This window comes from Scyliorhinus canicula, chromosome 8 (genome assembly GCF_902713615.1).
Source record: "Scyliorhinus canicula chromosome 8, sScyCan1.1, whole genome shotgun sequence".
Classification (NCBI taxonomy): domain Eukaryota; kingdom Metazoa; phylum Chordata; class Chondrichthyes; order Carcharhiniformes; family Scyliorhinidae; genus Scyliorhinus; species Scyliorhinus canicula.
The window spans coordinates 135,563,711-135,635,799 of record NC_052153.1 but is presented as its reverse complement, the minus strand read 5'-3'; the positions used below and the strand labels follow the sequence as shown (position 1 = coordinate 135,635,799).

Below are 72,089 nucleotides of genomic sequence, written 5' to 3'. Positions count from 1 at the left end.
AAGTCCATCACGGGACGTCCCGGAATTCTCGGCCTCCCCCCGTCCCATCCCTGGTGCATCGGGTGGGCAGCAGGCAGAGCAAGGTGGCACAACGTCACCCGAGACACCCGCAAAGCAGCCTGTCCCATCAAGGCCGGGTCGCCCCAGGAAACACTTGCCGAAGGAGAAACAAGTCGAAGGGGACGATTCGCAGCAGTCCTCCTCCACTCCTGCTGTATCATCTGGGGGGGTTAGGTACGTTTTGGCGCAGCCATTTGGGCGCGGCCGTTTTGGCGCCAGCCGTTTTGGCGCCGGCTGTTTTGGCGCCGGATGATTTGGCGCCAAAATAACATTTCTTTATTTGTGAATTAGGTGAGTTGGCTGCTGGTGCGGGTGCGTTGAGTTGGGTGCTGGTGCATTCTATCACCATCTTTTTATATATTTTTTAACTAAACCAATTTGCATACCCATATGATGGCTGAGGCAGTATCAACGAAACGTGGTATAGAAAAATTTGTTCATAACGGATTCCTTTACGTCTTTGACAAAACAAGCAAAGGTGACAGCGAAGTGAAATTTTGGCGTTGTGAGCAAAAAAAACCGGTGCAAAGCACGTCTCCATACTAAAGATGCAAACGTGGTGAGGCAGCTGAACAGCCATTCGCATGATGCTTCTGCTGCACAAGTAGAGGTTGCACTCGTGAAAACTAAAATAAAAAAGAGAGCACAGGAAACCCTTGAGGCACCGACTGTAGTTGTTAATGAATGTTTGACAGACATATCCCAAGCTAGTCTACCAGCCATTCCTAATATATCTGCTTTGAGGAGAATGATAAGCAGAAAGCGTAATTATGTATTGAACGCCCCCACCAATCCAAGTGATTTACAACAATTGATTGTGCCAGAATGCTACAGGATATATGTCCCTCAACCAGGAGTGGAAGAAAATTTTTTACTTTGTGATAGCGGACCAGGTCACGACCGGATATTAATCTTCGGAAGACAGAGCTGGCTACAGCACTTATTGACATCTGATATGTGGTTTGCAGATGGCACATTCAGTATTGCTCCCAGCCTCTTTTCTCAGATATAAGTAATTATGGTAAAAAAAACACGGAGGAGTTACTCCTACGGTTTATGCTCTTTATGCTCAAAATATGCAAAAACATCTAGCTAGTATGGGGTTCCGTAGTTTGTATAACACTGATCCAGATTTCGCGCTAAAAGCTAAAATGATTATTGCCATTGCCTTTATACCTTTGAACAAAATCGATGAATATCTGGATGCTTTAGCGACCCAACTGCCGCAAGAACTTCAAGATTTACTCAACTGGTTTGAAGATACATATGTTGGTTGCCTGAACAGACGAGGAAATGGTAGACGAACACCTTTATTTCGCCCTGAGATTTGGAACTTTTATCAGAGAACATTAAACGGGGAAGACCGCACAAACAATAATGCGGAGGCAGCCCACCGTCGATTGAAATATGAACTTGGCATGCATCATCCCACAATATGGAAACTAATTGATGGCCTGCGTAAAGTACAGAAAGGTAGAGATGCATATTATGAAAGGTTACTAGCCGGCCATGAACCGCCACAAAAACTAAAAAAGTATAGAGATGCAGATAAAAGAATACATGAAACTGTTCTTAAATTTGAAAACATGGATGCTATCGAGTACTTGAGGAGCCTTGCTCATAATTACCAAATGAACTAAACTAAAGGTTTTTTAACTTTAGTTTTTAACTAAATGAACTAATTTAAGGTTTTTAACTAAATGAACTAATTTAAGGTTTTTAATTTACAATAAAGATAAAAGAATACATGAAAGTGTTCTTAAATTTGAAAATTTGAGTACTTGAGGAGCCTTGCTCATAATCACCAAATGAACTAAACTAAATGAACTAATTTAAGGTTTTTAAATTTACTTGCAACAATTTGCAACAAGTTACTAGCCACAAAAACTAAAAGAATTTCTGTCGTCTGCGCCCAAACGGCCGCGCCAAATTGGCTGCGCCCAATTGTCCCATGGCGCCCAAACGGCTGCGTCCAAACGGCCGCACCAAAACGGCCGCGCCCAATTGTCCCATCCCCCATCTGGGGACTCACGTAGACGTAGTGTTAGGGCCCGTAAGGCAACAAAGTGAGACACAGAATAAGTTGGCACGGGTGAAGGGCACAGTTTAGTTGTAGGGGCTAGGGCACCTGTAAATGTTTGTTCACATTAAACGCACTGTTCCACCTTACTTGTAATACCGTGTGATTGTTCCACAGCCACAGGAATCGTGATGGTGACCGAGTGTCGCTGGGGTTGACGAACGGTGAAACTTCGGTGCCGGGTGTGCAGTCCCTGCCCCTCCCCCCACCCCCTTCCACAGCTACCCCACGCGGGCACGTGATGGAGTGTCCGTGACAAACTCAGCGGCCACCAAGGTGGATGGTTCAGCTATTGCCGTGGGTCAGACTCTCTCTAACGATTCTGAGCTCACAGCTTTTCGCAGAGCGGGCTGTCATCATTCCACATGGCACTGATCACACCCGCTGACACAGCCATCAATGTTGTGCCATACCGTCTGGACCCAGTGGTAAGGGTGATGTCGAAGTGGAGCACTGTACACTGAGAGGGAGTGGGGGGGGGGGGGGGCTGTGATGGTGGCAGTTATGTGTTGACCCTCTGCACGACTAGCGATGCAGGTGGTGGTTTGGTGTTCAGCGGGGACATCACATGCGACGCGTGAACCGTGCTGCCACCAAGGCGTCGCGTGCCCGCTGTCCTCGCCGGGTCTGTTGTGCCGTCTCCTGGGCATCACCAGCATCTGGGTCATGTCTGCGTGCTGCGCCCGCCACTCCGCCAGCCTCCTCCTCCTCCCTCTCCTCCTCCTCCTCCTCCTCCTCCTCCTCCTCCTCCTCTGTGCTGGCACCACTCCCACTGGTTTCTCCCTCTGCCTCCTGCAGCAGGTCATTTCCCCTCTGCATCGCGATGTTGTGCAGCGCACAGCAGACCACAACAATGCGAGCGACCCTGTCGGGCTGGTACTGCAGAGCCCCTCCGGAGCGGTCCAGGCACCTGAATCTCATCTTCAGGAGGCCAAGGCAGCGCTCCACCACACCCCTGGTTGCTGCATCGGCATCGTTGTATCGTGTTTCCGCATTGGTCTGAGGCCTCCGTATAGGCGTCATAAGCCAAGACCTCAGCGGATAACCCCTGTCGCCTAGCAACCAGCCCCTCAGCCGGGGGGGGACGTCCCTCAAACATCACAGGGATGAACGACTGCGCCAGTATGTAGGAGTCATGCACATTCCCTGGGAACCTTGCACAGACATTCATGATCCTCATGTGGGGGTCGCATACCACATGGATATTCATGGAGTATGTCCCCCTTCTGTTTGTGAACATGTCCCTGTCCCCTGCAGGCGGCGCATGGGGACGTGAACACAATCGATTGCCCCCTGCACCCTCGGTATCCCGGCCACTCTGGCAAATCCACGAGCTCGTGAGTCTTGACTTGCTTGGTCCTCGGGAAAGGTGATGTAGATGTTAGCGATGGCATAGAGGGCGTCGGTCACATCCCGGATGCACCTGTGCACCGATGACTGGGAGATCCCGGAGACGTCCCCGCTCGGAGACTGGAAGGAGCCGGTAGCATAGAAGTTAAGAGCGACCGTCACCTTGATGGCAACCGGGATCGCGTGTCCTCCCCCCATTCCACGTGGGGCGAGGTGCGCCACGAGGTGACAGATATGTATCACCGTCTGCCTACTCAGCCGGAGTCTCCTCCTGCAGGTGATATCCGTCATTGTTAGGAAAGAGACCCGGACACGGTACACCCGCGGCCTTGGTCGTCGCCTCTGGCGCCGTGGCTGCACCCTCACTCTCCCCTCCTCCTCCTCCTCCTCCCCATGCTGCTCGACGACTGGCAACTCCTCAGCCCGTCCCTCTGCTGCTGCAGCTGGCCCTGCATCCACTGCGGGTTGTGGGTGTGGATGCTGCTACATCTCCAAATGCAGTGCAGCGGCCCCAACCACTGCGCAGAACATAGCCGTTCTGTTCCCATACATCGTGCTAACCTACAGAAGGGTGGTGGGAGGCAGAGAAACGGGACATGTTAGACGGAGGTTAGTCGACAACTCAGCAGCCGCCAGCCACGGGATACCTGTGTGTCCCGGTGGCCTGGGCGCGCTGCTGACACGCGGGCAGCCTAACCCCTGGTTGCTTTCTGCATCCAACGGGCAGTAAACTATGTCCTCCTCACCGGTGCGTCAGTGGCCTGTGGCCGTAAGCCACAGGGCAAATAGTGGCCTTGTCCTTGTGACCGGCACGCCATGGCATGGTGGCAGACATTGTGTTACGGGGTTGGACGGCTCACTCGCTCACTCTCTACCTAACAACCCCCCCCACTCCCACTCCCCCCTCCGTCTTCCCCACTGCCCCCCTCCATCTCCCCCACTCCCCCCTCCGTCTCCCCCACTCCCCCCTCAGTCTCCCCCACTCCCCCACTCCCCCCTCAGTCTCCCCCACTCCCCCCTCCGCCTCCCCCACTCCCCCTCCATCTCCCCCACTCCCCCCTCCGTCTCCCCCACTCCCCCCTCCGTCTCCCCCACTCCCCCCCTCCGTCTCCCCCACTCCCCCTCCATCTCCCCCACTCCCCCCTCTGTCTCCCCCACTGCCCCCTCCATCTCCCCCACTCCCCCCCTCCGTCTCCCCCACTCCCCCTCCGTCTCCCCCACTGCCCCCCTCCATCTCCCCCACTCCCCCCCTCCATCTCCCCCACTTCCCCCTCCGTCTCTCCCACTGCCCCCCTCCATCTCCCCCACTCCCCCCTCCATCTCCCCCACTCCCCCCTCCGTCTCTCCCACTGCCCCTCTCCATCTCCCCCACTCCCCCCCTCCGTCTCCCCCACTCCCCCCCTCCGCCTCCCCCACTGCCCCCTCCATCTTCCCCCACTCCCCCCTCCGTCTCCCCCACTCCCCCCCACTCTGGACCCCCTCCCGTTCTCAGGGATGCCTTCCCCGGTGTGGCCAGACTCGAGCTGTGCGCTGAGCAGTGCGCTGAGCAGTGCGCTGAGCTGTGCCCTGAGCGGTGCGCTAACCTCCTGGAAGCAGTTGTCAGCCAGCACGACTGGTTGACGAACTTAAAAAGCAGGTGTGTTTCACGCCGTGTAAACAGTGCGTGATTAAGTCGGGACTTCGGCCCATCCGGGCCGGAGAATAGGGGGGGGGGGGGCAAAAACTAGCGATTCTGGTCGTGTCGGGGGCGCGTTAGAGACGTTTGGCGGGAATGGCGACTTGGAGTCTGTGCGGGGTTCGGAGAATAGCGGGAGGGCGTTGGACCAGCGTCGCCCTAAAAATGTGCGACGCCCGCTATTCTCCGATTTTTCGTAAATCGGGAGAATCGCGCCCACAGTCTTTGGAAAGTAGAACAAAGAAAATTCCAGCACAGGAACAGACCCTTCGGCCCTCCCAGCCTGCACCGATCCAGATCCTTCATCTAAACCTGTCGCCTATTTTCCAAGGATCTACTTCCCTCTGTTCCCCGCCCGTTCATATATCTATCCAGATGCATTTTAAATGATACCATCGTGCCCGCCTCTACCACCTCCGCTGGCAAAGCGTTCCAGGCACCCACCACCCTCTGCGTAAAAAGCTTTCCATGCACATCTCCCTTAAACTTTCCCCGCTCACCTTGAAATCGTGACCTCTTGTAATTGACACCCCCACTCTTGGAAAAAGCTTGTTGCTATCCACCCTGTCCATACCTCTCATAATTTTGTAGACCTCAATTAAGTCCAACCTCAACCTCCGTCTTTCCAACAAAAACAATCCTAATCTACTCAACCTTTCTTCATAGCTAGCACCCTCCATACCAGGCAACATCCTGGTGAACCTCATCTGCACCCTCTCTAAAGCATCCACATCCTTCTGGTAATGTGGCGACCAGAACTGTACGTAGTATTCCAAATGTGGCTTAACCAAAGTCCTATACAACTGTAACATGACCTGCCGACTCTTGTACTCAATACCCCTTCCGATGAAGGCAAGCATGCTGTATGTCTTCTTGACCAATCTATCGACCTGCGTTGCCACCTTCAGGGTACAATGGACCTGAACTCCCAGATCTCTCTGCACATCAATTTTCCCCAGGACTCTTCCATTGACCATATCGTCCGTTCTTGAATTAGATCTTCCAAAATGCATAACCTCGCATTTGCCTGGATTGAACTCCATCTGCCATTTCTCTGCCCAACTCTCCAATCTATCTATATTTTGCTCTATTCTCTGACAGTCCTCCTCGCTATCTGCAACTCCAACAATCTTAGTATCATCTGCAAACTTGCTAATCAGACCACCTATACCTTTTCCAGATCATTTATGTATATTACAAACAACAGTGGTCCGAGCACGGATCTCTGTGGAACACCACTAGTCACCTTTCTCCATTTTGAGACACTCCCTCCCACCACTACTCTCTGTCTCCTGTTGCCCAGCCAGTTCTTTATCCATCTAGCTAGTACACCCTGAACCCCATACGACTTCACGTTTTCCATCAACCTGCCATGGGAAACTTTATCAAACGCCTTACTGAAGTCCATGTATATGACATCGACAGCCTTTTCCTCATCAATTAACTTTGTCACTTCCTCAAAGAATTCTATTAGGTACGTAAGACATGACCTTCCCCGCACAAAACCATGCTGGCTATCACCGATAAGTCTATTTTCTTCCAAATGTGAATAGATCCTATCCCTCAGTATCTTCTCCAACAGTTTGCCTACCACTGACATCAAGCTCACAGGTCTATAAATCCCTGGATTATCCCTGCTACCCTTCTTAAACAAAGGGACAACATTAGCAATTCTCCAGTCCTCCGGGACCTCACCCGTGCTTAAGGATGCTGCAAAGATATCTGTTAAGGCCCCAGCTATTTCGTCCCTCGCTTCCCTCAGTAACCTGGGATAGGTCCCATCCGGTCATGGGGACTTAGCCACCTTAATGCCTTTTAGAATACCCAAAACCTCCCCTTTCCTGATGCTGACTTGACCGAGAGTATTTAAACATCCATCCCTATCCTCAACATCCGCCATGTCCCTCTCCTTGGTGAATACCGATGCAAAGTACTCATTAAGAATCTCACCCATTTCCTCTGACTCCATGCATAAATTCCCTCTTTTGTCTTTGAGTGGGCCAATCCTTTCTCTAGTTACCCTCTTGCTCCTTATGTACGAATAATAGGCTTTGGGATTTTCTTTAACTCTGTTAGCCAAAGATATTTCATGACCCCTTTTAGCCCTCTTTATTGCGCGTTTGAGATTTGTCCTACTTTCCCGATATTCCTCCAAAGCTTCATCAGGTTCAAGTCGCCTCGATCTTATGTATGCTTCCTTTTTCATCTTAGCTAGTCTCACAATTCCAATCGTCATCCATGGTTCCCTAATCTTACCATTTCTATCTCTCATTTTCACAGGAACATACCTGTCCTGCACTCTAATCAACCTTTCCTTAAAAGACTCCCACATTTCAAATGTGGATTTACCCTTAAACAGCTGCTCCCAATCCACATTCCCTAGCTCCTGCCGAACATTTTATACTTGGTCTTTCCCCAATTTAGCACTCTTCCATTAGGACAACTCTCGTCTTTGTCCATGAGTATTCTAAAACTTACGTAATTGTGATCGCTATTCCCAAAGTAATCACCGACTGAAACTTCAACCACCTGGCCGGGATCATTCCCCAATACCAGGCCCAGTATGGCCCCTTCCCGAGTTGGACTATTTACATACTGCTCTAAAAAACTCTCCTGGATGCTCCTTACAAACTCTGCTCCATCTACGCCTCCAACACTACATGAGTCCCATTCAATGTTGGGGAAGTTAAAATCTCCCATCACGACCACCCTATTGCTCCTACATTTTTCTATAATCTGTCTACATATTTGTACCTCTACTTCACGTCCGCTTTTGGGAGGCCTGTAGTAAAGTCCCAACAACGTTACTGCACCCTTCCTATTTCTTAGCTCTACCCATATTGCCTCAGTGCTCGAATCCTCCATCGTGCCCTCCTTAATCACAGCTGTGATATAATCTCTGACTAGTAATGCAACTCCTCCACCCCTTTTACCTCCCTCTCTATCCCTCTTGAAGCATCTATACCCTGGGATATTTAGTTACTACTCTTGCCCTTCCCTCAACCAAGTCTCAGTAATACCAGTAACATCATATTCCCAGGTACTAATCCAAGCCTGAAGTTCATCTGCCTTACCTGCTACACTTCTCGCATTGAAACAAATGCACCTCAGACCACCTGTCCCTTTGTGTTCATCATCTCTTCCCTGCCTACTCTTCGACTTAGTCACATTGAGTTTATTATCTAGTACCTTACTGGCTTTAGTTGCTGCCTCTTTACTGACCTCTAACTTCCTAATCTGGTTGCCATCCCCCTGCCACATTAGTTTAAAACTTCCCTAACAGTGTTAGCAAAAGCATCCCCTAGGACATTGGTTCCAGTCCTGCCCAGGTGTAGACCATCTGATTTGTAATGGTCCCACCGCCCCCAGAACCGGTTCCAATGTCCCAAAAATCTGAACCCCTCTCCTGCACCATCTCTCAAGCCACGTATTCATTCTGACTATTCTTGAATTTCTACTCTGACTGTCTCGTGGCACTGGTAGCAATCCTGAGATTACTACCTTTGAGGTCTTATTTTTTAACTTATCTCCTAACTCCGTAAATTCTGATTGAAGGACCTCATCCTGTTTTTTACCTATATCGTTGGTGCCTATATGCACCACGACAACTGGCTGTTCACCCTCCCCCTTCAGTATGTCCTGCAGCCGATCTGAGACATCCCTGACCCGTGCACCCGGCAGGCAACATACCATTCGGGAGTCTTGTTTTCGACCACAGAAACGCCTGTCTACTCCCCTTACGATTGAATCCTCTATGACTATAGCCCTGCCAGTCTTTTTCCCGCCCTTCTGTGCAGCAGAGCCAGCCACGGTGCCATGAGAACGACTACTGCCTTCCCCTGGTGAGTCATCTCCCCCAACAGTATCCAAAACGGTACACCTGTTTTGGAGGGAGATGACTGCAGGGGACACCTGCACTGCCTTCCTGCTCTTTCTCTGCCTTTTGGTCACCCATTCCCTGTCTCCCTCACCAATTCTAATCCGCGGTGTGACCAACTCACTGAACGTGCTACCCACGACCTCCTCAGCATCGCGGATGCTCCAAAGTGAGTCCATCCGCAGCTCCAGAGCCGTCATGTGGTTTAACAGGAGCTGCAGCTGGACACACTTCCCACACATGAAGGAGTCAGAGGCATCGGCCGCGTCCCTGAACTCCAACATTGAGCACGAGGAGCATAACACGGGTCTGGGATCTCCTGCCATTTTTACACTTTACCTTAACTGAATACAAAATAATATCAAATAATGAATAAGTGAAAGGAATAAGGGGCGATATTCTCCCATCGGGAGACTAAGTGCCAGCGCCAGAGTGAAAACTGGAGTGTTTCACTCCAGCGTCGGAGGCCGCTCCTCGCCCCCTATTCTCCCACCCCCTGGGAGCTAGGAGCGGCGCCGCGTGAAAGCGGCACCGTGTAAATTACGCGGCCGGGACCGTGTAAATGATGTCACCCGCGCATGCGCAGGTTGGCCGGCGCCAACCCGCGCATGCGCGGTTGCCGTCCTCCCCGCGGGCGCCCCACAAGACATGGAGGATTGATCTTGCGGGGTGGCGGAGGAAAAGAGTGCGTCCTTTAGAGATGCCGGCCCGCCGATCGGTGGGCACCGATCGCGGGCCAGACCCCGACTGAGTGCGCCGTGGTGCTTGAACCTCCCTCCCCCCCCACAGACCACCCACGCAGCGTTCGCACGCTGTTCACGCCGGCAGTGACCAGGTGTGTTGGCACCGGCGTAAACCCGTCGGATTGGGCAGGCCGCTCGGCCCATGCGGGCCGGAGAATCGCCGCTCGCCTGCTACAAACGGCGAGCGACGATTCTCCGAGCGGCCTGTCGTGAAACGTGACATGCCGTTTTGGGGGGCGTGGGAGAATCGCGTGTAGGTGCCAGGGCTGCGTGGCTGGAATCGCCCAGCACTCCCGCGATTCTCCCACCCAGCATGGGGGTTGGAGAATTGCGCCCAAGGATTTTACTTACCAATCACAATACTTACCAACACATGAAGAGTTAAATTTCTCCCAGCTGCTGCTAATTGGAGCACTTTCCTTACCAGCCAATCAGGTCATTGCTTTGCTATGATGTCACTCTTCAAGGTAAGTTTTTCAAGTTTTTAAAGATTTTAAAGAGGTAAACTTACCTTCTCGACAGACCCCTGGCCTCTGCTCCCGCCGAAAATCTGAAGGCCGCTGCTCTTTATCACCGCAGTCTTTATTTTTGGTTAGAGGAGGGCGGGTGGGAGACTCTACACGTGTAGGTGTCTCGGGTTCAGCCACTGCCCAAATATATCAGTTCACTCACCTTCCCAGAGCGCAATTCGACTGCCCCCACACAGCTCCTCCCTCTCACCACTCCTGTAAGGTAAGTTTTTTAAATGGAAAACTTACCTTCCCAACAGCCCCCTGGTTACTGCTCTCGCTGCTACTGCTGAAAAACTCTCTGTGCTCTTTAATGAAGTCTCGCCCCTGTCTCTCCGCGCTCTTTAATGAGGTCTCGCCCCTGTCTCTCCACGCTCTTTAATGAAGTCTCGCCCCTGTCTCTCCGCTCTTTAATGAGGTCTCGCCCCGTCTCTCCGCGCTCTTTAATGAAGTCTCGGCCCTGTCTCTCCGCGCTCTTTAATGAATTCTCGGCCCTGTCTCTCCGCGCTCTTTAATGAGGTCTCGCCCCTGTCTCTCCACGCTCTTCAATGCAGTCTCGCCCCTGTCTCTCCGCGCTCTTTAATGAAGTCTCACCCCTGTCTCTCCACGCTCTTTAGTTAGAGGAGGAGGGCAGGTGGGAGACACTACACGTGTAGTGTCTCGGGTTCAGCCACTGCCCAAATATATCAGTTCACTCACCTTCCCAGAGTGCAATTCGACGGCTCCCACTCAGCTCCTCCCTCTCACCACTCCTGTAAGGTAAGTTTTTAAAATGGGAAATTTACCTTCCCAACAGCCCCCTGGTTACTGCTCTCACTGCTACCGCTGAAAAAAGTAGGAGGTGAATTGGTCCTTGTATGTTACAGAAATTATAACCTGGATTTATTTCAAAACTATCTCACCACATAATTAAGCTACTTCTTAAAGATGTTTGAAGTTAGTTCTCATGGTTGATGTCATGATTTGAAATTCTTTGTGAGGCTACAGCTTCATAATCACTCCTAACCATTCGTTATTCCTGGAATAATAGTCTCATATGCACTGTGATCATGTAACACAACGAAGCAATTTTGATCTTTATTAAACTTTTAATCTTCCCAAGGCTCGTAATGGGAGGTCCATGGTCAACATTCAGGATAATGCTGCTCGCCTTCCTCAGTCTTTGCCAAACAAACATATTCAACCTCTTGGAATTTGTCACCAGCACCCACAGAATGCTGGAAGACTTTTGAAATTTACCACAAACATTCACACAGCTGCCAAAGCTAACTCCTGGCTTCTCAGTGATGCCAGGAGTCTTTTGGAATCCATTGGCATTATTCGCAAACCTGCGGCTGCCATTGTCCAAAAGGATGTTTTGTCAGTCCCTCCAACATCCACAGGTAAAACCAGTGAGATTAAATAAAATACAACCAAAAGTTCAATTCATGGCACAAAATAAACTTTCGATAGATAATTCTGAGATTGCTCACCAACATTATTGCAGCTTGTCATTACAAAGAAGGGCAAGACACTGTAGCTGGAACTATGTGAGATTAGGCAAGAAAATTATTATTTAAAGAAAACAAACATTTTATTGAGTTTTTTTTGGCATTGTAACAGCGGCAATATAAATAATGTACATAAAAATATTAACATGGTGCAAATACCGCCTCCATCTCCCACAGGTCCCACCACTACTTAACACCCGTGTCATACCCCCCCCCCCCCCCCCCCCCCCCCCCCCGGCCCTCCTTTCTGCTGATGGTGAATTCTCTGCGAAGAAGTTGATGAATGGTTGAAGATTTGGATGGCTTGGTCCCCCACAGTTGATAGGAGCATCGCAATTTTTCTGGCATCGGATGGTTGCCACCTCCGGGCGAACCCTAACAATGACCCTCTCATGGCTAACTTAATTTTATCCAGGCAGAGAAAACCAGTTATAGCCAGGTCTCCGGCTTCGAGGGCTTCGAGTCCCTCCATGCTAGTAGTATCCGCCTCCGGGCTACCAGGGAAGCAAAGGCCAGAACAGCTGCCTCTTTCTCTTCCTGGATTCCCGGATCCTGCGACATCCCAAAAATCGCCACCTCCGGACTCAGTGCCACCCTAGTATTTAATACCTTGGACATGACGTCGGCAAACCCCTGCCAAAATCCCCTCAGCTTTGGACATGCCCAGAACATGTGGACATGGTTCGCTGGCCCTCCTGTACATTTTGCACACCTGTCCTCCACCCCAAAGAATCTGCTCATCTGGGCCACCATCATGTGAGCCTGGTGAACGACCTTGAATTGAATCAGGCTGAGCCTGACACATGTTGCGGTCGCGTTTGTCATAATATGCACCCATGCACATCATGAGGTCAAGACAGGCAGTGACAGACACCCAGGTTAGCCAATCAACACACTGGACAGAACACAACCAACACCAGACAGAACACTAGAGGGGGGGTTTCCTACTAGAAAACATACGAGGCATCAGCACTCCGCCTCTTTCCACTGGTGACAACTGTGGTAACAGTCAGGGTGTATATATCTGTTAACACCTTCTACACGTGTGCATTGTTACAGAAGTTCAATAAATCGTATTGAACCAATGTTTAAGTTTGGTGTCTGCTTTACAGTCCAACTGCGTCCAGTTGCAGTCCGTGTTGCCCCAGGGTGAATAACACAACATGATACCAGGAGTCTATTTCATCTAAGTAATTTACCTTGATTAACTCAGTGACGACCAGCAAGTGCCTTCCAGCGGCATGAAGAAGATTCAGGCCCCTCCACAGCTACAGATCTCCGGCAATCTCGGCGCCAACTGGCGGGCCTTCAAGCAGAAGTTCAGTCTCTACATTGAGGTCTCGGGCCTCGAGGATGCATCCGATGCCAGAAAAATTGCGATGCTCCTATCAACTGTGGGGGACCAAGCCATCCAAATTTTCAACTCGCTCACTTTTGCCGATGACGAGGACAAGATCAAGTTCAAGACCGTTTTAGCCAAATTCGACAGTCACTGTGAAGTCTAAACGAACGAGAGCTTTGAGCGCTATGTCTTCTAGCAATGCCTTCAGGGTAAAGATGAGCCTTTCGAATCCTTTCTAACTTATCTCCGTATATTAGCGCAGTCCTGCCACGATGGTGGCACCACTGATTTATTCATCAGATCGTGTTTGGGGTCCACTCTGACGCCCTGGGGGAGCAGCTCCTAAAAATAAAAAACATGACCCTGCCAGTCGCCATCGAGACGTGTAAACTGCAAAAAGTCGCTACTCCCGCCTTAAATCGGCAGAACAGGACCAACTTGCCTCCAACAAGGCAGAGAGTGTACAGGCCATCGCCCGGATGCGGCGCCTTAGCATTGATGAAGGCGGCCATTTTGCGTGCTTTTCTCGGGGTCCCACGCATGCGCACCACGGATGGGAGAACGAAGTGGCCGAAGACCACACTGTGCAGATGCGAACGGCGGCTGACCACACTGCACATGTGCGACGATGCATGGAGCGTTACTACGTCAACGTCATGACGTGCCCGAACTGCGGCACCGCCCACTTAAAGCAGCAATGCCCTGCAAGAGGCAGGCGATGTTTAAATTGTGGGCTGCACCACCGGTCGTGGGCCAACGATCTCAGTCCCAATGCAAACACATTCGATGTGTCCAGCAAGGGCTGCTGGATTCTGATCCTGGTAGCACTACGGATCCAGAGGATGACTGCCTGGAGTCCCCATATCGTGTGGGCATCATTACTACGTGTGACAAGGCCTCCTCAAATTCAGCAAGACCCCTATCTAACCTCAACGTGTCTTCTGCGGATGAATGGCGTGCTGTCGTACACGTTAACCAATGCAGCATCCGATTCAAGCTGGACACTGGTGCTTCAGCCAATCTCATATCTCAAGCAGATCTTGATCGCATCAAAAGGCAATTCTTCCGCCGGCCTGCCAGCTTCTTGATTTTACTGCGTTAGGGTCTTGTCACCTGCATGTCTCCAAGACCATCAATGCCACACTGTGATTCGAAATCTTCAAGCCTGACAAGGTTTCCCTGCTTGGTGCCCGTGCATGCAAGCTACTCAATCTCGTCCAGTGCGTACATGCCATGTCCTCTGCCAATGTGAATCTTCAGGCTGACATTGATGAAATCCTGTCACAATATCCGGATGGGTTCAGTGGGATGGGCACGCTGCCGTATCGCTACAAAATCTTACTCAGGCTAGATGCCACGCCTGTGATCCATGCACCACGCCGGGTGCCGGCTCCTCTGAAGGAATGTTTAAAGGCGCAGCTGCAGGAGCCCCAAGACCAGGGTATAATCTCTAAAGTGACGGAACCGAATGACTGGGTCAGCTCGATGGTCTGTGTAAAGAAACCCTCAGGAAAGTTGCACATATGTATAGATCCCAAAGATCTTAACCGGAACATAATGTGGGAACTACCTGATCCCGAAGCGGGAGGAGCTAACCAGTGAGATGGCACACACCAAATTCTTCATGAAGCTAGATGCATCGCGTGGTTTCTGGCAGATACAACTGGACGAGTCCAGCAGGAAGTTCTGCATGTTTAATACACCTTTCAGAAGGTACTGTTACAACCGCATGCCGTTCGGTATTGTTTCAGCCACTGAAATCTTTCACAGGATCATGGAACAGATGCTGGAGGGCATTGAGGGTGTGCGGGTCTACATTGATGATACAATCATATGGTCCACAACCCCAGACGACCACATACCTCGTCACAAACAAGTCTTTCGGCGCATCCATGCAAACAGCCTCAAGTTGAACAAGGCCAAGTGCTCTTTTGGCATGTCATCAATCAGGTTTGTGAGCAATCAAATATCCCAGCTGGGTGTGCAACCAGACTCGGACAAAGTCAAGGCCATCAACACCATGAAGACCTCGGGAGACAAAAAAGTGGTACTACGCGTCCTCGGTATGGTTAACTTTTTGTGAAAATTCATTCCCAACATTGCATCACACACCACGGCTCTCCGGCATCTGGTGAAGAAGTCCACTGCGTTCCAGTGGCTACCCACACATCTAGCAGAGTGGCTCGAGTTAAATGCAAAGCTCACCACTGCTCCGGTACCGCCGTTTTTTGACCCGGAGAGGGAGACAAAAATCTCCACAGACGCCAGCCAGGATGGCATCGGTGCGGTGCTCCTCCAGAAGGATGACTCCGCGTCCTGGGCTCCAGTGGCCTATGCGTCAAGGGCCATGACTCCCACTGAGCAGAGATATTCCCAGATAGAGAAAGAGTGCTTGGGCCTCCTAACCGGCATTGTAAAGTTCCATGACTACGTCCACGGTCCACCAACCTTCACAGTAGAGACTGACCACAGGCCCTTAGTCCATATCATTCATAAGGACTTGAATGACATGACGCCCAGGATTCAGCGCATTCTCCTTCGACTCCGCAGGTATGATTTTGAGTTGTTATACACACCGGGCAAGGAGCTAATCATTGCGGATGCCCTGTCGCGTGCCATCACCTCGCCCTGCGAACAGGTCAACTTTATCTGCCAAATTGGGCACAGGTGCAACTGTGTGCCAGCAACCTCCCGGCCTCAGATGAAAGAGTGGTCAACATTTGAGAAGAGACTGCCAAGGACCCTCTTCTGCAGCGGGGCACGCATCACTTTGCAAATGTTTGGCAGAAAGGGCAATGGCCCCAGTTCTTTAATGTTAAGGACGGCCTAACAGCCATTGAGGGGATCCTCCTCAAGCTATATCGTATCGTTATTCCTCGCAGCCTCCAGAGCTTAGTGCTCAAACAGATCCACGAGGGGCACCTCGGTGTTGAGAAATGCAGGCGCAGGGCCCGGCAGGCTGTCTATTGGCCTGGAATCAACAAGGACATATCCAACATGGTCCTCAATTGTGTGACCTACCAGCATTTCCAGCCTGCTCAGCCCAAAGAAACACTCCAGCAACACGAGATTGTGACCTCTCTGTGGTCTAAGGTGGGAATTGACGTTTTTCACGCCAATGGGCGTGACTACGTGCTCATCATCGATTACTTCTCGAGTTACCCAGAAGTGGTGAAACTGTCCGACCTCACATCAAGGATAGTCATTGATGTACCATCAATTGAACGCGAGACGAGTTGCTGAACAAAAGTATGGCTTTAATCTACTAGATGTTAGCCCTGCGGTCGTTTACAGTAGAAGGACGACCGCCGGGAGTACTGGGTATTTATACCCCGCCCTGGAGGTGAGGTTAACTCAGCCTCTCGACCAATTGGGGAGCCGTCACATGACTGGTCTCAACCAACCGATCGAGAGGCACATGACTGACCAGGGCCTATGGTAAGCCGGTGTTCTGCACCAATGGCAGGCAGCTATGCTAATCATACCACCACAGTCATCAAGGCCTGCAAGGAGACATTTGCGTTAGGATCCCAGGTTCAATTCCAGGTTTGGGTCACTGTCCTCATAGAATCTGTACGTTCTCCCCATGTCTGCATATGTTTCCTCTGGGTCCTCCGGTTTCCTCCCACAAGTCCCAAAAGATGTGCTTGTTAGTTGAATTGTACATTCTGAATTCTCCCTACATGTACGCGAACAGGTGCCGGAATGTGGCGACTAGAGGCTTTTCACAGTAACTTCATTGTAGTGTTAATGTAAGCCTACTTGTGACAATAAAGATTATTTTTATCACACTTTTATTAAAATTGTATTAGCTTCTCTTCTACAATTAATATCTTTAAAAATGTTTTGTTTTACTCCTTTAATGAACATTTTTGTCTGCTCCCACACCTCATACCAAAATGATGATCAAAAGTGAGAGGTTGCAGGTCAGAAATTCTAGTTTGCAAATAATGAGAAAAAAGAACTCCCCAGGTTTGTGAAATTAGAACCTTGAAATGTAATGTTAAAATAGGACACATGGATAGTGATTTGCTCTGTGCGTTGTGTATCAGTAAACCATAACTAATTTATAAAGAGTAGGTTTATGATAGCACACAGAATGATTCTGCTTCCTTAGCATCTTTATATCACAAGGAGTGACTTTGAGTATCACCAACCAGGTTTTATCACACAACTTCAATTTTTCCATTTGTGTAGCCAAGTGTTGTCATCCAAATTTGTCCTTCTTGCTTTTGCCAAGTTCTGCTCTTATAGTGTTATGCTTTTGTTCCTGAAACTGAGTTCTGAAAAAGGATTGCATCTTTTATTATCACAAATGAGAATTGTTGAAGAAAAACTCCCCTTTCTTTCTTCCCCTGAAGGCAGTAACTTATTTGGGGAAAATATTTTTATTAAAATTTTTTGATATTTTGTCATTTGAAACACGCATTACAAAACAAAACCAACACAAACTTCCAAACCCCCTCCGATACCCTCAATGAAACACCCCACTTTTCCCCCCCTCTCCCGCTCAGCAGTTGACAGTCATCAGCTCCTTGAAATGTAGTACAAACAAACCCCATCGCTTGTGGAATCCCTCACTTGATCCCCCCCCCCACTCCCCCAAAGCAAATTTCATCTTTTCCAAATACAAGACCTCCATTAGATCCCTCAATCACACTGAGACACAAGGTTGAGAAGCTGACCTTCATCCCAACAGAACCCGCCTGTGAACAATCAACAAGGTGATGGTTAAAACATATGCCCTGTCTGCAACTCAGGCATGTCCAATACCCCGAATATGGTCCCCAGGCGACTGGGCTCTAAATCCGGGTGCAAGACCGCTGACATGGGAAGGCAGTAACTTTCGATTGTCTACATATCAACACGCTACCCTGCTCAAATAGCTGTACTTTCCATTTTCTCTCCTAAAGGCACAGTCTTTAGCTCGCTATTGTTCCTGCAGTGGTGTTCCAGAACCGGACCTCTTACTGATCGTTATCATGTGTTTGTCTGTTCAGTGAGATTTTAACTAGTTATTTTACTTTAGGAAAAAATTCAGGAGCAACCAAACTTTCCCCGGGATATTTTGTAAGCATTTTCTTTTAAACCAGACGCAAAGATATATTCTCACAAAATCATGAGAGTGACGTTATTGCGAGGCAAAAATAGCATAGTGAAAAAGATATTTCTCGCAAGGAGACAATCTACAATCATTATCATTTTAATTCCTTGCTTGATATCGGCAACTACAGGAGGGATGTGACCAAATGCCTGCCTTACTGCCAGTTGGCAAAGCTCTACATCAGGAGTGTAAACTCAGAAAATGATCATGATCAACAGAATAAGTGATGAAGTGCAGTGGTATAAAATGTATTCACACATGATGCTGATTAAAGCTAACTTGCAACTTTGTCATTTGCCAAGCTATCAAGGTCAGCTGTTTCGACATAAGTCATAGGCTGTAGCTCTTTCCGGTATTTTCTTTATGCTCACTTTCTCTGTGCTAAAACTGTGAGCCAACAAATACATTAAACAAGGAAATGAAAGTGTAATGGAGAAGTTAAAAATATAAATTAACCGTGCCCTTTTGCACAATATATGCTGCAAGGTAAGGCACTGAGCAATAGAGATGAAGAAGGTTCCACATTCAGTCCCTGGCCTGTCCTGAATTATACAGTCACAACCAGAACAGCAGATGCACAGTGGGTACACAATAATTGGAATCTGTGTCCCCAGGCTAAGGAGGAGAAAAGAGCTCCCACCCTTGGTTGCTATTCAATGACCTCAATTACAAATTATACATTTGCAATTGTCAGGTAAGGACTGAGGCAAGGTACGATATGATCTCTCCATATTCCAGTAGTTTGCCAACCTCTGTCCAGGTTTACACTTCAATAATGACCATCAAACAAATTGAGAGATGACGACGCCTGTGGAACTTATTACAACATACCTCCAGGAGGGAAACGCATAATAGGGTAAGGATAAATAAAAATGCACTATTAATTATGTGTTTCCAATGGGTCAATGTGATGCACACCAGTAGGTGTGTGTGTTAGCATGATTTCAGCTTTTGTGTGCTTGTCTGCCTCTTACTGAATACCACTAGCTAGCAGCAATGTGAAAAGGAGAGCCAAATGTATAAATCTGTCTGTCAGTACACAGCCTCTTCATTGACAAGTGCTCTGCTATGCTTCCTCATGGTGACACATGGAGACTGTGCCCTCATGGCCATAATAGTCTCGCTTATTTTTCTCTAAAATAGATGTCCCCATACTTCCATTGGCCTACAGAAGGAGGACAATTTCTGAACCAGACAGGAACTTTTAAATGCAGCTGGATGAGTACTTGAAGAGGACTAATGTGAATGGTTATGGGGGAGAATGGTGGGGTGTGGGAATAAATTGGACAGCTCTGTCAAAAGCCAACATGACCGTGACATGCCAATTGCCCCCTTAAGTGCTATACACTTCTTTGATTCTATAAATTGATTCTAAGGTGACCAGTTTTTGATAATGTTTTATATCCCAAAAAATTATAACAGACCTAGAAACAAGATAAGGACAAAAGGATTTTTAGAACAGTGGGTGCGAGGTTGGAGGTGTGTGGGTGGAGGGGGAGGGGGTTGCAGCATAAATGACAGCAGGTCTGTCACAGCCATTTACTGATCATTGCACTGGCAACAGTCATGACTGCCGACCCCCCTGATGTCGATGTCAAGTCCAAACAAGACTTTAACTCCACCCTGGACACCATATCCCCACCATTCCTTTTTTAACATTTTTGCCAAAAAAACAAGTTCAAGACTTCCTGGAGACATCCACGATCAAAGCACTAGCACATGATCAACAGAGTCATCATCCAATCCCATGACCAAAAGGGTACCCTCATCACCAAAACAATGACCAGTGCAGATGACTGCTGGACAGACCACTGGCTCTTCCACTCTTTTAAGTCCATCGAATTCCACCAAAAACAGCAGCAGATGAAGAAACAGCTCAGAAAAAAGAGCAACGTTGAATGGCTTCAAGAGCCAAGCATGCATATGAACTTTCAACAATATCTTAACCAAAATCGCCAAAGCATTCGTTCTTCTGGAGTGGAGGAAAACTGGAAAGAGCTGAAAACAGCCTTCATCTGAAGCTGTGAAGCAACCCTCAGTTACAAGATCAGGAAAAACTAAGACTGGTTCAATGAGAAAGATCACATCATCCAAGACCTTATTGACTAGAAGAGGAAAGCTCCCTGTGCCTGGCAAAACCTCATCACCAGCAAGGCAAAGAGGAGAACTCATCAAAGATCAAAGGCAAAGGTGCAAAGAAGAACTAGGGAAATTCAGAACCAATGGTGGTCTGAGAAAGCTAAGGAGTTGCAACTTCCTGCCGACAAGCATGATGCCTGGGGACTCCTCAGTCCCACCAAGGCAATATATGGACACAATACCCTCAGCCTCAAATCGGAGCGGAGTAAGGATGGAATGCTTTTAAGAGGCAGAGAAAAGATTCGCCTTCGATGGAGAGAACACTTCAAAGAACTCGTAAACCTTGATGCAATCATAGATGAGGACGTGTTCGAAGAAATCCCCAAACTCCCCATCAAAGATGATCTTAGACCCCACCAAGCGTGGATGACGTCGAAGCCGCCATTAAACACATGATGCAAGGAAAAGCTGCAGGAGTGGATTGGATTCCAGCCGAGATTTTCAAACTTGGAGAAGACATCACTGTCATCTCCAGCAGCTGTCCATGAAAATCCAGGACTGAGAAGAATTCCCTGATGACCTCAGGGTTGCCATCATCACCACCATCTTCAAAACAAAAGAAACAAAGTGGACTGTGGGAATTACTGCGGAAGTTCATCACTAAATCTTTGCTAGCCGCCTTCTCCCAGTCTCTGAACAAATCCTTCCGGAAAACCAGTGTGGCTTCCAACCAAACTGTGGACCGATGGACATGATTTTCACTGCTCAACAACTCAAAGAGAAATGTTAGGAGAAATTGCCTCACAGCGCCAGGGACTCAGGGACCCGGGCTCCTGAGCCATCTATATGGCTTTCATCAATCTGATCAAGGCTTTTGACTAATTCACTCAGGAAGTGCTATGAAAGACCCTGGGCACGTTTCAGCCAAGGGTGAATCATGGGAGAGGCCCAAATCAGACTTTGTGCTGGGCATCGAGCACATTTGGTGATGAGGGTACCTTTTTGGTCACTTGACTCATGCATCTGGTGCAATCTGGATCACACCCTCACTGGGCATGTTCTAGATAAATATGTTGCTAAGTGTGCTTTACACTTAATTTGCTCTGTTTAATCACCTTTGCTCTAGAGTCGCCAGGTATCTTTGATACCACTACGAGTTTCAAGTTCAAGTGCTAATCAATAACTCAATACACCAGTTAGTAAGTTTCAAATCAAAACACATTTATTATACACAGTCAATCACTACTCATGCATAAAACTCTACTGACTAGACTATCTCTAATACTAAAAGACCTATACTTAGCTTTGGAACTGGCCCACCAGGTCAGGGGAACAAATGCCTTTTGTTTGATTCTGAGTCTGCAGGCTTCAAAGCTGGTATGGACTAGTAGCTAGGAGCGCCTATCTCATAGCGTACGTTGACTGGAGACTTACTTGGTTGGTGCAGCTGCTAGGCAGGTCACGGTCAAGGGTTGTCTCGAGCTGCTGAGAAGATCGAACTGAACTTGGGGACTCTATTTTATAGTCCCCAGGGGTTTTGGGCCCTTGTGGGCGGACCCTGTACCTGGTTCCAATTGATTGGACTAAGTTATGATGATTTGAATTGATTTCTCCAATACTAAAGCTGTTCCTTGATCGCTGGGCGGTTCCTATGTGTCCATTGACCTTCCTTTGTCTTGGCTCCTGCTGGCGCCGAGGAGTCTGGTTTGGTCTTAATTACTTCAATGTGGACTTCCGGGCGGCGAGCGAGGAGGTCGCAGGGAGAGGGGCTCCCGCAAGCGGTGGACAGCAGGAGGAACAGCCCCCCCCCCCCCCCCCCCGACAGGCCGGACGGCGGAGGAGCCGGAGCGGGAGCCGAGGAGACAGAGCCGAGGAGCCGGGGAGCCGAGGAGCCGGGGAGCCGGGGAGCCGAGGAGCCGAGGAGCCGAGGAGCCGGGGAGCCGGGGAGCCGGGGAGCCGAGGAGCCGGGGAGCCGGGGAGCCGGGGAGCCGAGGAGCCGAGGAGCCGGGGCCGAGGAGCCGGAGCGGGAGCCGAGGAGCCGGAGCCGAGGAGCCGGAGCGGGAGCGGAGGAGCCGGAGCGGAGGAGCCGGAGCGGCGACAGGGGGGCCCAACAGCAGCAGGTCCATCCCCTCTCCCTCCCCCCCCCCCCCCCACGCGGGCCAGGAGCGGTGCGGCGGCGGCGGCCCCTCTTCTCTTTCCCCCCCCCCCCCCCCCCACGCGGGCCAGGAGCGGTGCGGCGGCGGCGGCCCCTCTTCTCTCTCCCCCCCCCCCCCCCACGCGGGCCAGGAGCGGTGCGGCGGCGGCGGCCCCTCTTCTCCCCCCCCCCCCCCCCCCCCACGCGGGCCAGGAGCGGTGCGGCGGCGGCGGCCCCTCTTCTCTCTCCCCCCCCCCCCCCACGCGGGCCAGGAGCGGTGCGGCGGCGGCGGCCCCTCTTCTCCCCCCCCCCCACGCGGGCCAGGAGCGGTGCGGCGGCGGCGGCCCCTCTTCTCTTTCCCCCCCCCCCCCCCCCCCCAGCCAGCAGCGGGGACACACCCCCCCCCCCCCCCCCCAGCCAGCAGTGGGGACACAACCCCCCCCCCCCCAGCCAGCAGCGGGGACACAACCCCCCCCCCCCCTCAGCCAGCAGCGGGGACACAACCCCCCCCCCCCCAGCCAGCAGCGGGGACACAACCCCCCCCCCCCCCAGCCAGCAGCGGGGACACAACCCCCCCCCCCCAGCCAGCAGCGGGGACACAACCCCCCCCCCAGCCAGCAGCGGGGACCCCCCCCCCAACCAGCAGCGGGGACCCCCCCCCCCCCCCCCAACCAGCAGCGACCACCGGCCCACTCGCCCCTCCCCCCCCCCCCCCCAACTGCTGTGACCACCACGTGGCAAAGACAAAGGGACTCTCTCTCCTGGTTGAGTGGGGAAAAAAAGAAAAAAGAGACTTGTATTTCTGTTCTTCCCAAAAGAAAACTGGTAAAGAGAAAAGGGGTAGGGGAAATAAATTAAAAAAAAAAAAAAAATATATATATATATATATATATATATACATATATAGATATATAATAATAAATAAAATAAAAATAGGGTGCGGAAAAGGGGGAAAAAGAAGAACAAGGAGAGAAGAAAAGATGAAGGGGAAGGGGGAGAAAAAAGTGCCAGAAAGGAGCCAAGAGAAAGGGGGCACCGGAAGTAGACTGGGCAAAGGGAAAGCCAGCTCGGGCGAACGAGTCAACACGCGAAGCGGCGGGAAGGATGCTTCGCCGCATCCAGAAGAGCTGGACGGGCGGGCAACCTCTCCCCTGGGGTTAGAGGGGGGCGTGAATTGGAAGGAAGCCTTTGCCGAGGTGGTGAGGGAGCAGCTGCAGGCATTCAAGGCAGAGTTAAAAGCAGACGCAGAGGCCGCAGCACAGGCAGCAGCGACCAAGGCCATGTCAGGGGTGCAGCAGGTTCTGACCAGATTGGAGAAGAAAGTGGATGCCCAAGGGAAGATACTGGAAGCCCAAGGGAAGATACTGGAAGCCCAGGGGGCAACCATTAAAGAGCTGGAGAAGGCAGCGACTGACGCGAGCGACCGGGTCATATCCCTGGAGAGGGGAATGGTGAAACTGAGTGCAACACAGGGGAGCCTGAAGGGCAGGGTAGACGACCAGGAGATCAGCTCGAGAAGGCAAAATATCAAGATAGTGGGCCTGCCAGAGGGGATAGAGGGTAGAAGTCCCACAACATTCGTGGCTGCGATGCTGGGCTCCTTAGTGGGGCGGGAAACTTTTCCCACCCCACCGGAAATGGACAGAGCTCATCGGTCACTGCGCCCGAAGCCCAAGGAAGGGGAAAAACCGAGAGCAGTTATAGCCAGACTGCACCGGTACCGGGATAGGGAGACAATCCTGCGCTGGGCCAAGGAGAATAGAGCCTGCAATTGGGACGGGCACGCCATCCGAATCTACGAGGATTTTGGAGCGGACATAGCTAAGAGACGGGCGGAGTTCAACAGAGCGAAAGCAGCTCTCTATAAGAACAAAGTACGTTTTGGTATGCTGTACCCAGCAAAACTCTGGGTCACATACCAACACAAGGAATATTTCTTTACAGCCCCTGCCGAGGCGAATAGATTCGTCGAGGAGCACGGGCTGGAAAAACGCCATGGGAAGTAGGGACGAGGGGCCCATGGCAAGGAGACACGTCATGCCGACGGGGGGGTGGGGAGGGGCGAGGCAAAGCCAGCCCCCTCCCCCCTGGCAGAAACACCCAGAACGGAAAACAACCCAATGCCCTAGGGCCCGCTCCAGGTGGGAGGCCAGGCCCCGGCACGAGGGAACGGGAGTACTGGAGAGGGGAGAGGGGAAGCGGGACAGCAACCTCCGGGAGGGGAGCCACCGTGCTAGCAGGAAAGCTAGCGAAGGGGGCGCGCAACAGAGCAGGGCCGCAGCGCACCCCCATCAGGGGGGAAGGCGCCAGGCAGGGGAGGGGGGGGATCACCCATCAAAGGTGGGAGAGCAAATGGGGACAGGAATGGGGGAGAGAGGGGCAATGGAGGGGTACACAGGGGTATCCCCGAAAGGGATAGAGCGGGGGGGGGGGGCACCCGGGGGGCGAGAGACCAGGGAGGGGAAACGCAGGGACGAAGGGACAAAAGAGGCCAGTAAGGGAATAGGGCCACAAAGTGCCACAGACAAGGGCTCGAAACAGGGAACTGCTGCAAGCACCCACCCAGTACGGTCTGTGGGTGAAGGGGCCCCCCGGAGTGCAGGGGACTACCCGCGTGGCGGACACAAAGTGGACGGCCATGGCGGGTGTCCCCGGGACAAGGGGGAACCCCGGAGCGCAGGGACCCGACCGCATGGGGAGAGCAGTGATAGTGGACATCCTGGACGGCCCCCTAACATAGGGAAACCCCAGAGGGCAGGGGCGCGTCCACCGGACAAATATGGTTAACCCCACAGGAGCAAGGGGGCAGAAGCCCCCCACCAGAATAGTCACCTGGAACGTAAGGGGACTTAACGGCCCAGTGAAGAGATCTAGAGTCCTCACCCACCTTAGAAACATGAGGGCCGACATAGTCTTCCTCCAAGAGACGCACTTGAGGGAGCGGGACCAACTGCGGGTAAGAAAGGGCTGGGTGGGACAAACCTATCATTCCTGTTATGGGGCAAGGGCCAGGGGGGTGGCGATCCTGATTGGCAAGAGGACAATGTTTAGGGCGACAAAGACGGTTACGGACCCAGGGGGACGGTATGTCATGGTCAGCGGGGCCCTGGATGGGGCGCCGGTAGTTCTAGTTAACGTGTACGCGCCCAACTGGGACGACACGAGCTTCATCCAAAAGACCATGGCAGAAATCCCGGACATAGCGACGCACCGACTAATCATGGGGGGGGACTTCAACTGTGTACAGGACCCAACGACGGACAGATCAAACCCCAGAACGGGGAAAACCTCAAACATGGCAAGGGAACTCAGCCACTATATGGAGCAGATGGGAGCAGTAGACCCCTGGAGATTCGCCCACCCGGGGGAGAAAGAATTCTCTTTCTTCTCCCCAGTACACAACGTGTACACCAGAATTGACTTCTTTGTGGTGGGGAAAACGGTGCTTCCAGAGATAGACAAGGTGGAATACTCCGCAATTGTGATATCAGACCACGCTCCACACTACATGGATGTGCGGCTAGAGACGGGAAGGGCCCAGCGCCCCAAATGGAGGTTGGACGGTGCCTTACTAGCTGACAAGGCCTTCAGCGAAAGGATAGCGCAGGCCATAGCGGAGTACACTGAGATCAACCAAAACGGGGAGGTCTCACCCTCCACGTTCTGGGAAGCGCTTAAGGCCGTACTAAGAGGGGAAATCATAGCCTACAAAGCGCAAAGAGATAGGGAGGAAAGGGTGGCTAGGCAGAAGCTGGTCGACTCCATACTGGAGGTAGACCATAAATACTCCGAGGCCCCGACTGTAGAACTCCTGGCGGAGAGAAAAGAATTACAAAGGAACTTTGACCTGCTCTCCACCAGGAAAGCAGTACACCAACTCCGCCAGGCACGCGGGGCCCTATACGAACACGGAGACAAAGCCAGCCGCCTGTTGGCCCACCAGCTGAGAAAGCAGGCAGCCAGCAGAGAAATCGCGCAAATCAGAGATACCAGAGGCACGTTGGAAACAGAACCAGAGAAGATTAACAAAACCTTCAAGGCCTTCTACCAAGAGCTGTACACCTCAGAGCCCCCAACGGGGAAGGCTGGGATGAACCGGTTTCTTGACGGACTGAACATACCAGTTGTGGGAGAGGGCAGAAAACGGGATCTGGAAGCACCACTAGCACTGGGAGAGATCATGGACAGCATTAGCTCCATGCAGGCGGGGAAGGCGCCGGGACCGGACGGATTCCCGGCGGACTTCTACAAAAAATTTGCGACAGCGCTGGCCCCGCACATGCGGGAGATGTTCACAGACTCGCTAGCTAGGGGCACGTTGCCACCCACGTTAGCACAGGCCTCAATCTCGCTGATACCTAAGAAAGACAAAGACCCAACGGAATGTGGGTCATACAGACCCATATCTCTGCTGAACGCAGACGCCAAAATACTGGCCAAAATCCTAGCCAAAAGGCTAGAAGACTGTGTACCTGAGGTGGTCACAGAGGACCAGACGGGCTTTGTCAAAGGTAGACAGCTGACCGCGAACATCAGGCGCCTGCTGAACGTGATAATGACCCCCTCCGGGGAGAGAACACAAGAGGTGATCGTCTCCCTGGACGCAGAAAAGGCCTTCGACAGAGTCGAATGGAAATACCTCATAGAGGTACTGGAGCGGTTCGGGCTTGGAACAGGGTTCACCGCTTGGGTAAAGCTCCTGTACAACGCTCCCATGGCGAGTGTACAGACCAACAATACCAACTCCCAATACTTCCAGCTGCACAGGGGCACCAGACAAGGATGCCCACTGTCCCCGCTGCTGTTCGCACTAGCAATCGAACCGCTAGCAATCGCGCTCAGGGCAGCAAAAAATTGGAGGGGGATCCGAAGGGGAGGTAGAGAGCACAGAGTCTCACTCTATGCGGATGATCTGCTCCTCTATATCTCGGACCCACAAAGCAGCATGGACGGGATCATCGCGCTCCTGAAAGAGTTTGGAGCCTTCTCGGGCTACAAACTCAACATGAGCAAAAGTGAGATCTTCCCATTACACCCGCAAGGGGGGGGGGGGGCAGCACTAAAGGGGCTGCCGTTCAAACAAGCCCGACATAAATTCCGCTACCTGGGGATCCAAATAGCCCATGACTGGAAAGGGATCCACAAATGGAACCTCACCAGCCTGACGGAGGAAGTTAAAAAGGACCTGCAAAGATGGAACACACTCCCGCTCTCCCTCGCGGGGAGAGTTCAGACGATCAAAATGAACGTACTGCCCAGGTTCCTCTTCCTGTTTAGATCCATTCCGATCTACATCCCCAAGGCCTTTTTCAAAGCGCTGGACAAACTCATCATGGCGTTCGTATGGGGGGGTAAAAATGCTAGGATCCCAAAGAAGGTCTTACAAAAAACAAAAACCAGGGGAGGGTTAGCCCTCCCGAATCTACAACTCTACCACTGGGCAGCAACAGCCGAGCGAGTAAGGGGATGGATCCAGGAGCCAGAAGCTGAGTGGGTGCGTGCGGAGGAGGCCTCCTGCATGGGAACCTCCCTCCGGGCCCTCGCCACGGCAGCACTCCCATCCCCACCCAAAAAACACTCCAGCAGCCCAGTGGTGACAGCCACCCTCCAATCCTGGAACCAACTGCGGCAGCAACTTGGCATGACCAAAATGTCGAACAGGGCTCCCATCTGCAACAACCATAGGTTCAAACCAGCACTGACCGACGCCACCTTCAAAAGGTGGAGGCAGGACGGGGGGACACTGACAGTCAGGGACCTGTACACGGACGACAGGATCGCAACACTGGACGAACTGACAGAGAAATTTCAGCTAGCTGGGGGGAACGAGCTACGGTACCTGCAGCTCAAAAACTTCCTACGAAAGGAGACAAGGACGTACCCACAACCGCCACGACAGACACTACTGGAAGACCTACTGGACGCAAGTATCCTAGAGAAAGGGAACTGTAGTGACATGTATGACCGACTGGTAGATAGGGACGACACCGTACTGGACGCAACAAGGAGGAAATGGGAGGACGACCTGGGGATGGAGATCGGGTGGGGACTCTGGAGCGAAGCACTGCATAGGGTCAACTCCACCTCCACGTGCGCAAGGCTCAGCCTGACGCAACTAAAAGTGGTACATAGAGCCCACTTAACAAGAACCCGTATGAGTAGGTTCTTCCCGGAGGTGGAAGACAGATGTGAGCGGTGCCAAAGAGGCCCGGCCAACCACGCCCACATGTTCTGGTCCTGCCCCAGACTCGTGGAGTACTGGACAGCCTTCTTCGAGGTAATGTCCAAAGTGGTGGGAGTGAGGGTGGAGCCATGCCCGATAGTGGCGGTCTTCGGGGTTTCAGAACAGCCAGATCTATTCCTGGGGAGGAGGGCGGATGCCCTTGCCTTTGCCTCCCTGATCGCCCGCCGTAGAATCCTGTTTGGCTGGCGGTCAGCAGCACCGCCCAGAGCTGCGGACTGGCTGTCCGACCTCTCGGAATCTCTCCAAATGGAGAAAATCAAATTTGCCATCCGAGGGTCGGACGACGGCTTCCACAGAACGTGGGAGCCATTCATGCAACTGTTCCGGGACCTATTTGTGGCCAATGTACAAGAGGAAGAATAGTCGGGGGAAGGTAGCGGGAGGGGGGGGGGGGGCTACAGGTTCGTTACGGGGGTTCGATGGCTAGCTAAGGCCCAAAACCAAGCTAAATAAACATGTTGAGGGGGGGGGGGGGGGGGGGGGCGCAGTTACTACTACGAAGATGCTTACCTGTAAATATGTGTGTTAATTTTTGCGTGTTTGTTTTTGTTTGTTTTTTTTTCTCTCTCCTAACAATTTGTAATTTGTTCAATATAAAATACGAAAACTGAATAAAAACATTTATAAAAAAAAAATTACTTCAATGTATCTAATTGTTCCTGGGGATTGCTCATTAATATGTAGATGGCTTTTGGTTTCAGTTCTGTCTGGGTTCTGCAAGTCTTAATACACAGGAAACCTTGTACCTGCTTGTTTCCCTGTTTCTGACCATTTCTGCCTGCATTTTTAGCGGGCATCCATTTTGGAATCGGGAAGTGGCCACCCCAGGTGGCTTCAGCTGGGCATGGTCCAGATAAATAAATGTAAATGAGCCATTGGGTGTCACCAGCCGCACCGGCAAAGCCTCAATTGGGCAATGATTAGTACTGGTCTCCACAAGCGAAGGCCAGTCACGATGGCCAGTCGCGGGTCTCGGATGAAATTAGAGATGCCTGGATGGTCGGGGACAGGTTAAGGCAGTGCCCTGGCACTTTCCTGTCACTCTGGCAGTGCAAACTGCACACCCTGACGGTGCCAACCTGGTACTTCTGGGGTTCTGGGGGACCAGGCTGGCACTGCCAAGGGTCAGTGACTGAGGGAGCCATGTCCATGAAGGGGGAGGTGAAGGGAGGCTATGTAGGGGCCTTATAAAAGTTGGGGGATGAAGGGGGATCCTGAGAAGAGGATTCTGAAAGGGGGATCTCAAAAGGGGGCCGGGGGTGGCCGGAAAGGGCAGAGAAAGACTTCTTTGATCCCATAGCAGGGTGTCTTCACTTGGGGGGGGGGGGGGGGGGGAGAGATAATGCCCATGTCTGCAGAGGGTGGCATTGCCTGTGGGTGGAGGGTGTAGGGTACCCTCAAGCTCACTTAGAGATCTGGACACACTTTCGAAATGGTGCCCCAATCTCGGAGGAGCGGTCTTGCCGGCAAATTTAGCTCCCTACTGCTGAAATAATTACTAAATGTGGGCTAGAACAGGGAGCAACGCCCCAAAGCCCAAAATAATGACTTAAGTGTGGGCGAATCCCACACAGTGGGCATGGTGGCACAGTGGTTAGCATTGCTGCCTCACAGCGCCAGGGACCAGGGTTCAATTCTGACCTTGGGTAAATGTCTGCTTGGATTTTGCACTTTATCCCTGTGTCTCCGTGGGTTTCTTCTATGTGCTCCAATTTCCTTCCACAGGCCAAAGATGTGCAGGTTTGGTGGATTGGCCATCCTAATTTGGGCCTTAGTTTCCAAAAGGGGTTACTGGGGTACATGGATAGGGCAGTGGTGTGGGCTAGGTAGGATTCCCATTTGGATGGTCGATGTAGACTTGATGGGATGAATGGCCTCCTTCTGCACTTTCGTGATTCTTCGATTCTATGAATCCAGGTCTGGATCTCACCGAATAAGCAGTCGGGAAACACCACATCAAATAGACCCAAATTGATACTTAGAAATGTTTTGGTTGCATCGCACCCCCTGTCAAAGGCCAGCTGTCAACGCCTTTGATTCTTCCATGACAAGATGCTTAGGATACCAAAGTCCCGATTGCCAAAGCAAATTATTTTCGCCCAACTCGAGGAAGGCACTCAAACTAGAGGAAGGGCAGCAGGGTAGCATGGTGGTTAGCATAAATGCTTCACAGCTCCAGGGTCCCAGGTTCGATTCCCGGCTGGGTCACTGTCTGTGTGGAGTCTGCACGTCCTCCCCCTGTGTGCGTGGGTTTCCTCCGGGTGCTCCGGTTTCCTCCCACAGTCCAAAGATGTGCGGGTTAGGTGGATTGGCCATGCTAAATTGCCCGTAGTGTCCTAATAAAAGTAGGGTTACGGGTATAGGGTGGATACGTGGGTTTGAGTAGGGTGATCATGAGGGCATTGAGGGCCGAAGGGCCTGTTCTGTGCTGTACTGTTCTATGTTCTATGTACAAAGGCAGTGCTTCAAACACACCCTGAAGGCTTATCTCAAGAAATGCAACATAGACATCAACACATGGGAGACCCTTGCTCAGGAGAAAGCCATTGGGTAAATGTCTGCATGGAGTTTGCACTTTATCCCCGTGTCTCCGTGGGTTCCTGATTGAAGGGACACAATTCATCACAAAGACCAATCCCACCTCCTGAAAGCATCTTCCAAGTGTGTAGTCGAAGATATGGCTATAGGATTGGGCTCATCAACCACGCAAGGACCCACAGAAACCATGACCAGTGACACAGAGTTTATTCGGCAGACAATCATAATCGTTAGTGAATGATTGCCAAAGAAGACACTTCCTTGATTCCATTTGTTGAATCTAGTGTAACCAGCTTTTGATCATGTTTTAGTTCCAAAACAAATTATAACAAAACTAGAAAAACTAGTCCTAAAGTCCAGCCCAGTATTATACAGGAAACAACTACATAAACAACTGAAAAGTTGATAATCCCAACATATCGTCATACAGTATCACATCTGTTTTATTTGGTGGGCTCTAAGATCACAGAGATATATTAGTAATGAATATCAAGGGGAATTCAACCCATTGACTCATAACAGATTATATGTCAACTAAACAGTAAGTCTGGAATATTGTACTGCACCAAGATTGGAAGGAAGTATATTCTGGAGTATACATATTCTCTTCTTCTTGGGCTATAGCATCAGATAAATAATCCCAATATTTCAGAGGATTGCCTGAAAGCAGTAGAGATATTTGAACAAAAGTAGATGAAAGTAAAGCATGTGATGGGGTTTATTGAAAATGAACTTTACAACTACTATGCAAAAGATCAGACACACCAAGTAATCAATGGCTGCTTCCCAATTTATCAATGGTGACATTTAAGAAAAAGGGTCCATTCCTTATAGAATGAAGCTCATAAAGACATTGCAAATTCATGAACTGCTTGAAAGATACAGCCATACATACACTCTGGATATAGATAAATACTGCCAGAAATGACTAGTGTTATATGACAAACAGGAGATAAATTAATAACGAGTATAGAGGGGAATTTAATCAGCTGTGTCATAATGCCATGTCAAAGGTCTAGACTCAGTATGACACCTTAGCAGACTAGATCTCATGTCGTGTTGCTCACAATTAATCTGTTCACTGCACACAGCTCCAAAACAATAAACAAGTATATTGAAGTCATGCATCATCTGACTGACCCAAAGTAAAAATATTACTTGATCCTGAATGATAATTACCCAAAAGTTATAATATTTTCACCAACCACTCTATAAAATATTTTGTGTTTCCCTCACCAAATGTATCTTTTATGTACACTATATATGTTACATACTTAATTATATAGGGGCGGCACAGTGGTTAGCACTGCTGACTCACAGCTCCAGGGTCCTGGGTTCAATTCCCGCCTCAGGTGACTATGTGGAGTTTGAACTTTCTCCCCATGTCTACGTAGGTTTCCTCCGGGTGCTCCGGTTTCCTCCCACAGTCCAAAAATGCGCAGGTTAAGTGGATTGACCATGCAAAATTGCTTCTTAGTGTCCAGGAATATGCAGGTTAAGTGTGATTACGGGGTTGCAGGAATAGGGTAGGTTAGGGAGGGCCAGTGCAGACTTGATGGGTCGAATGGCCTTCCTCCAAACTGTGGGAATCTATGAGAGCCTTGCTTTACATTGTGGATTTGTTTGAAGTGATTTTGGAAAAGTGTAACTACTTTTATTTATTTCTCATAGTAGATTAGTATTTCTTATGGTCTTTGATGTGTCAATGAACTAGAATATCAGACCAGTCAGTCTTACGTCTGTGGTGAGCAAAATGTTGGAACGAATTCTGAGAGATACGATTTATGATTATTTAGAAAAACTTAGTTTGATTAAAGATAGTCAGCATGGCTTTGTGAGGAGCAGGTCATGCCTCACAAGCCTCATTGAATTATATTAGGATGTGATGAGACACATTGATGAAGGTCGGGCAGTGGATGTGATGCATATGGTTAGGTGGATTGGGCACGCTAAATTGCCCGTAGTGTCCTAAATAAGTAAGGTTAAGGGGGGGGTTGTTGGGTTCCGGGTGTAGGGTGGATACGTGGGTTTGAGTAGGGTGATCATGGCTCGGCACAACATCGAGGGCCGAAGGGCCTGTTCTGTGCTGTACTGTTCTATATGGATTTCAGTAAGACATTTGATAAGGGGCGCGATTCTCCGACCCCCACGCCGGGTGGGAGAATCGCAGGAGTGTCGGACGATTCCCGCCACGCCGCCCTGGCACCCGCACGCGACTCTCCCCCCCCCCTCCCCCAAAACGGCGTGTCGCGTTTTACGATAGGCCGCTCGGAGAAACGGCGCTCACCGTTTCGAACGGTCGAGCTGCGATTCTCCGGCCCGTATGGGCCAAGCGGCCTGCCCAATACGACCGGTTCACGCCAGTGCCAACCACACCTGGTCGCTGCTGGCGTGAACAGAGCGAGAACACTGCGTGTGCGGCCTGTTTGGGGGGGGGGGGGGGGGGGGGGGGGGGGGAGAAAATCGAGCACCGGGGGTGCTCAGTGGGGTTCTGGCCTGCGATCGGTGCCTCGCAATTGTAGGAAATTAAGCTTCCCAGACCTTGTCCCAATAACCTCTCCCATGTTTGCATGACATTCAGCCTGATTTCCATTGCATTATCACAAATCTAAATATCATTGGCAAGTTTAATAATATTAACACTCTCTCATTTTCTCAAACAAATATAGATATAGGTTCCATGCCCGACTCATCACCTTTCTGCAGAGGTCATTAAAATACCTCAACCTCACTTCTTCCAGTGGCTTCAGGCATTCTCCTCGATCAAAAGAACTGCCTGGTCTCAGGGAGTAATCCTCAGAATTGTGAAACTCACTTTATATCAAAATCAAATCTTTCTATATTTCAAGTGCTGTTCCTCGAAAAAAAAAAATTGCCTGGCAGTGGTGTTGTGAATATCAATGCACACTGGATGGTATAGTTCTACAGCCTCCATAACACATCTTTCTCACGCAAGAGATGCTGAGTTTGCAAGCAATTGACTAAATCCTGACAGTCACTGGGGAAAGAAGCTGGAATCAGCGGCAAACATACAGCCTCACTGGAGGAGCTGAAGACAATGACTGTTGCCGTCTCAAAGTTTACAAAGCTCTTTGTAGGGTGCAGATACCCGGGCAATTTTCACATTGTTGTAACGGAATTGGAATTAGCTAGCTCTAGATCATAGGTTTTCAACACCTCATCCAAGATATTGTCAGGGACCCATAACCTTTGATGTGTCCAATGCACCCACTGGTTTCTTCATGTCATATTGAATTGATCAAATTGGCTTGAAAACTGGTATCTTTGATGCAGTAGGCCTCAGATCGAGGTGGAAAAAATTATTCATTTGGTACTTCCAGCTGAAGATAGTTGCAAAAGCTTCATCCTAGTCGTTAGCGCTCAAATTCTGATTTCGCCATTGTCTGTATAGCCTTGGCCTTTTGTTGGTTAATTGCTTACCACCATTCACAGCTGTGTGGCAGGGCTGTCGTTTTACTGATAATGGAAGTGCTTAGCTTCATCTATGGCATCCTGATTTCATTGTTTAACATGCACACAGCCTTACATTATAGTTTCACGAGGTTGCTACCTCATTTGATGTTACGCTCAAACATTCTCTTGTAAATGCCTCGTTGAACCAGGATTGGTCATCTGGTTTGATGGCAATGAAGGTACGAGGAAGACGTTGGCCCATAAGCTCACAGGTTGTGGTGGAATACAATGCTGCTAATGGCCCACAGCGATGCTGCAATGAGCTGCCAGGTCTTCCCTTGGCCAATCTCACTTTGCATATTCTACATGCCATATACTTGAAGGTGTCAGCATGCCACATACTAGAGGCTGTTCTGTATGAAAATTAAAGTAGAAAGAATAGGCTTTCAACAGCATAGTCAAATGGTGTGTTTATAGTGGTTTTTTGTTTGTATTGCACATGCTTAAAAATGAAATTTGAAAAGGAATATTTCACTTTTGGTTCGAATTTCAACAAACTAAAAACGTAAAAAATTCTGGGGTCGGTTTTCAGAATAAAGAAAGCTATTAAATTAGGTATTAAATTCACTAGTTCTAACCCAGTTGCACAGGTTGTTTTTTGTTTCCTTACAGAAAATAGGTCAGTATTGTTTGCCTTAGCTTGCCCCATTGTAAAACCAAGAACAGCTGCATTGAATTTAGATTGAACACGAGTCAAGACAGGTCTTCTAGCCTTTCTGGATTGTATGTAGATAATCCATTATCATCACAACCAAACACTCAAAAGTTTTCAATCCATTCCCCTCCCACCCCCACAATTGGCTGCATGGATCTGTCCTTCTTCCCCAAATTCCACACTTCAGAGATTGATTATAACCAAGGTAAATTTCCTATCATTGGTAGACCTGTGATTCATCAGCCTTGTGTTCAGTTTTAATTGTGAACCCTTGACGGTATTGGGAAGTGATGTATCTAGGAGCATCACACAACTGAGCTCCGTCCTACACCAGGCATTCACACACACCCAGCTTCCAGCAGGGGGTGCCAGATAGCAATTGCCTGGATTCATTTTTCTTTTCACTTCCTTGATGGCTCTGGAGCCAATTGTAGAGTTCTTGCTGATTCTCTGGCAAGAAACAAATTTGGAATCTCCCTGGCCTGAGCCATAAGCACCGGGCAGCTTTATATTACTGTGTTTTCAGAGGCATGAAATAAGGTAAATACTAAGCGCAAAAATTCAATAGCAAAACATTTTTATTTTACACGAACAACTAAACAAAAATTAAACCATACAGGACATGGAACTTTATCTCCTTAACAAAATCTACAAAGATAATTACAGCACAAAACTTAAAAAAAAGTCTGTACACAGTCAAGGAATAAACCTTACAAAAAACATTAAATATTGCACTTGGTTTCTAGAACATTTTGGATTTTTCAAAATATTTATTCCTAATTTTTAAATCAGGAAACTAAATTGAATATTGGACTACAAAGTCCTTTTTTCTTACATTAGGGATCGATCAATATTGAAGAAATTAAAAAAACACATTCTCGCACCAACTCAGTTTCAGCAAATGCATCTATACCTGAAGCATCGAGAATTCCATTCAAATAACTGCACTCAAGATCTGGAAAGCAAAGAAAAAACTGTGCATCGTCAGTAATGATGACCAGCCCTCTTTAGCCAATGAAGGGGTGCAGAATAATATTGACCAATCCCTTTGAAAATTTTGTAATTTTTTTCATATGGAATCAGGTTTCATACCTGCTGTAGACATAAACTATTGTTGATCCCTAATTTTGAAAAAAAAAAGAAATGAGGGTTGCCCAAATGGAAACATCAAATGCCCTATAATGCCAACTACCCCTCAAAATAAATTTGTCAATCAGGGGCACTCGTAAAATGCTGTGAACCTCAAAGCCCTCCCTCCACAATGCAGCAGAACAATACACAGCAGAGTACCCAGTCAAACCCCTCTACATATCTATTCCATGTTTGTGCTGCACTTGTGTCAATACAGAATAGCACATTTCAGTTGAATTTGTTTTCTTTACAAAAAGGCCACACATGGAATAAGACCACTTGTACTCAATCCTACAGTTGATCGGACTGGAAGAGTTTGACTTTTGTTTGCAACAGAAATGCCCATTACTGGTTCTACAAGTTTCAACCTTGGTGAAACCTGTAGCATCCAATACTAAACAAAGTGTTTAGGTTCTTCAGACTTTTGTAGATTATCTAGAATTGCTCCATTTTTTGTGTGGAAATAGGTTGACCAAATCTTGGCCCAATTCACCGGGGACAGGGTCACAAAACGTAGTGGATAAAAAAGTAATGCTTCATTGTGAGAATAAATATTATGGTCAAATGTGGCGATGGTATCGTTGTGGGGAGAGAGAAAGGAATTCAAAATCTATCCATATTTTGGAAGTGTCCCTTGCTTTAAAACAGTGCAATTTAATCAAAACACATTAAAAAAAAAAGAATATACCAACAATTTGGCAAGTGACAAATTCACCTGAGATTTGAGTGTTTTAGGCAGTCTGAAACACAAAACTACTCTGTATATTGTAGAAATGCAACAAATAGGAGTAACAAGAAAATACATAGCCTCCCAACAATAGAAAATGAACCTAGAATCTTCTCCGAAACCTCATTCCAGGTTTTTTTGATCAGTTGCTATTCTACTACAATAGGCTGCAAAAGAACAAATATTGGCTTGAAGGCATTTGATGTTTTAAAAGAAGCCACAGTAGGTTGGTGTTGCAAGGCCTGTCTGAGACGACAATACTGAGCACGTGCAAAGCAGGTACAGTCCAGGCTACATAACATCAGTGCATTGTCAGTTTTGTACGCTGCTGGCTTGATCTTTGAACTGTGCAGACCCCAGATGAAAAGAAAAATCAATAACCTGAAGTCTGCAGCCTGCAATTCACCACAACCAGAAGTAAAATTAAACAGCCATCTTCAAGACTGAATGGAATATGAAGCGCAACACAAGCACTGAATAATATGTGCAAATTTCCATTTTAAGGTTGAACCCCAGGAGAATGGTGTGAATGTCATGAAACTGCGGCCACTGTCCACTTCAGCTGCTTCTTGGATGTGCCACTTGAAAGTGTTAGGATTTCCTCTGGCATTTTCAGCAGCTTTCTGTCGAGGCCACAGATTTCGGTTTCATTAGCACAAAGTTGTCTCTGTCTGTCCACTGTTAAAAAACATCACAGAACTTTTCTCTTTAGCGTCGAGTCTTCTGTCCTCAACAGTGCAGCGATGCATTTTAAAACCATTCTGAAAGAATGGGCTCGATAGCCACACAAACCCCCATCAGCGGGAAGAACAGCATGGGTTTATTTCCCGGTTCTGATTTGCCTGATCTGGATTAGGGTCAATCTGCAAAATGAAAAGGCATTCAAAGAATAAATAGGTAAATGGACAAGTCCCCAGCGCACAACAACCCGCAATTCAACAACAATTAGGTAGCATATGCAGCAAAGGGCCCTGCAAGCATATGCTGGGAATTACTTGCTGACTCGCTTTTGCTACCCCCACCATTTGCTATCGAGTGATGCGGAGATCTAATTTGACTTCTGGCCCATGTCTTAACCAGGTGATGCCAGCCATGAGTCAGTGTGTCAGGGGAGGAGGGAGAAAACCAGGAATGTCAATGCAGCAACAAGAAGAAACAAGTATCCGTGTAAAAAGGTAAATGGATGGGATTGGCAAGGATAGACTAATGGTGGAGACCAATGGCTGTTTCCTGCTTCTAAAGATTCCAGGCCTGCAATTTCTTAAAAAATTTAACTAATGATTCATATCAAAATTTGATGCTACCAAAATGCGAGTTGTATTAACATACGCCTGAAATTTAAAATCACTAGAAATCAGTACAAATAGAGCCAAAGAACACTGAGGATTGTATTCCATAGTCTTTGAATGCATGGAAATTAAATGTTTGAGGCCATCCAACCAGGCATTTTACACATTGGTTGGGATTTATTCTCCAGCCGGGTTCACCCAGAGAATTCTGCCAGGGGTCAATGGATTTTTCTATTGTCGGAGTCTCACCCCTGGCTTTCTTGTGGTGGGCAGGGCAGGAGAATCTAGCACATAAACTGCAAATCTCTTAAGGAGATGCAATTGTGCAACTCATTCTGGTGTGATACAAACGCATCCAAAAAGGTCCACTGCAGGAAAAATTAAAACAAACGAAAGCTTAAAGCAAAGACAAAAGCTAATAAAAATGTGCAGTATTTTAATGGATCGCCATTTAGAACAGAGGAGGCAGCTTTGTTAATGAGCAGCGGACAGTTGTCGGAGAAGTCTCGCTGAATAGGTGCAACAAAATAGAAGAAATGAAAGACCCGGACTTGGTTATGAAAGGCCTAATTTCAGAAGTTTGAACATGATACAAAGATTGGAAACATAATAAATGAGCACAGAAGCAGAATTCAGGAGAGCGGAGATTGGCTGCTAAAATGGTTTACCACATGGCACATGAAACTGAATGCAGAAAAAGTGTGAAGTGATACAATAATGAGAAGATTTTAAGCTAAAATAATACAATCTTAAAAGGGGTGCAGGAACCTAGGTGATGATATATTTGAAGATTGGCAGGACGAAAATTGATAAGGCAGCATACAGGATCTTGGCTTTATAAATATACACATTTTTCACAGTAATTTCATTGAAGCCTACTTGTGACAAGAAGCGATTATTATTACTATATAGGGGCTTGGGCCTTGATATTAATACTGCATCATTTAAAAAGTGAAAATGTACATGACGACAACACCACATGTTTCCTTCCCCATGCCAGTTGATATCAGTGCGACTGCAGGGTCCATTGTAGAATGATGGGATACTTAATTAACATTAAAAAATAAGCTCCCGCAGCATAATTGGATGTTCAATTTAAAACTGACAGTTCCTGAATGGGCTACCCAGGAGGTCAGAAAACTCATAGTAAATGGGAGCTGCCCCTCCAAGATCAGTGCTTCTCCAGCATTGTGCGTGAGAAAGAAGGGGCAGAAATATTCTGCCCAAACTCCGGAAGGAATTCGCTGTCTTCTCCCCAGATCTTTCCTGTCCAGGCACCCCTGACCACCCATAGGAGAGCCACCTTCTGCTGCCAGTTTGGCTAGAGCCCGGCAAGAATTGGGAGTGTTAATGAAGTCCTTGCCCTCAGCCTTGGCAGGTTCTTTGATTGTTCCGGCCTCATGTGCATTGTTCCCATAAATACTGGGGCCACTGAATGAAACAAAATGAAATGAAAAATGAAAATCCCTTATTGTCACGAGTAGGCTTCAAGTGAAGTTACTGTGAAAAGCCCCTAGTCGCCACATTCCGGTGCCTGTTCGGGGAGGCTGATACGGGAATTGAACCCGCGCTGCTGGCCTGCCTGGGTCTTCTTTAAAAGCCAGCGATTTAGCCCACTGTGCTAAATCAACCCCTAAAAAAAATAATTAGCTAAAAAGGTCAAGAGTTGAGATAGGGGGAAATATTTTTATGTAGCCGGAATGCATGAAGGAAGATGATCCAAAAAAAAAAAGGAACATTTCCTGGGCTATGCGAAAAGGGACTAATAAGTTAACTCTTTCCAAGAGCTGGCACAGGTGCAATGATCAGAAAGGCCTTCTTCTGTGCTGCATGATTCTAAATTTGGAGAGTGTAAAAAATGGCACAAATCACCTACAGCAAGTTTCTCTAATCTTTTGCACTGAAAATTGGCGTTCTTGGGGTCTATTTTGGCACAGGTTTAAAAGATTACATGCCCTGATGTTCTGGATTTAGTTGTAGTGATAGCTGCCTAAATCTAAATGTCCACTGATCTAGTAAATCCTTTTGAGAAGTAGAAACTAGCAATTACTAGTTGATCTCTCCTGTGGTCTGCTTTCTTTCAGGAGGCATTACCCCACCTCTCTGTATTGTATTGCGTAAAGGCGATAACACAACCAGCCACATTCTAGGTCTTGCTATTGATAAGGTGAAGTACCTGCTGATACTGGTGCATTCTGGGAGCTGTCATCCACCATTGTGACAATGAGGCATTTTCCTAAATGGTTCGTAAAACATCTTTGACATGAAACTCAGGCTCCAGGCATCAGTCAGGGCAGGTCTTTTGGTATTTCTAATGCATCACATCTGGTTTGTGGGTAGGTTCAGCTCAGAATTGAGGAACATCGACTGTCATATGTTTTACAGAAGATCTTCAATAATACATACTCTATACTCAAGTTACAATTAATGAGGTCTCCATATTCCAGATTGTTGTAAATAAACTAAAAGACCCTTACCTCTGAATACACAGGTGGCGGCTGGTACCTAAATTCCTGGATGTAGGCAAACAATGGTCCCTCAAACACTCTTTCTAATTCATCCCGCACTGCTGTGGTGGCAAAGTTATTTCGTCGCTGCTGCTCAGACACAATTTCTGCATAGCTAGGTGGAGCTGAAATGAAAATATAGTTGTGTGTCATTATCTGAAATGAATTGCACTTGATTCAATCAACTGCTAGGGCAAGGTGGTACAAATCTACCATCCTACTACATCCAGGAGGAATTTAGTAGAACATACAGTACATCATTCTTGTTGTCGGCCTTATTTATGATTTGTTCTATTTTTCGCTGCACCCCCCTTTCAGGCATAGACTCTTGCTGGTATACAGTTCCAACCCCATTGGTTACTCTCTGGCACATTGCCTAGGTAGTGACTCTTCACATGGCACCACAGACAATAGGTATCAGAAGCTGGGTCATCCATCCTGCTCCATGCAAGAATTCCTGGTTTCTCCTTGTAGTTTGGGCAATCACATATACAGGGAGTGTTACCAGCTCAAGTTCCAGGTTGTGGAGCGTAGGCAGCGGCTGAAGTCACTACCGGGCATCTATGAGAGTCAGATCTTTGTGGATTGCACGTTTCTGGAGGTGGTCACCACAGAGCCTAACATGTGCAGAGAGGGAACGAGTGACAGTCAGAAGGAAAAGTCAAAAAAAGGCAGGGATCCCAAGTGTATCCCACTGTCCAACTGGTATTTAGTTCTGAATGCTGGTGAGAAGTGTGATTGTTCCTCTGGGGAATGCAGCCAGACCCATGTCCACAGCACTGTAATTGGCTCGGTTCCACAGAGAGGAGGAGGGAGCGTGAGAGAGAGTGGTCGGGGACTTGATAGAGAAGGGTGTTTTTGTGGCTGCAGCCATGACGCCAGGATTTGTGTTGCCTCCCTTGTGGCAGGGATGAATGCCATTGAGTGGTGATCAGACAATGAGGAGAGTGGGTGAACAGTTAGAGGACATGGTTCAAAATCAGCACTAATGACACAGACAGAAAGGTTGATTTCTGTAGAGTTTAGTGAGCTGGGAGATTGAAAAGCAGGACCTCAGCGATATGCTGGTGACTGCTAGAAATCGGAAGATACAGCTGATGAATATGTAGCTGGAGAGATGGTACAGGAGGGAAGGCATTGGCAGACATCTGGTGCTGGGGATGTGCTAAGCAGGCACACGAAAGGTGGCTCTCTCCCTTGAACCACGTATTTAGGCACTTTCAACTCAAAATAGCCCGCTAAATGCGGGGGAAAACCCTCAACCTCCTCCAACGCCATCAAGACTTGCCTAGCAGCAGCAATTCTATGGGCTGAAGAGACGGCAAAGGCAGTAAGAGCTGGGAGAACAAATGGAGAGAGTTCCTAAAGCAGAAATTCCAAGAGCTCAAGGATGCCATTAGGATGGAAATGATGGCAACGGTGAAGGTGGTGGTCGAGGAGGCGTTGGGCACCCAGCAAGCAGTGCTGGGAATACAGGAAGCGACATCAAGGAGCTGGAGAATGCCGCGACCAACCAGAGCGATCAGATCGCCTCGCTAGAGACAGAATTGGCAAGGTTGGTCGCGACGCAAAGGACACTAAGGGGCAAGGTCGAGGACCAAGAAAATCGGTCACAACGCCAGAACCTCTGCATTGTGTACCTACCAGGGGGAACAGAGGGCAGGAACCCTGCAGACTACGTGGCCTAGATGCTAGGCAAACTGGCTGGAAGGGAAAGCTTCCCCAAGCCTCCAGAAGTGGACAGAGCCCACAGGTTACTCCGGCCAAAGCCCAAGGCCGGGGAACAGCCAACGGGTCACTATTACGAATTTGTACTGACAGACCCGGAGGAAAGCAGAGGGACATGGCATGGGGGGCTAGTCTGGCTATGACAGATTGCACATGTCAGCAAGGACCAAAAAGGCACCGCAAACAGCCACTGTGGAAGGCCCCCAAACAAAGGGAAACCCTGAACTGCAGGGGCACATCCATATGTGGCATACACATAGATGGTGGCCATCTTGAATTAAAGGGAAACCCCGCAGCACAGGGGCCCGGACTCATGGTGAGTATGGTGACCACAGACATTTTGGTTGGCCCCCTAACAAAGAGAAATCCCGGAGTTCAGGGGCGCATCCACAAGGCAAGTATAGTTAATCCCACAGGAGGTGGGGGGAGGGGGCAGGGACAGAAACCCTCGATAAGAATAGACATCTGGAATGTTAAGGTCTAGTGAAAAGATTCAGAGTCTTCGCACACCAGAGAAGTATGAAAGCCAAAAGTCTTCCTTCAGGAGACCCACCTGAAGGAGAAGGACCGACTGTGGAAGAAAGGGCTGGGTGAGACCAATCATGCTATGGGACAAGGACAGCTATGGACCAAGGGGAATGGTAAGTCATGGTTAGTGGTGCCCTGGAAGGAGCACCAGTGGTCCTTGTAAACGTGTACAACTGGGACGATGCAGAATCTGTGAAAGACAGCCATGGCAGAAAACCTTGACATTGACACATACTGACTCATCATGGGGGGTGGGGGGAAAGAGAGAAAACTAATTGCGTACAGGAGTCACGGATAGACAGATTGAACCCCAAATTGTTGGGGGGGGGGGGGGGGGGGGGGGGGAGAAAAAAAAAATCAAACACCGTTAAGTAACTGGGTGTGTTCATGGAACAGATGGATGCAGAGGGCCCATGGAGGAACACACACCCTGGGAAGGAGTTCTCCTTCTTCTCCCAGGTACACAGGGTCTACACCAGAATCAACTTCTCTGTGGTGGGGAAAACAGTGCTTCCAGCGCTAGTAGGAGCAGAGTATTCCGTAATCATAAATCTACAACCGCACATTGGAGGTCGGAGACTGAGCCCCCCCCCCCCCCCCCCCCCCCCCGTGGAGGCTGGACACGGCCCTCCTTGCCGATGGATATCACAGGCCATAGCAGGGTACGTTACCAACAGGGAGGTCTCGCCTTCCACATTCTGGGAGGTGGAGGGGAAATTATCGCTTACAAAGATCGGAAAGAGAGGGTGGCTAGGCAACAACTGGGGTGGCTTGGTGGCACAGTGATTAGCACTGCTGCCTCACAGCTCCAGGGACCCTGTTTGTAATTCCAGCTTTGGGTGGATTGTGTGGAGTTTGCACTTTCTCCCCATGTCTCCGTGGGTTTCCTCCGGGTGCTCCGGTTTCCTCCCACAAACTCAATTAGGTGGATTGGCTGAAGTGCCTAAAAGGTTAGGTGGGGTTATTGGATTATGGGGATAGGGTGGAGGCATGGGCTTAAGTAGGCTCTTTCCAAGGGCTGGTGCAGTCTCAATAGGTTGAATAGCCTCCGTCTGCACTGTAAATTCTATGATTCTATGAACTGGCTAACTCCATACTGGAGGTGGCCTGCCAGTACTCCACAGCCCAACTGTGGAGCTGCTGGCTGAGAGGAAAAACTACAAACGGACTTTGACCTGCTCTCCACATGAAAAGCAGTGCACCAGCTCCACCACAGAGGTAACCTTTTGCGAACAGGGCATCTCGGGATGAAGCAGATCCTTGACGGATTGGACATGCCAGTCGTGGGGGAAGACAAGAGATGGGGCCTCGATGCGCCATCAGAACTGGAAGAAGTAATGGAGAGTATCAACTCTATGCAGGTGGGGAAGGTGCTGGGGCCAGATGAGTTCCTGGCAGACTTCTACATAAAATGTGCGACAGCACTGGCTCCAAAATTGGGGGAGATGTTCGCAGACTAACTGGTGTGAGGCTTCCTGCCACCAATACTAATGCAAACCTCAATATCGCTGATACCCAAAAAGGACAAAGACCCAACTGAGTGCAAGTCCTATCGGCATATCTCACTACTCAATGTAGACGCAAAAGCCCTGGCTAGATGTCCTGAGAAGCAGCGTGCCGGAGGTAGTTGCATGGGCCAGACGGGCTTGGTCAAGGGCAGGGCAACTAACATCAAACATCGGGCGCCTGCTGAACGTGATAATGACCTTCTCCAGGGACAGAACACAGAAATTATCATCTCCTTGGACGCAGTAAAGGCCTTCGAAAGAGACAAGTGGAAGTACCTCAGAGGTATTGGAACGTTTTTTCAGGCCAGGGTTCACCTCTTGGGTGAAACTACTGTACAGTGCTCCCATGGCGAGCCTACGGACTAACACCATCAGCTCTAAATATATCCAGCTGCACAGAGGCAGGAGTCAGGGATGCCCAATGTCTCTGCTGCTGTTTGCTCTGGCAATCACCCTCACAACGGCGAAGGGTGGAGAGGTATCCAGAGGGGAGACAGAAAGAGGAAACAATGGCGTACTCAGATACCAGGACATTTGCTAGTTGAGGAACTGTTGGACGTAGGTGACTAGGGAGGGAGAACGGAGGGGACTTGTACAGGGGACTGGTGGAGGAGTTACCCTCCCCCCCTCTACCTCAATGAGACAAGGGAAAAAAAGAGGATGAACTAGGCATAGAAGTAGGGTGGAGGTCTCTGCATCAATCTTTGCATCAAAGCAGTGCTTCAAACTCCACCTCCACATGGGCTTGGCTGAGCCTAACGCAGCTAAAGGTGGTGCACAGAGCACACCTAACCAAACCCGAATGAGCAGGTTATTTCCAGAGGTGGAGGACAAATGCAAACGGTGCCAGGGAGGTCCGGTCAACCACACCCACGTGTTCTGGACCTGCCCCAGATTTGTCGGGTTCTGTATGACCTCCTTTGAGGCAATGTTCAAGGTTTTGGGGTGAGGGTGGAGCAGAGTCTAAAAGTGGCAGTCTTCAGAGTTTCAGGACAGCCAGAACTCTTTATGGGGACAGGGTCAGTGCGCTAGCCTTCACCTCCCTAATCGCCTGCCGGAGAATCCTGCTTGGCTGGTGACTGGGAGCACCACCCAAAGCTGCAGACGGCTGTCTGACCTGGCGGAATTTCTCAGGCTGGAGAAAATAAAATGTTCCATCCGGGGGCCGGAAGAGGGCTTCCACAGGACATGGAAGCCAAAGCCGTTCACCAACTTGTTCAGGATCTGTTCGTAGCCACAACAAACAAGCTAAGGGACAAAGGGGAGGGAGCATAAACAAAGTAGGGGAGAGAAGCAAGGGACAATATCGCAGGGGATGGGCCCCGAGCGTAAACGGTAAAGGCGCGCCTGTAAGCACTCGGGCCGCACTGGGGAGTATAACAAAGATAGACCGGCGAAAGTGGGACCGCGGCCGCAACGGAAGGGAGACAAGGGCCTGTAAATATATGTGAGGATTTTGGATTGCCTTCGTCTTCCCTTTCATCTTAGTTTTCTTTGTTCTAGTCTTATAAATTCAATTTGTTCCCTTGTTGTATTTTCCTGTTTTGCTTTCTTGTGCAGGTATGCAACATGTAGCTGAAGTGTGAAATATAAAATGTGAAAACCAATAAAAACATTTTAAAAAAGAGATTTGAAGCATTGCGACCACATCTGGAGAGGTGCAGGTTAATGTGTTGCACCTGAAAAAGGGCCGGGACCATATCCTCGCAAGCACTTGCGCTGTTGGGAAGGTTTTAAACTAACTTGGTTAGGGAAAGGGAATCCGAGGATGAGATTCAGAAGGGAAAGGAGTAAAGTTGAAAATGAGTAAAAGTGTGATTGTAATGCAGAGGAAATGAAGGGTAGAAAATAAACATCAAAAGGAATATGACTGTGCTGCATGGTTCAATGCAAGGCAAATGAGCTGAGAGCACAAATCGACACTTTGGAGTAGAATAACACAGCTATTATGGAGACATGGCTGAAAAAGGGCAGTAATGGCAGCGTAATATTCGTGCTTACAGGGTGTTCAGATGAGATAGAGAGGTGGAGGGGTTATAATATTGATTACAGAAACAATTATATCTATGAGGAGGAATAACATGCGAGAAGGATTTAATGGAATGAACTGAAGAACAATAAAAAAAAGGGACAATCACACCACTGGGATTGCACTTTGAACGCCCACAGAGTCAGAAGAAAAACGAGAAGTGCAAAAACAATAGAGCAGTAATAGGCAGGGAATTACAACTACCTGAATAGTAACTAGTCTGAAAGACACAGGAGCATAATTCTTAAAATATTTACAGTGCAGAAGGAGGCCATTCAGCCCATAGAGTCTGCACCAGCCCTTGGAAAGAGCACCCCACCTATGCCCACACCTCCACCCTATCCCCATAACCCCATCTAACCTTTTTCAGGATAACATTTTTTTAAGCCAGTACAGTATATAGCAAGTTCAACAAGACAGGGGCAGTTCTGGACTTGGTTTTGGGGAATGAACCTGGGTAGATGGAAGTGGTCATAATTCAGTTAGGTGAAGTGGATTGGCTTGGATTTTGTTTATTGTCATGTGTCCAGTGAAAATTATGTTTCTGCGAGCAGCTCAACAATTTGTAGCGATCTTTACATGGGTATGTACAGAAGGGGCTGATGGGACAAGGAAAGACCACTAGGGGGCAGCACTGGCGGGTATAAAAGGGGAAGCAAGCAGCCCTCAAGGGCTCTTTGGTTGAGAAGAAGGTGAGGAGAACAAAGGCAGAGATTTAGCTCAGGGCTGCTAGTGTGGTCAGGCCTGGTTGTAACCTTTCGACTAGTACAGTTCTTAAAGTAAGAGCTCACAGTTATTTAAGTTGTGTTACTCAATAAACTTTATGCTTTATGTAAAACTTCTGGACGACTTAGAGCCATCTTCCGAAAGCCTTTGCTGTAACTGAATTGAGTAGCACACATTACTTGCCATACAGGTAACAAAACATGGCACCAGGTTGGCATTAAATCAAACAGTACTAGATAGATTAGGTTAGAGACCAGAAAGAACCAAAACATGAAGAAAAAAGTAATGGACTGGCCACTCGACTGTGGAAGACTTCACAGCATTTGGATTCCAGATAACCAACCGAAGGTGATGGACCACACGTCACTTCCAGAGCTGCTAAAAACTACCGGTAATTTAAATAGTAACTGGAAAATGTATAAACAGCAGCTTCAAATATACATGGCAGCTACTGCCTTAAATGCAGACCCCAACAAGAGAAAGATTGGGATATTACTGTCGACGGTAGGCCGGCAAGCTGTAGACATTTATAACTCTTTTACGTATGGAGACAAAGAAGATAAAAATAGCTTTCAAGTGATAATTGTAATATTTGATGAACACTGTAAATCACAGTCAAATGAAATCATGGAACACTTTGACCTGCGTAACAGATTCCAACAAAATGGGGAGACTATCTCTAATTTTGTCACAGATCTCCGATTGCTAGCACAAGTTTGTAACTGTGCTGATGTAACAGACTCCATCATCAGGGATCAATTAATCTATGGTCTCTCAGATGAAAATTTAAGGGAATCATTAATGCAGCAAAATGATTTAACTTTAAAAACTACCATAGCAAAATGCTTACAGAAGAACAGAAAAAACAGCAGTACCTAAAGTTTCCAGAAAAAAAAATCAGAGAAACTCCTCCACGAGGTGGAAGACGTTAAAATGGCGGCCTCTACTCACAGGCATTCTTTTCCGGCTGCCGGTACCTATTCCTGCATATCTGCACGTGCACAGTATGCAAAGTTCCGAACCCAGCCAGAAGAGCGAGCCGCGCATGCGCGATCGCTGCCGACGCGTGACGTCACGAACGTCATGACGTGTTACCGTTGTGGCAACGCCTACTTAAAAAGGGAAATGTTCTGCACTAGGGAAAAGATGTCCAAAATGCACCAAAATGAATAATTTTGGCTCCCAATGTCAGTCCACAGCAAAATATTACCCTCCAACACAAAGACATGGAAACTTCAAGGTTCGCACAGTAGATGCAATGGACACTCAGACACTCGAAGAAAATTTTTCAACACAAAGATTTCCACTCCTGGGAGAACATATGGAATCATAAATGCCACAGAGGAACTGCACAAGCTGACCACACAGCCTCAATACGTGCATACCATTGACTCCACAAGCAAATTTGGAGTGCCATGGTGCAAGAGAACAACTCCCCAATTACGTTCAAGCTTGACATGGGAGCATCCGCGAACTTGATGACAAGCAAAGATCTCGCATCCATCCCAGGGACACACGAGATGATACTTACTGCATGCAAGTTAACAGACGACAATGGAAACCAGATCACCTCGAGGGGATCATGCCACCTACAAGTAGTCAATAAGAAAGTCACGAAAGGACTACGTTTTTAGACTGTGGATGACAAAGAATGCCGCTGTTCGGTGCTCAAGCCTGTAAAGATTTGCAGCTGATATAGGATTTTCATGAACACGATTGATTCATCACGACTGGCTGATGCCATCCAGCTGCTTCTCAGTGAGTATCCCGGCGTCTTTTGCGGAATGGGTACATTACCCTACAAGTACAAAATCCTGCTCAAAGACGATACAACAACGGTCATTCATGCACCAAGGAGGATACCAGCTCCATTGCGGGACAAGCCAAAAGCAGAACTCCAACGTCTCCAATCTCAAGGTATCATATCAGGTCACACAGCTGACTGACTGGGTCAGCTCGTTGGTGTTTGTGTCAAGAAGCCGTCCGGTGAACTCAGAAACTGTTCATATCCCAAAGATTTGAACAAAAACATTTGCAGGAACACTGCCCAATCCCCAAGCAAGAGGAGATAACGAGCGAAATGGCGAAGGCTCACATATTCACAAAACTGGATGCCTCAAGGCTTCTGGCAGATGCAGCTCGATGATTCCAGCCGACTGTTGTGTTCCTTCAAAACACCGTTTGGATGATACTGCTATAACCGTATGCCTTTCGGGATTATCTCTGCATCCGAAATTTTTCACAGAATTATGGAGCAGATGACGGAGGGCATTGACGGCGTCTATGTTGATGACATCATAATATGGTCAACGACAGAGGAAGGCCACATTGCTCGGTTAAAACAAGTCTGCCAAAGAATCCACCAATTCGGGCTGAAGCTTAACCAATCCAAGTGCACCTTCATCTCGGACCTTCCTGGGTGACAGGATTTCAAAGCACGGGGTGAAGCCGGACACTGAGAAGATAGTGGCAATTCAGAATATGCAGTGGCCACGTGACAAGAAAGCAGTGCTCAGGTTTCTTGGATTCATCAACTTCCTAGGCAAGTTCATATTGAACCTAGCAGCACGGACAACAGCATTACGAAATGTGATAAGGAAGGACACGGAGTTTGACTGGACTCCATGCCACCAAAACGAGTAGGTGGATCTGAAGCACCAATTGATGGCAGCTCCAACGCTGGCATTCTTCGACCCTACAAAACCCACAAAGATCTCCACCGATGCCAGTCAACATGGAATTGGTGCGGTGGTACTTCAACAGAATTACCAATTGGACTGGGTCCCAGTGGCATACCCTTCTAGAGCGATGACCACCACAGAGTACAGGTATGCACAGATAGAGAAGGAGTGCCGGGGATTGATCACAGGTATAACAAAATTCCACCACTATGTGTATCATCCAGGGGCTGGTTTAGCACAGGGCTAAATCGCTGGCTTCGAAAGCAGACATGGCAGGCCAGCAGCACGGTTCAATTCCCGTACCAGCCTCCCCGAACAGGTGCCGGAATGTGGCAACTAGGGGCTTTTCACAGTAAGATGATGTTGAGGACGTACGACTTCACGCTGGTCTACACTCCAGGGAAGGACCTAATAATCGCTGACACCTTGTCCCGAGCCATTGATGCTAACAGTACACCTCCGGCATCCATTAACGATGTAGAAGCTCAAGCACAACCCATTAACGATGTAGAAGCTCATGCACAGTTGTGCAGAGACACACTCCTGGCAACGGATGAGAGGCTGCAGCAAATTAGTCAGGCAACACGAGAAGATGCGACCCACTTCCAGGTTATGCACAACCTTCAGCATGGCTGGCCCAGAGGGCAGTGACCACAGTTCCAAAACGTCAAAACTGAACTGTCTGTGGTGGATGGCATCGTACTGCAAAATGACAGAATCGTCATTCCACTGGCGCTCCGGGCGGACATGCTCCACAGGATTCATGAGGGGCACCTTGGTGTTGGGAGGTGCAAAAGAGCACGGCAATCCGTGTACTGGCCTGGGATAAACGAGGACATAACAAACATGGTGCTCACATGTGACATGTCAAAAACATCGACCGGCACAATGCAAGGAGCCACTCCGACAACACGAGATGGCTACGTCACCGTGGGACAAAGTTGGTATTGACTTGTTTCATTCCATGGTCGACACTATGTTCTTCTCATCGATTATTACTCCAACTTTCCGAAGTAATGAAACTCCCTGATCTCATATAGGCGTCAGTTATCAAAGCCTGCAAGGAAGCCTTCGAGGCATGGCACTCCACAAACGGTATGTCCGACCATGGTCCTTGCTTTGCAAGCGGGGAGTGGATGGAATTCTCAAAAAAAATACAACTTCAAACACGTGACATCGAGTCCACATTTTCCTCAATCGAACAACAGGGTGGAGAAAGGTGTACACATTATTAAGCAACTGCTCAGCAAGGCCACTGACTCGAATTCTGACATACATTTGGCTCTATTATCATATCGTTCATCACCACTGAGCTCAGGGCTATCACCGGCTCAAATGCTCTTCAATCGAGACGTGAGGACAACGCTACCGGTGTTACACTTCACCGATCCAGATCACTCACAAGTGCTGGGCAAGTTGTGTCACAACGTCACATACAAAAGCAGCACTATGACCTACATGCGAAAGTGCTGCATCCGCCAGTGATCAACGACATGGTTAGACTGCGACACCCTGGTGAAGGGTGGTCTAACATGGCAATGGTGTTCCGACAAGCATCGCCACGATCGTACGTTGTGAAGTGTGATGATGGTATGCTGTTTCAACGCAATCAAAGGTTCCGCCTCATCAACCTGTATTTCCGACGTTGGATCTGCACGACGCTATCATGCAACATCCCGGGACACCAGCAGGTGGTGCCCAGCTGGACGTAAAAATCTCAGGGTCTCCATGCCCACTCAAGAAGTCTACCCGAATCAGACGTGCATCCAACTGTCTGAACTTGTAAACATGGGACTGATACAATTATTGCTCTCTGTTCTGTATTTGTGCATGAAACCAACTGTGTTTGTTCCACTGTAGTTACAGCTCTGCAACTAAATAATAAAAAAAAGTGAAAAAGGGGATGTAGTGATCTTTACATGGGTATGTACAGAATGGGCTGATGGGAAATGGAAAGACCTCTAGGGGGCAGCACTGGCGGGTATAAAAGGGGAAGCAAGCAGCCCTCAAGGGCTCTTTGTCTGAGAAGACAGTGAGGAGAACAAAGGCAGAGATTTAGCTCAGGGCTGCTAATGTGGTCAGGCCTAGTTTAGTGCATAGAAAAGTTGTAACCTTTCTATTAGTATAGTTCTTAAAAGTAAGAGCTCACACAGTTATTTAAGTTGTGTTACTCAATAAACTTTTATGTAAAACGTCTGGACGACTTTGAGCCTTCTTCCGAAAGCCTTTTCTGTAATTGAATCGAGTAGCACATGTTACCTGCCATACAGGTAACAAAACACAGATCATTAAGTACATGAAAATAAAATAAAAGAAAATACATAATAGGGCAACACAAGGTACACAATGTAACTACATAAACACCGGCATTGGGTGAAGCATACAGGGGTGTAGTGTTAATCAGGTCAGTCCATAAGAGGATAGTTTAGGAGTCTGGTAACAGTGGGATAGAATCTGTTTTTGCGTGTTCTCAGACTTTTGTATTTCCTGCCCAATGGAAGGAGTTGAAAGAGAAAGTTGGAAGCGTGGTTAAAATGTACAAAAGATAGACCAGGAATGAAAGTTCTCAACTTGGGGAAAGCTTAGTTTACCGAGCGGTGACGGAATCATCCATAATCTCAGTTGGCCAGAGACAGCCGTTGGAAATATAGCCACAGGCAAAGGAGTCCTCCTCCAACTCCAACGACAGAGGAACCTACGGACACTGGGGGAGGGGGTGTAATAACCCTCATGACCCAACTGATCTCCCCGTGGGGCCCATGGAATACAAGCTCCCCGCTGAGGGGCGGAAGGTCTAGCACCTGGGGCTCATGAGTGCTTAAAAGCCGGCACTGATTGGGACTGGCACGATCGTTAGTCCCAGCTGGGTATGTGCTGTGTGCAGCCTTTTGTTTTCCAACTAAACCTTTGTTTGTGTAGCATTCTTGGGACTCCCGAAGATTTTATATGTTCCTTTCCCTTTTGCTGAGAATGCCATGTTGATACATTATATTACTGTTCATGACGCCATATCATTTGAATTATGTACAGCTACATATCTCAGACAACTGTAAAACTGATGTCCGATATACTTAATATGTAAATAACATTGGCTGTAGAAAATTGAAATGCATGTGGGAAACATGCAAAGAAACAGACCCTTCGGCCCATCATGTCTGTGTCAACCATCAAATACCAATTTATACTAATCCCAATTAACCAGCACTGGACCATCGCCCACTGTGCCTTGGTGATGTAAATGCTTCTCCAGGTGCGTCTAAATGTTGCGAGAGTACCTGCCTCCACCACCCTCAAGCTATGCATTCCATATTTCCATCACCCTCTGGGTGAGAGGTCCCCTCTAAGCCAGTTTCTCCTCATCTTAAACCTATGCCCTCTGGAGAGATACCTCTGCCAGAAAACACACAATATATGCCTCTCATAATTTTGTATACCTCTAATCAGTTCACCCCTCAGTGTCCTCTGCTCCAGGGAAAACAAACCCAGCCTATCCAGTCTCTCCTCATAGCTGAAACCTTCCACCCCAGGCAACATCCTGGTGAATCTCCTCTGCATCCCCTACAGTGCAATCACGTCCTTCCAATGGTGTGGTGACCAGAACTGCACACAACATTCCACCTGTGACCTTCCCAACGTTTCATAAAGTTGTACCAAGACCTCCCGATATTCTATGCCTCGGCTAACGAAGGCAAGAATTTCATAAGCCTTTACCACCCTCTCTACCTGTCCGGCCACCTTCAGGGATCTAAGGACTTATAACCAAGATCCTTACCCTTATCAGATCTCCCGAAATGCAACACCTCACACTTGCCAGGATTAAATTCCATCTGCCATTGCTCTGCCCAACTTAACATCTGATCAATATCAGTCTGTAGCCCAAGACACTCCTCATCACTTATCAACAACAGTCAATTTTTGTGTCATCTGCAAACTTACTAATGATATCTCCTACATTCACAGAATCATAGAATCCCTGCAGTGCAGTGCAGGCCCATCGAGTCTACACTGAGCCAAGAACCTCTACCCAATCCCCATAACTTCACCTAACCTTTTGGACACTAAGGTGCAATTGAGCACGGCCAATCAACCTAACCCACACATCTTTGAGCTGTGGGAGGAAATGGAGCACCCAGAGGAAACCCACACAGACACGGAGAGAATGTGTAAAGTCCACACAGACAGTCACCCAAGGCTGAAATTGAACCCGGGCCCCTGGTGCTGTGGGGCAACCATGCCAACCATTGTGCCACCATAAATATAACAAAAAAGGGTCCCAGCACCGATCCCTGTGGAACACCATTGGTCACAGGCTCCCAATCACAAAAGCAGCCCTCGACCACACTTTTCCTCCTATTAACAAGCCAATTTTGGATCCAATTTGCCATGGATTCCAAGGGCTTAATCTCTTGGACCATGTGGGACCTCGTCAAAGGCCTTACTGAAGTCCATATAAACCACATCAACTGTGCTACCCTCATCAATATATTTAGTTATCTTTTTAAAAAACTCAATTTAGTTGGACAGGATCTCCCACCAACATGTGCGGACTATCCCTGCCTTTCCAAAATGTTGATTAATCCGGTCCCTCAATTTTTTTCTATTAATTTCCCTACCACAGACATTAGACTAACTGGCCTGTAAATACCTGGCTTTTCCGGCTGCCCATCTTGAATAAAGATACAACATTAGCTATCTTCCAGTCATTTGGCACTTCACCTGTGGCCAACGAAAATTTAAATATCTGTATCAGGTGCCCCACAATCTGCTCCCTTAGCAGCCTGGGATATATCTCATCAGGGCCTGGGGATTTATCCCACTAAAACATCTAATATGGAATGCTTATTAATTTTAACATGCTGTAGAACTTCACCATCACAACTGAAATCTCCAGCTACCATGTCTTTCTCCTTGGTGAATATAGACAAAAACTATTAATTTAAGACATCGCCCATGTGATCTGGCTCCACACACAGATTGCCCCTCTGGTGCCTAATGGGCTCCACTCTTACCCTGGTCTTAACATACTTTAAAAATGCCTTGGGATTTTCATTAAACCTATTTGATGTGGTGTATCTGGGATTTTAGTCACTTTTGGATAAAGTTCCATATGGCAAACTGGTCACAGCAGTAAAAGTATGGGATCCAAGGCAAAGTAACAGGTTAGATCCAAAACTGGCTCATAGGCTGGAAGCAATGGATGTTTTTGCAACTGGAATGCTGTTTCCTGGGTTGACTATTAGGTCCCTTACGAAGTCAATGATTTGGACTTAATGTAAGAGCGTGTGATTGAAAGTTTGCAGATGATACAAAACTGCTGATATGCTTGATCATGAAGAAGAAAGCTGCAGACTAGCAAGATATCAATGGATTATTCAGGTGGGCAGAACAGTGGCAAATGGAGCTAAATCCCAAGAAGTGCGAGGTAATGCATTTGGGGAGGACAAACAAGACCAGGGAATTCATAATAAAATGGTAGGATGCTGAGACGTGTTAAGGAACAAAAGAACTTTGGAGTGCATATCCAAAGATTCCTGAAGGGGCTGGACAGGTAGATAAGGCGGTCAAGAAGGCATGCAGAATTCTAGTTGTTATTAGCCAAGGCACAGAATACAAGAGCTAGAAGGTTTTGCTGGCACTACATAGAACACTCATTAGGCCACAGCTGGAGTATTGAGTGCAGTTCTGGTCAATGCACTATAGGGAAAATGCACCAGAGAGGGCACAAAGAAGATTTATGTAGATGGTTTCTGTACTGGAGAATTTTAATTATGGAGGATTAATGTGGATAGGCCAGGATTGTTTACTTTGGAGCAGTGGTGGGTAAGGGAAGACACAATTTAAGCATAGAAAATCATGAGATATCTAAAGTGTATAGGAAGGTTCTATTCTCGTTGGTTGAGCATCCCATAATTAGGTGGCATAGATTTAGGGTTAGAGGTAGGTTCACAGGGCACTTTTTCACCCAGATGGGGATCTGGAGCTCATTGTCTGGCAGGTAGAGCCAGAAATCCTTACATGTAAAAAAAGTACGTGTATATGCACTTCCAGGCCATGGGACCATGAGCTGGAAAGTGTGATGAAGCAGCATGGCACTTTGCTGACTATTGTCCAAATGGCCACCTTCTGGCCTGTAAATGATGATGATTGAAGTACATCCCTGTTGCATCCAAACCAAATGGTCACATATTCACATTTCCCAGTACAAACAAGCAGATAGCATATATAAGCAGCAAGCCCCAATATATTTTTAAAATATGTACCATTGGCCAATTTCAGTGAAATAAATTGTAAGTTCAATTAGCAAACTCCGTACAGGCTAGTAATTCAATATTGGATCTTCTAGCTAGTCTAGCTAATTGCTACATTGACAGAACTCATTCTTACCTTCAGGTCTTTCAGGCAGTGCGAGGCTTAACCAGTTCAAATTCACGCTACACTGGCTGCTAACACTGGATGTTCGGCTGCCGAAGGGATGCAAGGGAATCGTACCAATAACTAGTGGTAAATTCAGGGTTAAATTCATTGCTCCAGGGATATCCACATAGACCTAAGAAAAAAGAAAGTTGAAAGTTTCAATCACTGACACTTGTTTTTCCACCCCCCTCCAATTTTCTCCCCTTACTCCTTCACTTCAGAAGGTGGTAACTTATGCTGGAGCAAGGTTCCAATGGTAGTAGTACAGCCCTTTGGTACCTCACCCAAGGTGACTAATTTCCACATGAGCACCTGGATAATGAAAATCGATGATCTATTCCATATTGGGGTCCAACTAATCCAGTTTCCAATATATCCATTCACATGCAGTTCCAGCATAGTTCTTGGATAGCATTCTGGAGTGGGAAACATGATCAGTTTTGTTTTCTCTTTATATTAAAAAGAAAACTACCATTCCCCAAATACTGGAACCACTGAGGCCAAAATTAATAATAATATTATTATATTATAGTGTAAAAGTGCCTTCACCAATGTCTGGTAGATATCACCTAACTCGACAGAGCTGGAATCAAAACATGTGAGCTTCACGGTTTGCACAACTTAATAACATGCCATTGTGTGCATTGACCCATTGAGCTGTGGGAGAAGGCACTACAATTTACATCTGAATGCTGTGTTACTGAAAAGACAAAGTTAAACTACAAAACCGGTGTTCAGAAATATATTGGTAAATTATTCGTTAAAAATGTATAGGCCTTTTCCCTCAAGAGTCATTATCGATTGCAACTCATCCAATTTGCATGGTTTCTGAAGACTTATGTATTTTTGAGCCATTCCTTAATGGCATGCAAGTTTCAAATAAAGAATCCCTCTCAAATTTCTCCCCTCCACTCAAATTTCTTCCCCTCCTTCCATCGAAGGCAGTGATTTGTGTTGTCTTATAGTCTACCAGTGCCCAACATCTTGCCCAAGTAACCATTCTTAATTTAGGATCCCAGAAAGGAATCAGTTATAGGCCATTGAAACGACAAGATAGCAGTAAACAGTACTGAACAGTGATCAGGAAACACAACCCTGATTGATTTCCAACCCCTCAGCCAGGTGCATAGAGACACCCAGATTATCATGTTCCATGTTGGCGGAGATCAACTTAACTCAGCACAGGCTAATTAATCAAATTGGTAACTTTGATGTGCCCTGGTTCAGTACAGAATGCTTTTATGCGTTAGGCTCTTAGAAATGCAAATACAAAAATGCCTTTATACAAATGCCTCACCCATCAGGGAGCTGAAAAATCTTGCATGAGCTAAAGATCACCAAGTAAAAGGGAAAATAAAATAAATTGATACACAATTTCCCAAGTTTTACTACAGGGCTATTTTCAAATTCTGCACCTTGCGGTAATTCAGTGATGAATGCAGTGTTCTACAGAAAGGAAGTTTTGATTTGACTACACAGCAACAGGTGATGTGGTTTTTGAGTGACACGGTCACCACAGGAAACCATAGTTACCCTCCAGCTCACATATTTTTGCAGAAGGATGCGAATAGATGTTAGTTTCTTAAACTTGTTGCATATCACAGTACCGTACCCAGAATGGTCACAATTAAACTAACCCACCAAGAAAAAAAAATATGCAGCAAAACTTAAACTAGTAGGTTCCTAGAGAAAGGGCAATTCTTCTAAAATATAAAATGACACTATTCCCAAGATAGTGTGTTACCAATCTCAACCGGGCCAGTGGAGGAGGGATAAGTGGAATCTAACTGTCTCCCCAGAAAAATAATTTAAAAAAATGTTTTAACAGTTTTAAAAACAGGGCAAGTCACCCCGCGCACCTCCTGGCAGCCGGTTACAGAGCGGCATTGGCCTGGGAGCAGGTCACCTTCACGCCCTCTTGGCCGGGATGTAGTGCGTGGTGATCTAGAGAAGGGAGAAAATAATTTTTTAAATGGGAAAGAAATACATACAAACATTTTAAGACATTTTATTCATTTTTTTTCCTTCATCTTACTAACACCTGCATACACAAACGTTACCTGTGGACTTGGAATTTTGCGCTCTTCAAACTTTCAGCAGGAAACCTAAAAAAAAGGTTAGGAAAAACTGAAAATTCCCATATGGTTACCTGGGCTTTCCTTGGCAGCCAGTTTCACAGTGGTGGTCAGGTTATATGGAGGGAAACTGGCTGGGAAAGGAACCCCACCTATCTCAAATGTTTCTGAAAAACTAAACATCCTATTCAAATATTGAGCTGGACTTGTGGGGGAGGGGGGGGGATGGAAAAAGAGAAGAAAATTAAGGCAAAGAGAAACTAAAGCAAGAAAAAGATGATAGCACGGTAAACCTCCTTCTTTCAAGGACTGGTGCTATCAATGAATTGCTTTGCATTGTCCTCATTTCCCAATGGAGCACACAAAACTGTAATTTAAGAAACCACCTACCGTCAGTGAGTATTCCACACGAATGATACTGCAGTCTACAATCGAGGGTGACACTGGTGGAATTTTCAGTAGTTTCCCATTCCAACTTTCTGTTTTTCCAGATGACAGTGATTCGCCTCGCAAGTTGGCTACAAGGTGTTTAACTTCCTTCATTTTCCCTTTGGCATAGAAAGTCTGTGTTTGGTAAATGGCTGCCTTTGGCACTACCATACGGGAAGAACAATTCTCAATTTCAGCAAATATGTGAATTGATTCACCTGCGCAAGAAGAGCACACCCATACACACAAATGTAAATTATATTTTGCACTATATCTGGAATGTGCATTGTTTCAAGTTTTAAAGTTTCTGTTTCAATAACATCTAATGAATCAACCTATTGATCTGTAGTATTCTGTATTAATAACACGTGATTTAGCAGTCAAAGGTGCCTCTATTAAAATGACAAAGTTAGTAGTACTGGTCTCAGCATTAACAATGGAAATCAGGAGCCATTTTGTTCCTTTCAATTAAATCATTAGGGAGGAGTGATTTAAAGAAACACATTTTAATTAATTTATTGCAATTAAAAGCCAAGATTTGAAAAGAGGTACTTATAGAATTTGGAAAACAAATCAATCAAATTTGATTATTATTGTTGCAAAGAATCTTCTGCAAAAATCTCTGTGACTATTGTGAAATGGTAACTCATGCCAAGGTATGGTCCCATTACCACCAGCAACTCTTGTGGTAGTGATCTGAACATTGTCAGTCTGGTGCTGACGAAGACAATACGTGCTGCAGGCAATTTGATAAATTAAAAAAAGGCTATTCGATGATAGTCCAAAGATGTGCAGGTTAGAAGGGGTTATGGGGATAGGGCAGGGGAAGTGGGCTTGGGTAGGGTGCTCTTTCAGAGGATCAGTGCAGACTCGATGGGCCGAATGGCCTCCATCTGCACTGTAGGAATTCTATGATTCTATGACAGCCGAACCTAATCCTCTCCTGAACAGAAGAATGTACATTGGCACTTTCCAGTAAGGGTGGTTGGAAGTAGGGATAATTGTATAGAAATTTTGGAATGTGAAGCTTGGCTGAATTTCTGTCTTAGTCCACACACTGAAATCAGTTGTAGCACCAATACTGCCGCCTGGCTGAAATCAGTTAATTTAGCATAGACCAAGAATTTATTTAGTTTTCAGTGCTCCAGATTTTTACCTGGTGTGTAGCCCTTCCGTTCGATTTTGGCACTTAGGGATATTGGGCCTGAGGAACAGAACCAGCAACAAAGAGTTTTCTCTTTTGTGCCTGCCTGTGGTGACTGCAAAAAGAACAGAAAGCACAGTAAATACCCCTGCTCCCCTTCAGAATAGACAGTCTCTCAGGATGATATATGGAGCTATATTAAATAGCAAAATACCCCAAAATCCCTGCTAAACACTTTCAAGTGCAAGGTATTAATGGTTGTACAGAGAATTTTACTACAGGCATTTTATCAATTTGCACATTGCCGAGGAGTGCTTAATGTCAGTCTCCTGGCTGGTGCACAGTATCCCACCACCCTTAACGGACAAGTTAAAATTAGTATCACTGAAATACCACAGGTCAGAAATGTTTTATTTTGTTCTGAACTGTTTTCAAGTTCCAATTTTGAGCATTATTGTCAAAAATACACTCGACTGCCATGGATATTTAGAGAAAAGGTAACCAATCTCTGGGTTTAGAAGAATAAGAGGCAATTTGGAAAATTTATTAAAATCAAATTACGTATGAGCATTAGTTTGGGTAAAAAGATTCTCCTCCCAGTCATTACCCACTCTTGCACTGCTAGAAATGCAAGTACATGTCAGTTATTGACTGGATAGAGTTAGAAATGAACTCTATGTTGGAATACTCTTACTTTTATGTAGTTATACCCATTACTGCTCTTTGAGACATTTATAGCCTGAACTGTGGAAATGCACTCTGCTTGAACAACCATGTGGGGGAACCAAAAGATTACAATTTTCACACGAGCAGCTCATTTCTGTTTCATAGTCTACTGTTTCTCACAAAAGCTGTCCATTAAACAAGTTTTTAAAAATTGCACTGAGAATAAAATGTATTTTTAAAACTGTGAGCCAAACTCAATGTGAAAAAGTTGAATTGTTGGCGTCACTTTCATTTCCAATCAATCAGGATTGGAGTGATGCAAAGCACAAGTGTAGATGGGATTTACAAATTGTAGTCAATATGCTGCAATTTCTTTTAAAAACACGATGAATGTATCTGTTTCATGATTGTTCTTGTCTGGAGAAACTATTTAATCTTTTGGGAGAATTTTCAGCACCACTGCAGTTAAATAGGTTCATAATTGTCAATGGGAAATGACTGAAATTTATTAGCATGCATTTCAATTTATGGAGAACAATGCAAGTCTTCAAAATAATCATCTACACTACAGCTTGTAAGGGAACCTAACCTCATCTAAAACAGCAATTGTTTCATAAAAGTGCAAAAACAATATTTTTTTCTTTACAGCTTTCTACTAAGCTGTTTGAGCCAGCAGAGAATAAATCATTTTGTTTTATTGTAACCAGTTGGTTTCAATTATTGGGAACCCTATATTAATGACTTGTATCCTTTTTAAGTTGAATTAAATGCCCATGTCTGAAGAAATCTCTAGAATTTTACACTGGTGAGTTTGCAAAGGTTTCTAGCACTTACCAGCAACAATGGAGTATTAATGTCGATGTGTTCAAAGACTGTAAATTCCTTCTTCACTTTCATTACCAGCATCCATGGCCTGTGCAGTTCAGCTTTCACCCAATAGCGCACACTGCCATATTTGCCTTCAAAGGAGGTAGCTAATGGTCTGTCAGGAAAACAGAATCATCAGAAAATGGCCACAAATAGTACGGTACTAATTTGCAACAGCAAAATAATCCTCATAGGATCCATGCATCAGTCAAAGGTTTCTTTTAAAAGTCATGGGCAGCTAATTTGGTTGAAATAGTTTTGATTACAAGTATAATATCTCAGATCCCTTCTTTCATTATGCTGCAAATCCCCCATGAATACTTTCATAGATAGAATAGAAGTTCATAGAATACAAACAGTGCAGAAGGAGGCCATTCGGCCCATCAAGTCTGCACCGACCCTTCAAATGCGCACTCTACCCCTGTAACCCCATAATCGAACCTGGACACTAAGGGGAAATTTAGAATGGTCAATCCACCCAACATGCACATGTTTGGACTGTGGGAGAAAACTGGAGCACCCAGAGGAAACCCACGCAGATGAGAACAGACAAACTCCACGCAGACAGTGACCCAAGGTCAGAATTGAACCTGGGTCACTGGCACGGTGATGCAGCGGTGCTAATCAATGTACCATGGTGCCCGTCTTCAGATACGCAACTGCAGCAAGAGAAAAGGGCATAAGTTAGAAGAGAGAAGTCTGAGGTGTAAACCGATGAGATCATTAAGATATTTATAGCATTGATGCAGTGAGGATGTTTCCATGTAAATAAAAGTACAAATATATAAACTTAAAAAAAAGGCAGTCACTAGTAAATCCAAAAGCAGAAATCAGAAGAAACGTATGTATCTGTAGAGATGGTTAGAATGTGGAACTCATTACCACTGGTAGTAGTGAAAACAAGCAGCATAGATGCATTTAAGAGAAAACTAGATGATCACAAGCGTGAAAGGAGTTGAAGGGTTAAGTCAAGTGAGCTGACAGGGGCTCCTATGTAGTATAAACTCCAGCATGGACCAGTTTGACTGAATTGTCCACTTCTGTGCTATATATTACATGTATTTATACGCTGAGGTGATTATCTGAAATGGATCAGTAGAAAAATTGGGGGAAGGCCAGAACATGGGACACATTTAAAAAAAAGATTCTGTGAAGGGAAGACCTTTGGGTTGTTATTGTGAAAGCGCGAGATTAAATGGCCTGAACTGGCTTCTTTGCCAGAACCTCCCCCAACAGGCTTTTCACATGCGATAAACCTCAAAGAAGCAGATTTGTGATATAAATTCATATTCACATTTGTATTTTGCAATTTACTCAAGGGGCATATCGTATGGAAGCAGCAATAAAGAAAATTCAGATCTTACATCTGTGGAAGCTCAAAGCTGAATGGATATTCATGCCTGCCTGAAGGTATCGTGGTGAGGTCCTCTTCAGAATCATCATCATCTGAAAAAAATAATTAAATAATCTGAAGCAACAAACCAATTATTTTACAAATTATGTAAATGTCCACAGCCAATTTGACAAATTAATAAATAAAAATGATTTACTTTGAAACATCAAGATCCCCCAATATTTTTGACAAGTTCACCTAAGGCAAATATATTGTACTGGAAAAGTAACTTCCAGATAACTTTAAAATTCAGGAGTATTCATGCAATAAATGTACCGAATAGTTTAGGAAAGATTAGCATAATTAAACATCAATAAGAACGGGATGGAAATTTGTATAAGCCCTGCTCTAGTTTACATCATCAATGTTTATAAATAGACCTTGTAACACCTGTATCGTCCAATTTTTAAAATTATTTCTTAGAATGTGGGTGTTGCTGGCAAACCTGCCATTTATTGCCCATTCCTGGTTACCTTGAGAGGGCCTTCTTTGTGAACTGTTGGTAGCAGTTCCATTGAGTGGCATACTACATACAGGGCTTCAGGGGAAAGAGTCAACCACAAAAAGTTTGGGGTTAGAGTCACATATGGGCCAGCCCAGGAATACCTCCTTCCCTTAAGAAGGCATCATTTGATTTGTTTTTGCCATGGAAGTGCTGAAACAATGCAGATAAACTGAAATAATGAAATGCCAATTACATAACCTTTGTTAGTGGAAAGGCAGTGAATGCAGTAGACCAGAAGTTAAAGATCTAACTCTTCAGAGTAGCTGATAAACAAGCAGGAAGCTGCTAAATATATATATATATATATTTTAAAACTAGTGATGGTTTCGCTGTCTCTAAATAGGCTGTAATCGTGCAGTTAACAATTTCCCCACTTGGTTCCCAACAAATGACAGCAATGAACCTGTTACCCCCGCCAGGAAATGTAAAGGTAAATGTACAGTAAAGGTAGATGGTGTTTGAAGAGTTACTGGTCCTCTCCGGAGCCACCAGGACCCCACACTTGCACACACCACAGTTGAGCCTCTCGGGATTTTAACGATAAACAATTTGACCTTCCTTATTCTCCGCAATGACACGACTGTTCAAACCACCTCGGGTCCTGGGTACATTAAGTAATTCGTCCACTGTCGAGCATCGGGATTTCAAAACCAGAACCAAAAAAACAATCAGCAAATCCTGCAACAACCTGATGCTGGTTTCCATTGAAACCCCCTTTCCCAACAAGGGAATCGGGATCGTTCCCTGGAGCCCACTGGAGATTAAAACCCCAATCCCATTATTTATTTTATTTTTTTGAGGGGGGGGGGGGGGTAAATCAGGTCTAGAAGAACCGTGCAGTCCCGATATCAATGCAACATGGAGAGAAATTCATATTTATTCGTGATTTAAAAAAAAATTAAAGAGCGACTTTATATTTGAAAAAAAAATGCTGCGTTCGTGAACCTCTTTTCAGTGTAACTTTTGTTTCTCTGTAATATTCTGTTGGGGATTCAATTGCCTTTCTTTCTTCCTCTCTCTCTCTTTTTCTGCCAGCTCAGCAGGCTGGGCTTTGCAGTGAAGCGGTAAACAAGTAGCGGAGCTGTCAATCAGCGGCAGGCAGGCAGCGGAGAGAGCCGGCCTGAACCGGAGCGAACAGCCCACAGCAGCCGCAACCACATGGTATTCATCAGCTCAGAGAGAGAGCAGCCTAACCTGCTGGGGGAGGGAGGGGCTACAGTCACAGCAACCTAACCTGCTGGGGGAGGGAGGGGCCACAGTCACAGCACACTGAGCAAGACCAGAGAGGGGAGCTCTCCCTGCAAAAAAAAAACCTGCAGAGCCACCAACTGCAATTGCTCCTTAATGCGTACTGGCAGAAAACAAATAATAAAGACATCCTCATAGGTTTAGGTTTACGATTTGCTTTTTAAAAATAAATAATGCTCTGGACTCCTCCACCGTTGCGAATCCAAATGATTCTCGGTGTAGCACCGAAGGCAGGATGCAAACCACTGTAGGGAATTTTCAGAAGAAAAAGTGATGCAAATACGTTCTAAACGATATTGCATTTCTGACACCTTTTTGCCTTGAACGCTTAAGATATATTTTTTTTGGGGGGGGGGGGGAGGGGAGAGAAGGAGAAGCTGATGGCTGGAGCAGAGCAGACGGAATGACAGGCAGCTTCCTTGAGCAATGGGAAGTTAAATAGCGCCTTAGCAACAGTCTAACAAACAGCAGCACCAATCGGCAGGTCGGGGAGGGGCATCTGCAACAAAGCTGAGCTGAACGATACAAACTTGGGTGAGGTACAGAACATCAAACTTCACTGCAAAAATAAGGTACAAATTATACCCCAGTGAATACCCATTGTGACCATTCAACGATGTGCGCTGCCGATTGGGGGAATTGCACAAATAATCAATATTTGTTTTCAAGAGGCTGGAAATAAAATTAATGTATCTGTGCCTTTTTACCCATGGGTCAGAGCAAATAATTGCAATTGTGATCTTAACCCATTAATTGAACCCCAGTGGGAGTTCAAGCTGGATGAACAGGAAAAAAATACAGGCAACCTTTTCCCAAAATATCCACGACATTGGATTCAATTAAGGCAATTTTATAGTGGAAGCTTCGAAAATTGAATATTGTGGTCTGGTACCCTTAGCTGGGCGCTGAAAAAGGTCGTTGGGGAAAAATACAGATTTTCATTTGGTAAGATACACATATAAGCGAAGGTGCGAAGCAGCTGTTGCAAATTGTTTTTCTGCAAAATAGCATTAAGTCATCCTCACCATCTGACGATATAAACCAATGAACGAAAGGCAGACTCTCAGTCCCCACCCACCCTTCCCCCAATGCTTGTCCCAAACAGGATTGAACCGCTTTGAACAAAGGGTGGAAACTTAGGAAAACAACTAACCTTTTTTTAAAAAAATGTTACCTAACGCACAATGGATTTGCAATTATTTAATATGATTTCCAATCACAGTAGTAATAGATCAAGAGATGTCATGATACAAATCCACAATTTGAAATCCATTTTGATGTCAAAGCACCTCCTCACCCAAGTGATAGTGTCGAATTGTAAATGTTACTGTAACCGCTTCTGCACGACACATTTAAATAAAACACAATCCCGATGCATCAAATGAATTAGGTTCATTTGTTTAAAAGGAAGGGACCAATTGTTGGACTGCAAAATTCAAGGACTTGAAGTCTGGAAGCCATTGCACGCACACAGGGCATTATATAAATGACTGCAATTCTGAAAAGACATTCGGGTAATTTGATTTCTATCGTAATTTACACAGTTCCTGGTTTCGAAATCTAAGCGTTTTTTTAAATAAAGAAAAGCTGCGATGGGTGAAGTTTATGTCGATATTACTCAGCAGATAATGTGTTCTTTTTGCGTTTGTATCACATTTATATTACAGATTGACGGGCACGATCAGAGACAAAAGGGGGGGGGGGGGTTAAGCCCCCATGAATCGGTGTATTAGAATTGCAACAAAACCGGCGAGGTAGTGATACGAACATTTATTTTACAGCATTAGTTATCCGCCCTATGCAACATCTTGCCATTCATTGGCAAACAAATTGGCAGTGAAAGGTGAAGCCACGGGATACCGAACTTTTACATCTGTGAAGTTATGTCGGATGGATTTTTTTTTGTTTATCCCACATATTAACGTTGGGTGTTTTATAACATAATAAAACACACTATTCCAAATGTCCAACGATTTGCCCTTCACTGGTCACATTTTACAGTAGGGTTACAGTAAGCTGCACAAAGACTTTGAACAATGCAAACTTCCAGACCATATTTTAAGGTTATTAGAATTCCAAGCTTACCTCTCTCGTGTCCGATTAATAGGTCTTTGTGGTTGAAATACTCTACTTCTTCAGTGTAATTCTGAGTGTAGGCAGTATTAGAACCAGCATTTCTCGATTCCGTCCAGCGCACTTTCGCCTGTCCTCTTGCATGGATTGTAAGAGATCTCACCCTGATTTCACCAGTAACTTCTATAATCACCCGTCCAGAGACTGAATCTCCGCTGGCATAAACGGGGATATTGTTATCATTAGGACAGTCATAGCTTATTGTAAAACTCTTCACCTTTCCCAGCACCATGGTAATATATCTATAGATATGTGGGTGACTATAAAAAAATGTACAAAAAAAAGATCTGAAAAGTGGGATCTTCACCAGTGATCAATGCCTTTGGCTGCAAAGGCTGCAGGCGCGACCACTGCAATATTAAAAAGGAGCATCTGGATTTGGACAGTCAGAGATGCTGTTGCCCAGCTTTTGGTCTGTACAAAAGACGGGGATATCATACCTACCACCTCACTTAAAACGGTTTTTGTGAAAAACAACTCCAGTGCGCCTGTGCATGATTCACTCTGCTTCCGCCTTGCGAGTCTGGAGCTGGTGCCAGCTGATCAACAGCTGATTGAGGTCATCCTCTCTCTCCTCCTCCTCCTCCCCCCCCCCCCCCCCCCCCAAAACTCCCTTTCACCACAGCAAACCAGTGGCATTGGGGCAACATATCAAACACCCACTTTTATTTATTTATTATTTTGCACGCACATTTTAAAATGTTGTTATATCAACCTTCGCAATGTATTTCTCCAAGGCGATTTTCGTATTAATGCGGTTACAAAAGCACAATTAATTCAGTCAATTCTCTGCACAAGGCGATTTAGCGCCACCCTCCGGCTTGTTACAGTAGCGCATGGATCACGTAGCATACATCCGCAGCACGCCAGTGTTGCATTATTCATCCCTGTTATACGAATGGATTTTGAAGACTTTATTCTACACGTTAAAATGGGCAAAATCACCGTTGTAGGATAATGTTAAATAATAGAAAAAGACGAAGCACGGCTGCTGCAATAGTTGCACCCAAAAAACGCAAGGCGCATGATTCTGCCTCTGTGCCCCGACGACACCGTGTGGCTATTTCCGGTAATGGCCAATTACATTTATTCTTTAAAGTTTGGGGGCTTTTTGACTTAGTTTTTTTCTCCCACGACTTAACATCTGTTAAATTCATTACGCCATTTCAATATTTCTAGATCTTTCGCATGCACGTTTGCTGCCCCTCAAATGTGTATTTTTTAACTTTTCTGAGCCCTTTCTTTGCTTGGCTTAGTTTCCTTTCGCTTTCAAAAACTCATTCACAGCTGTAATAATTACTTCCAATACAACTAAAGTCTTTAAAAATGTTTTGTTGTTGCTATTCTTTATACCAAGGGTTATAGAATTGAACAAGGTGAAATGTATCCACGTAAAATGAGTTTGGCTCGACTTTTTAACACTCGAACACAGGTGTTGAACACAGACCCTTCAGCCTATTCAAAATAATGACAGTAATCTTTATTGTCACAAGTAGGCTTACATCAACACTGTAATGAAGTTACTGTGAAAAACCCTTAGTCAACACACTCCGGTGCCTTTTTGGATACACTTTTGGATACACACGGGGCTGTTTAGCACAGAGCTAAATCGCTGGCTTTGAAAGCAGACCAAGTAGGCCAGCAGCACAGTTTGATTCCCGTAACAGCCTCCCCGAACAGGTGCTGGAATGTGGTGACTAGGGGCTTTTCACAGCAACTTCATTGAAGCCTACACGTGACAATAAGCGATTTTCATTTCACATAGGGAGTATTCAGAATGACCAAATTACCTAACAGCACATTATTCGGGACTTGTGGGAGGAAACCAGAGCACCCAGACAAGGGGAGAATGTGCAGATTCCGCACAGACAGTGACCCAAGCTGGAAATTGAACTTGGAACCCTGGAGCTGTGAAGCAACAGTGCTACCCACTGCTACCGTGTCACCCGATATTCCGACATTCAGTTAGATCATGACTGATCTGTTTTTTAACTCCGTCCATTTGACTTGGTTCCATAGTAGTTCAATAACTTGCTTAACAAAAATCAATCAATCTCAGTTTTGAAATTTTCAAGTGACCTAACTGCAGCAGTTTTTTGGGGCAGGGAATTCCAGATTTCCAATTCTCTTTGTGCAGAAGTGATTGATTGATTTATTGTCACATGTACCGAAGTACAGTGAAAAATATTTTTCTGCAGCCAAGGGGAAATACACGGTAGACTAAAGGAATAATCAACAAATAAGTAATTGGTTACAGTGCAGAACAAGGGCCAAACAAAGCAAATACATGAGCAAAAGCAGCATAGGGCGTTGTGCTTCCTGATCTCAGGCCTAATCTAAATTGAAGGTTTTCCCCTTTCCTCACTGGCAGAAATAGATGATCTCTATTTATCCAATCAAACCGCTTAATCATCTTCAACACCTCAATTAGGTACACAAAATACCTTGAATCAACTCTTGAAGGCATACACTATCTGACAGCATGATTAGGAGTACAATAGTATGTTGGTTGCATTACTGCACTTGTGATCCTGAGGAAAGGCCTGGATTACCAATCAAGACAATATAAATTCAATGGCAGTCAGAAAGCAATTAGGAAGGCAAAATGGCATTGATGCACGACCAATCATTACTGAAGCGAGATTGTAGTCCAAGTGAAGGCTTTAATGAACAAGTGGTTACCCCAGCAGCTCCAGTACAGAATGACTGCTGTGGGTGAAACACAGACTCTTATGCTCCGCCTGCTGGACGGAACCAGCAGGCAGGTTCTACCACTCGTACTACAGTACAAGGTACATCCCACCTAGGTACTGCGATACCCCTAATATAGCCTACCACAGGCATGTTGTCCTTAAAGTGTGATGTACCATCAATTCGACTCAAGACACATTTAGGATCCGAACTGTGGCTTTAATCAGCTAGTTGTTAGCCTGGTGGTCGACTACAGAGAATGGCCGACTGCCGGGAACTCTGGGTACTTATACCCCGCCTCGGAGGTGGGGCCTACTTGCCTCTTGACCAATTGGAGAGCAGTCACATGACTAGTCCCAACCAATCGGACGAGAGGCACATGACCAGCCAGAGCCAATGGGAAGCCAGTACTCTGCACCAATGGCAGTGCTCATATCCATACCACCACATTCACCCCTTGTGGAGAAAGAAGGGGGGGGTAAGTGGGAGAGAGGGGGGGTTCGAGGACTGGTGGTATGAGCAGCGAAAATAGATAGGGGTGAGCTGCCCACTGGCTCGTGGCAAAACAATACTACTACTACTACTACTAATAACAACAGAAGAACACAAAATGTCCAAACAAAAGTTCCCATGGCTGCATTAGATGGAGATGATCAGCCTGTTGGGTGCCCGTGGTGTTCTGGAGGACCTTTGCAGTGGAGCCGGTGACGTCGGGCCGATGGTCGTCCTTGCCTCCGGGAGCGTCGGTCGTAGATGTGTCTCCGTACCCTGGGCCGGTGGTGGAGACGCTGTAATCGGGGGAGAGGGGGCATGTGTGCTGGGTCTTGGGGGCGCGGGGGGCGCTGGGGGGAATTGGGGTTGGGGGGGGCGCTGGGGGGAATTGGGGTTGGGGGGGGAGGTGTTGGTGTAGGGGAAGAAGGCCGCACGCCGGCGGGTTCCAGGTCCCGGAGCGAGACCATATCCTGCCGACCGTCGGGATACTCCATGTACCCATATTGCGGGTTGGCGTGGAGTAACTGGACTCGCTCAACCAACGGGCTGGACTTGTGCACCCGCACATGTTTCCGGAGCAAGATGGGCCCGGGGGTGGCCAGCCAGGTCGGGCGAGGGGATCCTGAGGACGACTTCCTGGGGAAAACAAGAGGACGTTCATGAGGTGTTTGATTAGTGGTAGTACAGAGGAGAGACCGGATTGAATGCAGGGCGTCGGGAATGATGTCTTGCCAACGGGGAATAGGGAGATCTCTGGACTGTAGGGCCAACAGGATGGTCTTCCAGATGGTGCCATTCTCCCGCTTGACCTGACCGTTACCCCGGGGGTTATAACTGGTCGTCCTGCTAGAGGCTATGCCCCTGCTGAGCAGGAACTGACGCAGTTTGTCACTCATAAAAGAGGAACCCCGGTCGCTGTGAATGTACGCGGGTTAACCGAAAAGGGAGAAGATGGATAGGAGGGCCTTTATGACGGTTGTTGTGGTCATGTCGGGACAGGGAATGGCGAAAGGGAATCGAGTGTAGTGAAATTTTTGAAAACCCTCCCCTGGACTGTGAGGTCCGCTATGCAGCACCCGGTGATTTGGACGGAATGCGAACCTGAGGCCAATTCAATTTTATGTTTAACTGGGTGGATGGGGAGCGCGCAGCGTCTTACCGTGTCAGGGTGGACAAAACTTTCCGTGCTCCCGGAGTCCAGCAGGCACCTTGTTTTGTGTCCGTTGAGCTGCACCGTCGTTGTAGTCTAGGTGAGCGAGCGTGGTTGCGACTGGTCGAGCTTGATGGAAGCCAGTCGTGGTGAGAGTTCCAGATCCTCTTCGGTGGCAGAGTAGTCGCTTGCAGGGCCTTCCGAGTTCGCCCAAGATGGCGGCGCCCAGGACCCCCACGTGGAGTCGGGGTCCCAAGATGGCGGCGCCCAGGACCCGCACGTGGAGCCGGGGCCCCAAGATGGCAGAGCCCATGGCCCGCACATGGCGTCCGGGGCCCAGGATGGCGGTGCCCGTGGGAGCCTCGTGGCGGCTGGGGGCAGTGTAACCGGCGTCTGTGGTCCGGTCGGGGCAGCTGGGAGCGCGGGTCGGGAGGACCGTGGGGCCGTTGCGGGAGCCGGGAGCCGGGCCGGAGAGGTTGGTGCGCGGCGTGGGGCCCTGGGGGGGGCCTGGGGGGGCGATCCGCGGTCGCTGCGCGGAACAGCAGCGACCGACTTGGTCTGGCAGACCACCGCGTAGTGGCCCTTCATCCCGCAGCTCTTACACAGAGCGGAGCGGGCCGGGCAGCGCGGGCGGGGGTGTTTTGAGAGGCCACAGAAATAGCAACGTCGAGGGA

General features: G+C 47.3%; 1 protein-coding gene across 3 annotated transcripts; it reads right to left on the bottom strand.

The window, feature by feature from the left end:
• Positions 1-35,914: 35,914 nt before the first annotated feature.
• Positions 35,915-67,593, bottom strand: LOC119970518 (arrestin domain-containing protein 3). 3 transcript variants are annotated; one of them, XM_038805275.1, is made up of 8 exons: positions 67,035-67,593; positions 63,168-63,249; positions 61,771-61,918; positions 60,283-60,385; positions 59,088-59,344; positions 56,593-56,755; positions 40,979-41,133; positions 35,915-38,075 (listed from the first exon to the last, which is right to left on the bottom strand). In XM_038805275.1, exons 1-8 carry the CDS (start codon positions 67,312-67,314, stop codon positions 38,010-38,012), a joined length of 1,254 nt encoding a protein of 417 aa, XP_038661203.1. In that variant the 5' UTR covers positions 67,315-67,593; the 3' UTR covers positions 35,915-38,009. The 3 variants fall into 3 exon arrangements, with proteins under 3 accessions (XP_038661203.1, XP_038661204.1, XP_038661205.1); XM_038805276.1 differs by lacking the exon at positions 67,035-67,593 and adding an exon at positions 64,256-64,432; XM_038805277.1 differs by lacking the exons at positions 60,283-60,385; positions 67,035-67,593 and adding an exon at positions 64,647-64,663.
• Positions 67,594-72,089: the final 4,496 nt, after the last annotated feature.

Coding starts and splice junctions, on each gene's coding strand:
- LOC119970518 (XM_038805275.1), bottom strand. CDS start 67,314: ATGGTGCTGGGAAAGGTGAAGAGTTTTACAATAAGCTATGACTGTCCT. Junction 61,919..63,167: donor AGCTTTGAGCTTCCACAGAT/GTAAGATCTGAA, acceptor TTTTCCTGACAG/ACCATTAGCTACCTCCTTTG. Junction 56,756..59,087: donor GTGTGGAATACTCACTGACG/GTAGGTGGTTTC, acceptor CTTTTTTCTTAG/GTCTATGTGGATATCCCTGG.